This window comes from Mercenaria mercenaria, chromosome 11, assembly GCF_021730395.1.
Source record: "Mercenaria mercenaria strain notata chromosome 11, MADL_Memer_1, whole genome shotgun sequence".
Lineage (NCBI taxonomy): Eukaryota > Metazoa > Mollusca > Bivalvia > Venerida > Veneridae > Mercenaria > Mercenaria mercenaria.
Window position 1 is genome coordinate 42,904,491 of NC_069371.1, and position 72,089 is coordinate 42,976,579.

General features: G+C 33.8%; 3 protein-coding genes and 2 long non-coding RNA genes across 5 annotated transcripts; all 5 read right to left on the bottom strand.

The window, feature by feature from the left end:
* Positions 1-6,181: 6,181 nt before the first annotated feature.
* Positions 6,182-13,575, bottom strand: LOC123532391 (RNA-binding protein RO60-like). Its single transcript, XM_053517264.1, has 9 exons — positions 13,105-13,575; positions 12,627-12,868; positions 11,807-11,990; positions 11,091-11,418; positions 10,213-10,393; positions 9,923-10,088; positions 9,275-9,351; positions 8,243-8,426; positions 6,182-7,725 (listed from the first exon to the last, which is right to left on the bottom strand). Exons 1-9 carry the CDS (start codon positions 13,200-13,202, stop codon positions 7,524-7,526), a joined length of 1,662 nt encoding a protein of 553 aa, XP_053373239.1. The 5' UTR covers positions 13,203-13,575; the 3' UTR covers positions 6,182-7,523.
* Positions 13,576-19,025: 5,450 nt separating this feature from the next.
* On the bottom strand, positions 19,026-22,951 carry LOC123547207 (uncharacterized). The gene is made up of 3 exons (XR_008366020.1): positions 22,799-22,951; positions 21,921-22,043; positions 19,026-21,691 (listed from the first exon to the last, which is right to left on the bottom strand). It is a non-coding gene; the product is annotated as an uncharacterized LOC123547207 (long non-coding RNA).
* A 6,410-nt stretch (positions 22,952-29,361) lies between these two features.
* On the bottom strand, positions 29,362-32,681 carry LOC128546545 (uncharacterized). The gene is made up of 2 exons (XR_008366021.1): positions 31,903-32,681; positions 29,362-29,982 (listed from the first exon to the last, which is right to left on the bottom strand). It is a non-coding gene; the product is annotated as an uncharacterized LOC128546545 (long non-coding RNA).
* Positions 32,682-38,281: 5,600 nt separating this feature from the next.
* Positions 38,282-42,136, bottom strand: LOC128546762 (uncharacterized). The gene is made up of 5 exons (XM_053518066.1): positions 42,101-42,136; positions 41,028-41,416; positions 39,309-39,433; positions 38,896-39,028; positions 38,282-38,364 (listed from the first exon to the last, which is right to left on the bottom strand). Exons 1-5 carry the CDS (start codon positions 42,130-42,132, stop codon positions 38,282-38,284), a joined length of 762 nt encoding a protein of 253 aa, XP_053374041.1. The 5' UTR covers positions 42,133-42,136.
* A 13,241-nt stretch (positions 42,137-55,377) lies between these two features.
* LOC128546883 (uncharacterized) lies at positions 55,378-70,656 on the bottom strand. Its single transcript, XM_053518283.1, has 3 exons — positions 70,164-70,656; positions 63,222-63,412; positions 55,378-56,773 (listed from the first exon to the last, which is right to left on the bottom strand). Exons 1-3 carry the CDS (start codon positions 70,216-70,218, stop codon positions 56,495-56,497), a joined length of 525 nt encoding a protein of 174 aa, XP_053374258.1. The 5' UTR covers positions 70,219-70,656; the 3' UTR covers positions 55,378-56,494.
* Positions 70,657-72,089: the final 1,433 nt, after the last annotated feature.

The following is a 72,089-nucleotide window of genomic DNA, read 5'->3' on the forward strand; positions in this document are numbered from 1 at the left end:
TCATTCTATCTACTTTTCTATTAACCATCTATATATAATATACTTATAGAAAAAAAATCTTTAAAAACGCACCTAATGAAATTATATTGATTTGAGAAATTTGTTTATATTATCTATATCTTTTGAATAAGATTTTAAAGTCATTTTTTCTAAATTGTTATCAACTGTTAAAATTTTAATACCTTCTTGAAACATTCTGTTTAACCATTCTTCGTGTAATTTGTGTAGTTTTTTCTAAATAATCTAAACCAACTTTGTTTTCTTCCGTTCTGTTTCTTTTTTGGAGTCTTTTAAAACATATTTCTGGGTTGGTTTTAACATAAACAAATCCATCAATAGGGTTTTTTCCGTATGGTTTTATAATATGATCAGTTAAGAAAAGATTGTATACTGCCCACTCGGGGTCATTTATAACACCGTTGTCGTGATGTTGTTTTGTAAAAACGTTACTGTTAGTTAAATAACAACGTTCAAGGACAGAAACACCATCAAACTGTTTAGCAGAAGATAACATTTTTATATGACTGTTTAAAGTTGTTAGCTGAAAAGGAAATAAATATTTGGAAGGTTCTTGAGCAGCAAGTTCAAAAAGGTTATATGAATTATAATCAAAGTCCATAACATTTTGCCATTCGTGAATTGGTTCTGGAATTATATTAAAATTAGGATTATATTCTTTAATAATATCTAAAAACGTACTTTTTCCTGATGCAATATTACCTTCAACTGATATAATTTTTCTCATTTATATAAAATACTTACAGAAAAAATCTTTAATTAAAGTTAATACAACTCTTCTTCTTTTTTACTTTTATATCCGTTAAGTTTAAATTCCTTTATGTACGTATCAAAAGGCATTGAATATTTTTTTCTTTCTGCATTTCTAAAAGTATTGTAAAAATATCCTGAATAACTTGTTTATCTTCTTCTTTATTTACTTTTCCAGGATCATTAGGGTCATGAACAGCTAAAGCTGCAATCCGTGCTTTTGTTATTAGTTGTTTTATTTTGTGATGATGTGTTTTTAAAATAAATTTCTTGTCGTCAAGTTTTAGTCTGTTAGTAAATATGGTAATTACTGATGGAACAGCGCCAGCAACTGCTACAAATATAGGAATAGCTGGAACAAGTGCTAATGCAGCTGAACAACCAAAAACACCTGCTGTAATATATAATCCGGTACTTACTCTCCCACAAAATTTATAACTTTTTCTGTAAGCAGCAGCTAGTTTAGTTAAGTGAATAATTAATTGATCTATTGTTTCTATTCCATTATTATTAGAAATAAGATTTTTATTACTCATTTATATAATTAAACTTTTTATTTTCTAAATTAAATTTCTTTCAATTCACTAAACGGAACCCAACTATTAAATTCTTCACTATAACCTTTCCATTTTACTAAAGCTTGTTTTTTCTTATAGTCTCGTCTAATAACTTTTTCTATTCTAAAAACTTCTTGTGTAGTAGGTAAAAGTTCTTGTTCATAAAATGAACCTTGAATTATTTCATCATTTAAATCTTTAATAGTGTATGTTCTGGGATTTGTATTATTAATTTTATAAATTATAAATATTTCCTCTGTCCAATTTGGTGTATATCCTTTTTCAAAATGTCTTTTAAGTTTACTTAAGCGAACTCGATCACCAATTTTAAATTTTGCTTTACTCTTTGGTATCTTTAAATCACCATATAAATTAAAGTAAACAGTACCTTTATTTAAGTTTTTACTAGCTTCGGTTGGTGTCATTTTTATACTAGAATGTTTTGTTTTGTTATATTTATCAACCATATCCTGCAAATTATTTAAATAAGTATAAGTATTATTTGCTGTAAAATATTTCCACATTATTCTTTTTAAACTTCTATTAAATCTTTCTATTACTACAGCCTTTCCTTCATTAAATGTATGATACATATTAATCTTATTTTTATTCAAAAATGATTCAAACTTTTTATTATAAAATTCTTTTCCTTCATCTACCCATAAATTTTCTGGTAATCGTCCTTCTAAAATTATTTTTTCAAATGCTTCTGTAACAGATTCTCCAGTTTTATTCTTTAATGGAATAACCCAAGCATATTTACTAAATATATCAATAACGGTTAACAAGTACTTTACTCCTTTATTATATTTTGAAAAAGCTTGCATGTCAACTAAATCAGCTGACCAAGTATCATCAATATCATTAACTATCACTCTTCGTTTCCTAAATTTCCTTTTAATTGGTTTGTGTAATTCTTCTGCTAATTCATCACTCCATGTGATTCCGGGGGTATACTCTACCCCCTTTTCCCGTTTTTTGACTTTCGTTTTTGTCCCAACCCAAGTTTGTATTTCGTTTTGATAGCTGGTTTTACAACTAAATGTTTTGCAATCTTTTCTCCAAATGTTTTTGATTTAGTTTTATTTAAATTGGAAAGCATTTGTTTATCACATTCACTTTTACTTAGTCCTGAGTCGTAGCAAAATCATGGTCCATACATACTGCATCTAGTTCGTTGACAGGAGGTCCGTTATCTAAAGGATTTCCTGGTCCACAATAGTTATATCCTGGAAGTATTAAACCTTTTTTAGGTAATAAAGGTAACATTGCTTTATGAATATCTAAATTACCTGCTTTGATAGTACTTTTAACAAATTTTGCTTTCATTTTCCCACAAGACGAACAGGTAGCTTTTATCATTTTTCTCCCATTTTTTGTTATAACATAATGGGGGTTTATATTATCAGTAAATCTTCTTTCTTTCAAACAATATATTTTATTTTGTAAACTCATCTATATCATATGTATTTAAAATTTCTTAGTTGGTTTAAAACCTGTGGATTTTAAATTGTCCGGCATTGACCAGTCCTGACCAAGGGTCAAAAGGTCAAATGAGGTTATACTGTTTCAAAAACATCATATTCCTATACTACTGCTCTAAATATTGAATGAACAATAAGATCTCAAAGGACCAGAAAATATAACAAATAACAACACTGAGCCCAAGTACATGGAGGCGTTTTACGACCGTCAGAAACACTTTAAAACTGCTGTTGTGACAGTTAATCAAATATATAAGAAGACCATATGAAAGCGTAGAATGCACCAAAGCAAATATAACTGAGTGTGTTCATGACAGGTAAAGAAATGTGCAGCACATCTCGCGCCCTAGCACCGGCTTAAGCGGAAATCTGTTACCTATATAGCCATTTTTTTTTACATATAGCGCTTGTTATACACTGTCTTTCTGTAGGTTTGTGGTTCAAACTACATTTCATCAATTGTAAAGTTCAAAATTCATTTCAACCATTCCAGTAAATATACATCACTGTCTAAAATAGATCTCTGTTGCGTTTATAAATGTCGCAATTATGTTAACATAATGTCTCATTTTCCTTCGAATATCCGGAATCCGATGGTTAAAGTATGATAAAGATTAGATATTCTTACATCCTTTTGTTCGTGGATCAGGTGGCGGAGGGGGGGGGGGGGGGGGGGGGTGCGGGTCAGAACAGTCGTATATCTATTTGTTTGTTTTGGGTTTTAACGCCGTTTTTCAACAGTAATTCAGTCATGTAACGGCGGGCAGTTAACCTTACCAGTGTTCCTGGATTCTGTACCAGTACTTCCCCACTTAATCAGAGGTGGAGGACTAATGATTTCAGACAAAATGTCGTTTATCAAATAGTCAAGGAGAACATACGCCCCGCCCGAGGATCGAACTCACGACCCCGCGATCCGTAGACCAACGCTCTTACCTACTGAGCTAAGCGCCGGGTAGTCGTATATCTAATTCAAATATAACCATATTTATTCATTTATCATAAACGACATTGTGTCTGAAATCATTAGTCCTCCACCTCTGATTCATGTGGGGAAGTTGGCAGTTACTTGCGGAGAACAGGTTTGTACTGGTACAGAATCCAGGAATACTGGTTAGGTTAACTGCCCGCCGTTACATAATTGAAATACTGTTGAAAAACGGCGTTAAACCCAAAACAAACAAACAAACAAACTTTTACGAAAATGTGGTATTAGGCATCTATATATGAGTATTTCATGATTACAATAAAAAGGCACATAGTACATGTATGGTCATACCAGACCATATATTAATATGATAACATGCACATTATTTCACTGGTCGGTAATGACCAGGCAGTACGGAAATCAATAGTACTCTGTTGCCCAACCTTATATTTCTCATGACGTGTAGTGTTTACGACCTCGCCATAAATATCAATAAAATGCAAACTTCTAGGCAAGTGAGATAGTAGAGCGGTGGCAGCGGTCCAGTGGCGACACTGACTACGAAAACAGGGATCGTGAACCCCCGCTCCTCCAACTCAAATAAATCTAACACTTGGGAGTCCTATGTATGGGTTCTTTACACCTGACACGCTAAAGAATAAGGGAAGCTTCTGGAATTAGAGCGTCTTCTGTATCTTGCACTACCCTTCCACAAACATTACTAACAGTCTTCTGGAGAAGTCGCCAACATGGGTTACCGATAGCGACTATAAATAAGCTTAAAAGCAAACAAACAAAATGAGATAGTTTAACTGACATATATTCAATTCGAAACAATTAAGTGATCATGCAGACAAAGTACATATGACGTCAATAGTCATGTGTTTTCATAGTAGCCTTCTAATAGATCTTCTATCTACTTGAACTTGACATCTGATAAAGTCAAATCTGCAAAATCATCTGTTACTATAGATAAAATGACTATCAAAATGAATACCCTTAAAATAAGATGAGATAAAACAAATTGTGTGGATAGTTTTCGCTTACAAAACATGTGTTCAGTATCGTGAAAGGACGATTTAGTATCGAGAATGGATGATGCAATAACATAAAAGCCTTTTCTCAGAAAGTTTGAGGTATTGTTCCCATTATAGTAGCTGCCATTATGAAATATTATATCTATAGCCTCACCTATGCAAGTGAAGCAATTATTTCTAGAAAAAAATGATCCCCTTCTGGCTAGGGGCAATGAAATGTAAAGGGAAATTAAAGTTTCAACGGTTTCAAGAGTTTATTTTATAAACAACCAGAAGGTCTATAAAGTTATGATGAATGCCACGGTAAATGACCCGTCGATGCAGGAAACAAAATGGGCCTTTAATCGCTCATCTGATAGATACGTTTCGACCTTGCTTCTGATCAAACTGGTAAAGATCTATCAAACTGGTAACTTCCCTGATAAGAAGTCGTTTTAATGATCTTTTCACAATTTTTAGCTCTAGAGGTCCCTAAATGTGGGGTTAAACACAGCAAATGCGACAGAGGTCAAGGATGCTGCAAAGGTAGTTGGGTGAATAGCTAAACTATGTTTCATGAGAAGAAGTTTTTTTAACGTTTTTTTTTGCTTTTATTTTAGTCAAGGGGAACAATTTGAGCAAGCATAGGCCGATACATCGATGTTGTACGCCAATTTTGGTAAAGATCCGTCAATCAAATAATGAGAAGTGATGTAAAGCCATTTTGTTTTAATTTTAACTCTGGGGGTCTGCTAATGGAGTCAGTTTAAGTCGTTTGAACTTTGTGCAGAATTATCAAAAGACCAAGTCTGGTGAAGATCTAAAGGTCGGTTTATGGGAAGAAGTGGTTTTAAAGTTCTCCTAATTTATGTTGTAATTACCCCTTAATGGTGTCAAACAAAACCATCCGACCCAATTTGAATAGGTCTATACCGGGATGTTTCAGACCAAGTTTGCCGAGGATCAAAGACCCAGATGATATGATAAAAAGAAGTTGTTCTATAGTTTTGTTCTAATTTTAGTTTTAACGACCCTCAAAAGTCATGAGAACAAATTCGACAAAAGATTGAAGATGCTGAAAAACAAGTATGGTAGAGACCAATTGAGAGATTTCTGACAAGAATTTGTTAAAATAAAAGTGTTTTCTATTATGTTTCAGATCAACTGTTGAACCATTTCAACAGCTTTGTTAGATATCTATACGTGAATGCTTTAGACCAAGTTCAGTAAAGATCTTATAGACTACAAAGTTTGGTTGAAATCTCTTATAACAAGTTTGATAATGATCTATCAAATGGTTCGTTAGGGAAAGGGTTTGGTTGTAATTATTGCTATCCTTAAGTACTCAATGACATGAACTGTTTGCAAAATGGTATATGTATGGAAAGATATCTAATGTTTCGATAATGTTCATTTAATAAAGTCAACTGACAAGCAATAAGATGACCTTTTAATGGAACAAGAGCTCGTAGAACACGAAATGCCCCCCTTGATGCATTCAGTAATTGCACAAGGAACAGAAATTATTTGGTCATTGTGCACAAAAGTTCTACTGTTCTTGGTTAATATGACCTTGACCTTTGACCTATTGACCTCATATCTATAGGGGTCATCTCCAGGTTATGATAAATCTCACTTTTAAGTTACATGATCCTAAGCCCAAGCATTCTCAAGTTATCAGACACATTTTAACTGTTCCAGGTCAATGTAACCTTTGACCTACTGACCTCACAATCAATAGGGGTCATCTGCTGGTCATGACAAACCTCCCTATCAAAGTTCATGATCCTAGGCCAAATCGTTCTTGAGTTATCATCCGGAAATCATTCAACTGTTCTGGGTCACTATGACCTTGACCTTTGACCTACTGATTACAAAATCAATAGAAATCATCTGCTGGTTATGATCAACCATCCTATCAACTTTCATGATCTTTGGCCAAAGCGTTTTTGAGTTATCATCCAGAAACCGTTTACTGTTCTTGGTCAATGTGGCCTTGACCTTAGACCTACTGACCTCAAAATCAATAAGGGTCATCTGCTGGTCATAACCAAGCTCCCTATCAGCTTTCCTGGTCCTAAGCCAAAGTGCTCTTGAGTTATCATCCAGAAACCATTTAAGTGTTCTGGGTCAATGTGACCTTGACCTTTGACTTACTGATCTCAAAATCAATAGGGGTCATCTGCTTGTTATGACAAACCATCCTTTTAACCTTCATGATCCTAGGCCCAATCGTTCTTGAGTTATCATCCGGAAACCGTTAAACTGTTCCTGGTCACTGTGACCTTGACCTTAGACCTACTGACCTCAAAGCCAATAGGGGTCATCTGCTGGTCATGACCAACCTTCCTATCAACTTTCATGATCCTAGGCCCAAGTGTTCTTGAGTTCCGGAAACCATTTAACTGTTCTGGGTCACTTTGACCTTGATCTTTGACCTACTAATCTCAAAATCATTAAGGGTCACCTGCTAGTTATGACTAACTATCCTATTAACTTTCATGATCCTAGGCCCAAGCGTTCTTCAGTTATCATCCGGAAACGGATGGTCTACATACCGACATCTGCAAAACAATATACCCCTACTTCTTCGAAGGGGGACATAATATAACTCGTGCATGCTTGGTGTTCATATCTTCTTATATAATATTTGTTTTAAGATTCTTCAGGAGTACCTTCCGACTCATACATTTGTCCATCCAACTGAAACAAAATGAAGATTGTCATCGCAACATTTGGTCCTTTTAAATGAAACAACATTTAGCCCAGTTTATAACTGTCCTCTGGCGAATTCGGATATTATCCAAGGTGCATTGGAGTCAAATCCCGCAATGTCTAGCATATACTGATCCTCCTTGTCGGCGATGGTTAAGTCCGTTGCACACATTCCGCAAACAACCATCTTTACTCTCGGGTTTGCCGAGTACTTGCGATACTCACAAAGAGCTTGATATGGGTGGACGTTTCCGATGCTATATAAAAGAAATATCACGTTTAAATTGTTTTAAGTACAGACGTACGAATCTTATTCATGTGTATTTATTTTTGTTTCAGAGATACAGCGACTACTACTAGTTACATAATATTTCAGCTGCTGCCTATATGTTTTAAATCACGTCATTATTCAGACGTTGCATATTTATGTAGATATTGTGCATTTCACTAAATGCTTAGATTTTCAAAATTCTATTCCCTACAAAACCAACACTTTAGTGTCTCCTGTAAACAACAAATTGTAGGTCAGCATGACCGTGATATCAAGAAAATGATTTTGTTGAGTGTTAAATATTTATTTAATATGTATTAGCAGTCTAAAGTTGTAAATATTGTATCTATCTATGTGAAAAAATATTTTCAATGTAACCTTCCAACGTCGATATGTTTATTTCAATGTAACCTTCTCACGTCAATATCTTTAGTTAATTAATCGATAGTATTTTACAAGAATTACAAAGATAACGTATAAGTATTAGCATAGATATTTTATACCAAGTTTCACTATCTGTGTAAATGACAAATACGTCAATATCTTTTCTTTGCATATCAATTGCATCTTTTATTGGCTCAGCGCAGTCTGTCGGCTGTCCATGTTGAGCATTTCTCATCTTGTGTTCAACTTGTTCAAGTGTATCAGTTGGCGAGATATCAAGGTCTTCCGTCCGCTGACCAAATGCTATAAAAGTAAGTAAAATACTTAATTCTTCTTTTTACCTGCAAGAAGGACGAGGACATACAATAGTTACAACTGAATGCAGTGAAATACATTCAAATTTTTAATTATCCAACTTGAACTAGCCTTAACTTAAATATAAGGCATTGGTCTTGCTGAAAAATGCACATAAAACAAAAACAACAGACATCAGGTTAAGTGGTACAGAGAAAAGGCTAGTTAAAAATTAAAACAGTTTCTTGGAAAGTAAGTAAGTAAGTAGCCGAAAATGGAAACTGGTTGTTTACAGGCTACGATTCTGCTCGTTAACCCTATCCTATTAATAAAATAATTCAACGCTGAACTAAGCTATTGGTTATAGAAAATGAAAAAAGTGAAATCCAGTGAATCAGCCCCATTCTTTATTAGCATGACTGAGGACCATTCCGCCTCAATGTACCATTAAAGTACAAAAGCATAATAAAAGGATCAATCACAACCTATGCATGGAATATTCTTTCATTGAACTAATATTATTCATGAACATTTATATTCAACTGACGCATTATTTGATTTTCTGCATTTCATAAATAAAAAAGCCATAGAATTCCGAGCGAAAAAGAGCAAGTTTAAAAATGTTTTTCGGTTAGTGTTGTATTTCTTTAAATGTTCGGACGACCCATAGTATCAATTACAATTTCAAATTAACATCTCATGTGTCTGTATGGACCTTGTTTTAGCAACAAATTTTGAAATTAAGACCTTTAGTACGTTGCTCTCTGACAGGTTTGTCAGAGAATGACAAGTGCAACGTCATTTTCCTTATCACGTATTTCTGTTGAAAGTGGTGATGCAACATGACGCTTTAATACCTTTAATGATACAATTCTCCTCTGTTCTTGCTGTTAACATGAGCATTGTGGCTGCCGCCATTGAGCACGTTACAGTCCTGAAATAAAAACAATGTCTTATATAGTTTTTAATTTAAGCTTTGTGGACTAGAGTCAGTATATTGAGTGCATTTTTTGACTACTTTAATATTTTGAGAATCCTCCATGGCCGAGTGGTAAAGATTGCTGAATTAAAATCACTTGCCCCTCACCGATGTGGCTTTAAAATCTCGCATGAGGTGTAAAACTTGGTGTTCTACCTCCTCATAATTGCCATACTATCTTATTAATACCTAATACCTCGCAGATCCTATTCATATTTTGCGAGAAATATTTTGTTCCTGGTTTAAGCAGAAGTTGTTTAAAGAGAACTGAGTTGCTCCCGCTCTAACAAAACACTTCTGTTAAAATACACTGAAATTCAATATGACATTGAATCCTATTTCAAACATCTAAGATTTAACAATTCTCTCGGTACAATTAATTACAAGAATGATGCGTTTGTTGCAAATATTACAATATGTAAAGAAACTTTCATCTTTCTTTAGTCAGAAACTGTACATTTCGAGAGACATCAGATAGAAAATTGTTACGAACATTTTATTGAATCACCTGATGCACTCTGCTTACCTGCTTTTGAAAATATGCCGTGACATGGACGGACTAACACTCACAGCGAGGTAAAACGTTTGGCCTGTCGGTTCAACTGCAGTGTATCCTCGATAGAAGGCTTTTTCCAAAGCATTAGTTATCCTCGTGTTGGGTCCCCATGTGCTATTTCCTCTGTCTCCATGTCCTATGATAAACAAAAATATTCAACATTTGCTGCTGTAACATTGCGTATTTTGTTTTTAAAATTATTTCAAAAACAAGTTACTTCATATAATTTAAAAGACAATTAACATTTGATATACATGTACCTGTTTTGTAAATAATCCATGCAAAGAATATTCTCAGTGGATGAAGGAAATTTCTGTACGAATTTCTCGATAACCACGGACGTTCATCCTCTATATCTTCGTTGCCTTCCACTGACCTTTCTCGTGGTTCTTGATCAGCAGCGTCACGTGGTACATTGATTGAACGTATTTTGTCCAGTGCCTTAAAAAGAATTCAGACATCTTCCAAAGTAAATCCAAAGTCATAAACAAGTCAACAACTGTGTTAGAATGACGAATAATTTCTCTGAAAAAAAAATTACTGAGTTACATTAACCATCTAATGCGTTACATAAATACCAAGTTAAAAAAACTATACAACTGACTGCATGTTGTTAAATGTTAAAAACTCTATGTGGCTTTATTTAGCACAAATGAGCCGTGTCATGAGAAAACCAACATAGTGGGTTTGCGACCAGCATGGATCCAGACCAGCCTGCGCATCCGCGCAGTCTGGTCAGGATCCATGCTGTTCGCTTTTAAAGCCTATTGGAATTGGAGAAACTGTTAGCGAACAGCATGGATCCTGACCAGACTGCGCGGATGCGCAGGCTGGTCTGGATCCATGCTGGTCGCAAAGCCACCATGTTGGTTTTCCCATGGCACGGCTCAAATAGAAAATAAGAATTGCGTCAGATAAGACGGAATCTTACCAATGCTGTAGTCGTGCTTCCGTAATTAATCACTGCATAAAAATCCTAAATGTCAATTCAAACTGAAAGCTTGAATTTTTGCAATACTCTCGTAGTTTGTACAGAATATGGTAAGGTAACAGCTAGTTTATACCCCGCGTATTTGTGTTTGAAACGGTGTTTCCAAACCCGTTGTTATTAAGAGACTTGGAAAATTTGTAGTATTACCTCTTGTTCATCCTCACTGTTTTCAGCAAACATTCCATAGCTTGTCATTTTACCGAGGTTGCGTATCAACGCCTCTGGTGGCATATGGGGAAGAAGAGCACACCATATTTCCTTTTTGTTGCGGAGGTTTTGATTACATTGCTCCCAAGCTAACTTGTGCTCTTTTATCATAGCGCAAAGATTATTAGCGTCTCCACATCTGGCGGCATCATCAAAGACTTTGATGAGACCTGATATTTTTCTAAATTTAGAAGCTTCTTCTTGGGACATTTCCAAGACGGTCTGACGGAATTTTGCCATGGCCTTCTCATAACCATTGATGATGTAACTTAATTAAAGAAACAGTAAAATAATCAACTTGGGTGACTGAGCAGAAACCGGCAATGACAATATCAGCCATTAAATATTTCTTATCAAATATTCCTTAGTTTCCCTTTAAATAAGAGTTGTCCTACAAGGGTGACAGACACCTGCTACGAAGATTAGAGTAGGAATTACCTGGTTGGTGGCCAAACAGTTACCTATTACCTGGAATTATTACTTGTCAAAGTTATTAGTTAACATGTTACCATGATAATTACTTAAAGCCACATAGTGATTATGGTGAACCATATCATTTACAGATAGCTGATAAAGTGATTATCAAAACAGATTTCTATCAATGCTCTATGCACAACAAACAAGAATAATCTGCATATGATAGAAGCTATGAGTACCTGAATATGAACGCCATAACTTGGTCCTCGGTGCATGTATGCGATAACCTCAAAACGTCTTTGTGACACCAATTTTCTCGATTCTTGAATTTTGTAATAAGGCGTGCAAGCTTCTCTGGATTTTTTTCAAAATTGGTGTACCAATTGCCTATCGCTCTTTTATGTGCTCTCCCCCATCCCGTTCCTACAAATGAAAAATAGCCAAAATTTATTGAGCGATTGTTTTATTATATTAATTACAATACGATGTCAGACCTTTCAAAAACGTTAAGGTTTGAATATCTAATATGAAAATAATTGTGATATGTTTAGGACAAGTACTCTTCTTTCATTAAATCATCTCGAGTGCTCGACATAAAATGTCGTTAGCTCAAAACGAAAGTCTTGCGCTCGAGAAATGATGCCGTAACCTCGAGATAAGATGTACGTACGTTCAGCGCTCATGGAAATTTTGCTCTAAAAAGATATGCGTGTGTCTTAAAAATACCATCGTAGAAAATTTTGGATCGTGCAATTTTCTGAAAAATGATGAAAAACTTAATATTTAAAACAAATCGTAATTTATTTTTAGCATAGCCTATGTACGAAATACAGATTTCTATAAATTTTCGGAGAGATAAGATAAATTTGTCTATTGTAAAACGACACTAGCAGCTTTTACTTTAGTTACAAGTAACAGACTCGCAAACTACTTAAATACTCAAGTGATAAAAACCATAATTACACTATATTGTATTGATATTAAAACACACAACTTGATACATGTATATAAAATGTAGTGATGCAACGGTGATGAAACCCACACTCTTAGTTGACCTACCTGTGTCAGGACGCTCATCTTTGCTCACTTCTTCACAATATTTGATGAACATGAAAAGATGGGTTGGTATCCGGCAGATTTCAGACATTAAAGCATACGCCGCACTTTTGGTGTCGCTGTCATTTGACCTGGCGCAAATAGCGTACGCCAACAAGAGTGAGTTCTGTCTAACATTGCGCCTACTAATGCTTATATCTTTGATGGTCTGTAGTACTTCGGCACCTCTATTGGCTTTGATAAGTCTGAAAATTATAAACACAATCAATACACAACTGGTAATTTTGATATTTATTAGTACAAACATTTATTTTTTCAGGATACATTAAAAACCCGTATAATTTCTTATTTTTTCTTTAATATTGTAATGATATGGTAGAGGGAGAGTGAGGATGTAAGAATATCTTTAAACATGTAGCTGTCCAATATTTATTTGAAAGTCTATATACTCAGAATATCAAAGTAATTAAGTGAATGATACCTATCAATACAACGAGCATTTTCTCTCTCTAGTTCTTTTTCTCGAGCATAATATGTCCGTTCAGAACCAATGATGATAAATCTGAGTAATCGCTTCATATCGTCCAGCTTGTACACAAACCCTCCTGCATTGTTTGGAATCTAAAACAATATCATTAATTAAGTTTTATAATTCCTGTATACTAATATGGCATTAATCGACGATTGATTTTAAATTAAACCAATCCTTGCGTGTATCAGTGCTATACACTGGGCACGTTAAAGAACCAGGCTGTCTATTCGCAACGAGCTAGGCTAAGTTAGCCGGACAAGCCTGTATCTGATTTCTGATCTCTCTGTGGGGGCTTTGTCTCACTCTGTCCCTCTGGTCAGATCGCTCTGTGTCTGTACTAGTAGAGGATGATTTCGCGCCCTGTGCGGCTGCAGTTGCTGTAAAGCGCCTTTGAACGTGTTTATCATGAAAAGGGCGCTATATAAATCTGGTATAATAATAATAATAATAATAATAAACCAACCAGTCACATTATATTTTAGGCTAAAAGGTAGAACAGGTGATCAACATTGATTAACCGCTGTACATTTGAGTCTAATAATTAAAAATATATTATTATATTTTATTGTTTTTAATATGTTGAGATTTTTCACTTAGTACCTGAATTATTTATACTAACCGCCCAAGAAATGATATGAACATTTCTAAGGTAAATATCTATATTTTTTGTAATAGACTTTTTTTCCATTTTTCACGTTAATGGGGAAACGGATCTGGCGGGTAATTTTACGTAAGAAAATATAATTTATCCCGCAGTTGTTCTTTTATTCATTTTAATACTAATATACTATAACATTTGAAAGTCATTTAAATCAGTTGATATTTTTTTAGTTAAAAAAGTAGGCATAATGCCATAGCCTAGCAGTCTACAGGGTAGAAAGTACTTCACCATTTTCAGTTTATGCACCGATCCTTGTAGTTTCACATTTTAATGCAGAATTACACGGATGTTTTATTTCTGTTACAGAATTAATCAATTTAAGCCTATAAAATGAACACAAACTTCGTTTTTTACGAATGTAAATTTTCGTCTGCACGGATGTTTTATTTCTGTTACAGAATTAATCAATTTAAGCCTATAAAATGAACACAAACTTCGTTTTTTTACGAATGTAAATTTTCGTCAATAAATATTTCAGTTTCTGTGCAAATTAATAATTCAGTAAAGAAGCAATTGAGCCGGACCTAGTACTGTAAGCCCCGTTCCCATTTATAATTTACAGGCGTCATGCTAAGGATATTACAAACTGATACCAACAGATAATAGGTAAGGGTACATTTCTTGGAAGCACAAAGCACCACAGACACAGCCCCAGAGCCATGCATTTGCAAAGTATGTCCACAACAAGAAGAAGCTGAACATTACGGAAAAATATTACAGATGGGTTGCTTCAAAATTCCAACAATTACATTTTAATTTTATGCAAAATATAGACAGCGGGAGAGGAAAGGCTAAAAAGGGGGTGGGGAAGGGGATTGAAGGGTAAAGTAGAACAAGGATGAATATACAAAAGGGAACACTACATTCCTCAATCACAGTTACACCACAACGCAAACCACAGCAGCGCAGACGCCCGTGCAAAAAAGACAAACACACCTACACCAACCTATACAACTAGCCTACACAGACAAACAACACCGAAGGTCACCGCCAAAGCAGGAAAAAACATCAGTCGGACACTGCCCTAGGACACCGGCAGCCAAAATAAACCAAGTCATGGGGCGAGCTTCCTGAATACAAAATAAGCATGGTCCTGAAAAATTGTAAAACCGAAAATGTCTAAAATTGCACGTTCTAAGTTTTTTCAGTAAAGTGTTTAAATTTTTAAAATTCTATCCTACTTTTTGTAATTAAACATGATACATATTTTCGATGGAACAGTCTCAGAATTGGTGTAATGCAGTAGGCATCACTTGAACATGTTCGTAATGTCCGAAATGCTTCTTGTCCAGGAACGATACATGTCGCCTACTACAACTTACATAGGTAAATGTTACGCAACGGCGACAGCTCGTACTATATGTTTTGAAAACGACAAACATAATTTAATCATTTTCATACAATGTATGTCAGTGTTGTAGATAATGCCACTGGGTTCTGTTGTGTTTTTATTTGATTTTGCTAACAAGCACCAGTGTGTGTACATCGCTTATTAATCATAGCATGTAAAGTGAAAACATTATGAGATAAAAAAAAAACATCAGAAGAAGAGTCTTACTCTTTTTGGCTTATCGGGATGACTCATTTTATGATCTGATACTTTATAGTTGTAGCGACAGTCAAAATATATTACGCTGTCTTTGTTCTATTTGGATATAAGCTACGGACGAAATTGGATATAAAAAAATATTTGTTCAAACTTAGAGTATTTTATAAGTATATTTTAATTTACATCCAAGTTAATAATGTTTCCCTGCATGATTTCAACTGACTGTATGCGAGTGTGATTATGATAAGGTTAGATAATGTTCTTCGACGTCAGGTGGTAATACTTATCCCGCCGCAGCAGGTATGTTACGATATCGGCCTCAGGGAGTTAAGGAAAAAATATTGATTCATGAAAAAGAGTCTTTACCTTATCTTAAATAAAATGCATGTATAAAATAAACTAGGGACTTACATTTCATATATCTTCACTCCTCCAACTCCCGCAAGTATATGATTTCAGTGGCAAATAAACTAGTTCTAAATGCACATGGTCAATGCTGTCTTTAGAAATATCACCCATGCGTCACTCGTGACCATCTATTTCTAAATTCCGCCATTCTCCTGTACCACGCTATATCCGACAAAGAAGTCTTTGTTCTACTCAAATTGAACAATAGATGAAAAGAATCATTTGTCTATTTATTGACCATAAAGTACCAGCGCCATGTCTGAGCATATAATACCTAGCGGAACTATTTTGGACAATAGATGAAAAGAATCCTTTGCCCGATTTAAATTGAAAGGACCGAAAGTTGAACTTGTTAGGACAAAAGATGAAAAGTGTCCTTGGTCCCATTGAAATTCAACTCTCCTTTTGTATCGTGATCGAGAGCTGAATTTTTCGGACAATAGATGGAAACAATCCATTGTCCCATTGAAATTCAATGGTCCTTTTATATTATGACCGAGAACTGAACCCTTTTGGACAAAAGATGGAAAGACCTTTTTGTCCCACTGAAATTCAATGGTTCTTTCGTATCGGGACCGAGGGTATAATTTTGTTTTGGAAAGAAGATGAAAAGAAGGTTGTATTTTACGATAACGTAATGACCAAAGTAACATTAAACATTAGAAACCGTTTTATAGCTCTGTGGCAACCTTTTACGAGATCGAATTAAGAATTGGTTACCCTCAATCGATAGAATGAGTTATAACCTTCAAAATAAATGGCAGGTTCTCGATTCGATTTTCAGTCGTTTACGAGATATGGCCCTTTATTAGTTTTTTCTAAATCGAAAATTTCAATTTTGGGACCAGCACCGTTGGAAATATTATTCTGTTTAAAAATATACTAGGTTTAAATGGTATATCTTATTGTTTTTTGAAGATTTTTGTTCGTATTTGTGACGTCATTATTGGCGCTTAATTAAAAAATGACGACTTAAATTAATGATCTGGTGTCAAACAAAAGCGACTGACGAGAACTAACAACTGGTAGCGTCCAACCAGAAATAATATCTCTCATGCGCGAAATGGTGATTTCTTCTTTATGGCTTATCTGAATATATCCACATCTGGACTCCTATAAAATGTTTTTATAACGTATACTAGCTCATGGTGCTAAACCGGAAATGAAATCACTCATGCGTAAAATAAGTCTTTTCTCCCTTATTCTTGGCAGGAATATAGTCATGTTTGTTATTAAATGAAAGGTTTTGACGAGTACTCTTTACTTGTTTATATTAAAAGAATTAGTGGTCACTCATGCTTAAAATGCATCAACGTAAGCTTACCAGATCTTTACACTTTGATATCCAAAATGACAGTGAATGGCAGTACGTTCAGTTGGTAGCCAATTATGTGCCTTTTCGTACATCAAGATATTTTATGTAACGGTGGAAACAGAATGAGTAGGTCAATATACGGCCAAGCTGTAAACGTGATTGGATTTAGATGTCGAATCATGATAAATACAATCAATATCCTGATTTATTTCTACATAATTAACTCCATACAAATATTGGTATGTTAACCACAAAGAAGACATTTTGTCAAAAAGGCAAAACAATATATAAGATTATTTTTCGGTTAATTGATGAAAATTTGTACACTTATCTTATACTCTTAGTTTTAGAGACTTTATGGATGTATGGCAGTTGGGTACATTTACATGACAATTAAAACACATTGTATATATTCGCGTTTAAAAGAAATTGGAAATACATGTCGTAGAGATAGACCCTTACATTTTCATTGATAGAAATACATTAAATAAAGTCTAGAAATTGATTTCCAAGTCCTTGAAATTAGCAAAAATGATTTCACAACTGTGCAATGTCTGATAGTTTTGCTAATATCAATAACAGAAATTTTAATATTTAATTCAAAGTTGTGATCCGCAAAGAATGCCAACTCTTGCCTTGGGATAGTACTTTAAAGCAGATATATTTATTAGTTTACTTCCCTTGCAATTACACAATAGAGTAGAAAACGAAAACGGTTTAAGACACAATATTATACATTTTTGCACAACAAAATCGTTTAGGATTTATAAATATGTGTTTGATTTACCCCTGAAACAATGGTTCCTATGATTTTGTCAACATACTTATGGTAAAAATTAACTTTTAACAAGCCGATAACAAAATGAAATACCAGTAAGTATTTTATAGTGCAGATAATACAGTTTTGTTTGTATCAAAATGTCACAATAGAAACACTTTTGTAATACAGAACACCTGGTAGGATTAGTAAAGGTGCAATTATATTGATCTCTTTTTCCTAAGCCTACATGTCGAAAAGTTATTTTCAATTACTTCTGCAGGTTCCATCAGTGACGATTTTTACTGGATAAATGGTGGGGACATGTTGTCAGAAAATGAGTTCCGCTGGTTTTTCGAAAGTCACTCGGAGGTCATCCCTCATAATGGCTACACAAACTTTTCCCAAGGTCAACCTGATAATGCAGGTAAAGTAAATCCTGCCCAGTCAGACCCTTTGGGGCCGACTGGTCGTACCTGTTAAAACAGATTGTCGGTTAAACCCGGTTTACCATTAACATGCCTTTGAGTACCAGGTCCTTTATGTCAAGGCAACTTAAAAAGTGGTTTGATATCTAAGATAAATATATATCAAGTATTTACATACTCTTTATTGTTATTACATTTCATACATTTTATAGAAACATATCGTAAACAGGTTTTAAACTGATCTGACTTGTGCATATGTTACTGGTACGTTTATGTATTTACTCTTGAAAATCTTGCAACTGTTTGCTTTTAAATTTTGTAATCTTAAGCCTTAAAATTAGTGAAGTTTTACTAAAGTTTTTATACCAGTTACATTCTACATTATTTGTACGGTACATAAAATGCATGGTAATTTTGATTTGCAAATTGATTACTTCCTTATTCACACGTTTTTCTACTTAAGGTGAGCAATTTTGAACGTAGAACAGTTCTGAAATGGAAGAAGAATACCCAAGGATAAAATGGCGATCACATCGTTACTTAGTGATTATTAGTTATGTGTCGAAAATGTTAGTCAGACTGTTTCATGATCTTCGCATATCGGTTAAGACAGAGTGAAATTCGTGATAACGGGTTTACAAATAGCCAGATTCCGATAACAACAGGTTTTGCTTATATATAACAAACAGAGAATGTGCCGGTACCAATGCACAGCGTCGGATAAGGCAGGATTCAATTAAAACAAGGTGCCGTATAAGTCAGGTTTTAATTTTGTTATATTTTGCAAAATCAATAACATCTGAATAGAATGAGATAACTAGAGAACTGTATACTACTACGTTTTTCAGGAAGTGTTGAACATTGCCTAGAAATTATATTCAATGGACACAATGCACTGTGGAACGACCGAAATTGTGATGCCGTAAGAAATTTCATATGTGAAGCAAAGTAAGTTCTAATAAAAACTGCTATTAGTCAAATATTCATAAACGTATCAAAGTGTATCTAGAAATTGTCCACATGCATTCAAAATATACATGGGGCTGCATTTGCATTGTCTCTTTAATGGAATGATTTAAAACAAACAAAAAAATCATTCAAAAGTCAAATTTTAATTATTATGACATTGCGTGATAAAAATGCGCTGCAATACCGGAATAATAGGCTTAGGAATAGCGTTTCGATTCTGTACTTAGAGGCTATCGTACCGCCTACAAGTTTTATTTCCATGTTTTTAATCAAGTCCAAAAGCATGATAATTATAACGCTGAAGCTTTTAAAATCAGACCATAATAATTGAAAAAATGTGACACTTTGCAAATTTGAAAAGAAGGTTGATCATGAGGCAAGCAACTCTGAGGTTTATGACATACGTTAATGCCACGCTTTTGTATAATTCATTTATTAAATAGGAATAGCCATAATTGATCAGATTTTAAACAAAATGCATAAGAGCTTCTTTCTATCTGTTTCGAAAATAAAAAGCTGTTTTGTGGAGAAAGGTCATGTAAAAGGTATATCTCAAATAACGTAATGAACTGAATGATTACACTTTCTAATTACAGGCTCGCGGGACAAACAGTAACCGTTGGATAGATTTTATTGTTAACTGTTTCATTACGATATTAATGTCATTAACAATAAAAAAGCGACAGCATTCAAATACACTTTTACTTTTATCGCCTTGTTTAATCAAGATTTATGAAGATTGAATACTGCTTATTAAAAAGCCGTTGCTAGAGGTGGGATGGGGGCTGGGGGTGGCGGGGCGTGGACATTGTTGCATTTTCCATTACTGCACAGGAACAGGCTCAGTCAAACCGAGTCTGTAATTCTCACTGTTTGCCTTGTTCTCTGTGCTTCCGAACGATCTACTTCTCAGATTTTATTTTGTAATACTATAATTTGTTTAGTATTATGCTAATGCATTTTTTAGCAATTACATGTTTACAAATCTTATTCACTGTGTTAAAAGTTCTCGAAACGAGAGTGTTTGTGTTTTAGTATATGATGGAGAATAAAATAAATCGCAAGCAACATTTTTGGTGAATATTAGCGAAAATAAAACCTCCGCGAACATTACTCAATACACAGTATTGCAAAAATGTGAATTATTTAATGTTACATTATTATTATAATTCCTGATAAAGCACAATTTACGATACATTAAAATTCATACAAGCATAATATACATTATCTTTTTACACGCACAAAATGTATTTAAAATCACAAGCGCTGACGATAAATAATAAAATATGTAAAAAGACCCTTTGGAAGCATAGAACGCAACCAAGCAACATGATAACAGACTCGGTGTTTACGGAGTCTGTTCATGAGAGGTAATGAAATGTGAAACACTACTCACACCCGCTAGTTAATGTTTAACAAGAATCATAGCATTTATATGCTGAAAACATTCGCTCATATTGCCAAATGATTTAGTAAACAAGTAGACGGATATTTTCTTCTACAGATTAGCATGCTCTTCCTGAATTTATCGGCATCTTATAAGAGGTTGCCTTACAGGCCAAAGAACATATTCCTAGCTTTACAATTATGAAAAATACAGATGTCAGAAGTATTGTCTGAATATAACTCTTCTTGTTTTAAGAAGCATCGACTTTAAAATATGTTTTCAAAATCCTTAACAAATTATGATTGTAGACATTTTTGATACTTTTTACATTATTCTATATAATCTATAAGTTCGATCATGCAGTATTATGTATTCTCATATGCGCGCATTTCTATCATTCTAGATAAATATAGAACTTCATGCATAGGGAAACCTTTATATTAATATACAACAGTGCAAGTCTATAATGAAATTTTAAGCAAACGCAAGAAAGACCAATGTAAGGTTTGTAACACATCTAGGGCTTACATATCAGAGCTTTACATATTGGCTTTATTGCAGCAACTAATGATTGCAGTATCGACAGTATTCACCTTGTGGCAAAAAAAACAACAACAACAACACATGCATCAGCTAGAGCTGCTGAAGCACTACTTAAATATTATTACTGCTCTAACAAGAATATCATTGTTTTTGCTGCCAACTGTATTACTGCTGACTACATTCTGCTTTTACAACAGTTTTACTGCTAAGCACACCAGTTTTACTGCAGTTACATCTGCCACTGTTATGCTATAGTATATTTACTCCTAAGATAGCGAGTACACTTACAAAACACTGACACATTTAGATTATCAAAACCGCAGAAGGTAAATAAAGTTGCCTAAAACAAAATGAATATTAGTTTGAAAGAAAAACAGTTTATTGATTTAATTCTTTTTCTTCGATAGAAGTGTAAGGTTGTTTTTCATGTGACGACATCCTGACGCTTTTGTGGTTGTACGGACTGGCTCTTTTCCATTGCTGTACCTGGTTGTGCTTCTTACGTGCAAAGAATCCACACTGAAGGTAAATGTAGAACAACATATTTGAAACTTGCATTAATCAGCAGTTACAATTCGTTGAAAAAAGCAGGTCTAAAATTATATTAACATTGATAAATGTGAAATTCTTAGTGATATGACTGAACATTTTCTTTTTTTCCCTTCATAAATCATATGTTATAACATTCATTTAATTTATTATTCTTGCTCTGTTTAAATGTGTCTTACCTATGGCTTAAAATACTTACCTTCCATAGGATTACTATGACGAGAATCAGTAGTGCAAGTGCACCTAGGACGCTTCCAATGATGATCCATATATTCACTTCGGACACAACAGACGTGGGCTCAACAACAAATGTTGTCCATTTCTGAAACATAATTATTAAAATCATACCTAAAACTAAAAACGTAATCTAAATTTAACGTATGTATTGATTTTTAGAATCTAAATATGTTAATTGTTCATCCGGATGTATTTTGAAGGGAATCACGCCGTCTGCTGCTTCGATTGCAACATTATACGCTATATAAAAAACTGATTTAATGATATGAAAAGAATAGTTTTTGATGAAGTGTCACACAAGCACAATTAAGGATGTTCCAGCATTTGAAGATGAAGGAAGATACCATGCGCTCCTCCTGGCATTTTGTCTAACATGGGCTTGCACTGGGGTAGACCTTCCGTAAGTCAGCTTGATGGCTTCCTCACATGAAAGAATTCTGTAGCCAAAACGTTATTCCAGACCATTATTATATTCTGGTGAGATACACATGACTTTGTTAGCGAGATTTATCGACTACATCATGTCATTTCAATTGCAAGCTCACAGGAAAAGTTGGTTGCGTTAGGTACTTTATGGAAGTATTGCTAAAGGCACAAGATACAACAGTGTAACTCTATGATCTCAACTTACCTCTACACAAACCACGCACATCTATGTATCTGACCTAACTCTATGACAACGAATGGCCTTTTTGCCGATGACTTACCTCTATGCCAATGACTTATATCTTTACCAACGACTTACATCTATACCAATGACTTACTTCTATGCCAATGACTTACCTCTATGCCAACGACTTACCTCCTAACCAACGACTTACCCTTGTTCTAACGACTAACCTCAGCATATACGGTTTTATCCCATGGAACAACCTTTCCTCCATACCAGATATAAGGATCAGTAACTGTAGCAATCGTTTCGTAGCGTATTTCGCGTACTTCCTGTCAAAATAAACGAAAAAAGAAACGCTAGAGAGTTTATTCTAAATTCGAATAGGCTAATACTGAGATGCTGTGAGCGTTATTCTCCTGTGATGTGGGTATACATTTTAACACGTGCTTCGAAATGACATAAATGTTGAGTGCTGCACAGCACTTGGCTGCATGGCGTGGATGGTAGTTTAAATGTTAACTACCGTTTATGAACATCTTCAATAAATTGGATTCTACAACAATATTTTCGAGTTTTACCTATTCCTACACTCCATGCAATACTTGGCCACCTACCTACACTGGTTATCCACCAAAGATACCTATTTCTACAGTCCACGCAATACTTGGCCACGTACCTACACTGGTTATCCACCAAACATACCTATTTCTACAGTCCACGCAATACTTGGCCACCTACCTACACTGGTTATCAATTTTAGATACCTATTTTTTCACACTATGCAATATTTGACCTCCTACCTACACTGGTTATCCATAAAAGATACCTATTTCTTCACTCCATGCAATACTTGGCCACCTACCTACACTGGTCATACCTATTTCTACACCCCATGCAATACTTGGCCACCTACCTACACTGGTTTTCCATCAAATATACTTATTACTAGTACTACACTCCATACACTACTTGGCCATCTACCTACACTGATTATCAATGAAACATACCTATTTCCACACTCCATGCAATACTTTGCCACCTTCTTACACTGTTCATAGTAGATAACTCCTGAGGCTATTCAAATTTTGTACAATTATGTCCTTTTCTTCTCAAAACATACGGAGCCAAGACTGATGAAGTCAGAATAAATAAATAAATTATTTTTTCTTAAAAAAGGATTGTCTAGTCGGCAGCCAAACTAATAATTGGCCTACTTACATAAGTTATCTGTTATTAAAACTTATTTCATTGCTCCATTCCAATACTTGCCTGTTGCTGTTCAACGTGAATTTACCTCTGAAAAAGAAGGGGAGAGTTAGGTATCTTAAAAAAAATACTGAATAACATGCAGTAGAAGTTCACTATTTCGCCTACACTCCATATATTACATATTTTGGAAAAAAATGAAAAATGTAGACATTTTGCTTCTGTCCCAAATTAATTTTTAATTAAGTAAGCACACAATTGAAAGTTTTCTCGCAGGAATCAACATTAATATTTCAATGTTGAAGTTAGAATTCTGTCTGAATAAATCCGTTTATTTGAGGCACCCTAGAAAAAAAATGATATTGACAGTTTTATATTTTGTTTTGTAATTGTTTAAGTACCAATACTTTGATGTTTCTTAAATGTTAAAATGAATTATCTGCAAAAGTTTTAGATAGCAGCCACCACTTTGAAAAATTTCTCTACTTCAGCTCGAGGAAATACCATAAATAAAACAAAATTTACAAAAAAAGAAGTTGTTTAAAAATTGCAACACATTGCGAAACACGGTCAACATTAAAAATAAACGAAGCAAAAGCCATGTTTTAAACATAGAGTACTATTACGGGGTCCAATGTCTTCAGAAGATTTTTTTTACCTTTTAAATCTGAATATTCTAAAAGTTATTATCTTCACTATTCTAAGAGTTACAACAGTTTCAGGTAAGTCATTGAATGCAATTTGAGACAAGTCGTTAAAGGAACAGTATGGCGTCGCAATGAATGGCGTGTGTTTTCAAGTCATTAATGAAACAAACTTTGCTACATGTACAGCTCTTTGAAACTTCTCGTCAATATTTTAGAAAAATTAGAGCGTAATGTTCAACGTGATATGTATTAATCACATAGGTGTTATTAATGTGTAAAGTTCTTGCAACTTACTGCACCTACATTTGATAATTTTGTACCTGTTACCCTTCTTTCTCTTTACTCCACTCAACACAATTGTCTACATGTTTGTTTTCTTATTTTACCATGTATCTATATCATAATTGAGATAAACAAGAGTGTACACTAGATGTTAAAAACTACGGTATAATACCGAGTATTTGTATTTAGACATGGTAAACCGCTGTAGGAGGAGTTACGGCCGTGGGCGGAACCTCACTTCGTTGGTGTACACGCTGCACCGGATGCCATCTAGCGACGACCGTAATGCACATACGGGATCTTTGTACAGATAACGGCGTAGATACACACACTGCTATTTTAAGACATCGAGTACACCCATTACACGGTGTACGAGCATACCAAATAAGATAGAAGTTTACGAGCAACGCAATTTTAGGATCAAAACATGGATCAAGAGAAGGTAGAGGATACAAAATCTGAAGGAGAAAACACTAGAAGAACATAAGATCGATTAAACGTATTATTCGCGGAGACCGAGAATGGTAAAACGTTACGCCTACAGTACAGTGCACTGGTCAAACATTGTCATATTTGCTTACACTGTAGATTTAATTGTAGGGATTTGTATTTTTTATTATCATTATTGACGAGCATTTAGTACTTTTTATACTACTTTATGCACAGTTGCTTTAGCATAATATACTACAGATACATTGATAGCATTTTTTTCTCATAATTTTGATAAGGTAGATATTAAATGTACGATTGTATTGTATTGTCTCTTCTGTTATTTCATATACTTCTGTGTTTCGCTTAATATTGACAAGCACGTAAAGTAATTTGTTGAAAACTTGGTATCCCATTCGTTTTCCAGAAAACACACTCGTCCCATAAGGCTCATATTTGCGTAAGTTTAAGATTATGATAGAATACTCCTTTATATTTTCTGGTCAATGGTTTTTGGTAATAGAATTCCGCTTAAGCCGGTGCTGCACATTTCATTACCTCTCAATCAGACCGAGCCTGCCATTATTTTTGCTTGCTTGCGTTCTATGCTATCCAACGGATGTTCTTATAGATTGTAAATTAGAAAGATGTCGTTCTTTTTTTTTTTAAAGTTTAAGGTTACAAAATATCTATTTTCTATTTTTGTCGGAGTATTTATTGCCGTATAGAGTGATTAAACTGATTCGTTATATCCGATTAGACTGTAGCTAGATTTTCAAAATTAGAAAATAGTTCCCCGTTGTCACTTTACAATATGATCAAATGTTACTGGAATTTAAAATAAAATCACATCAGATTTCTTACTAACAAGACGTTGTATCGTTTGGGCAAGATAGTTTGAAGAAATTTGAAAATATCATTGAGTTTTACAAGATATCAGCATATCTAAAATTGCTGGAAGACGACTGTCTGCCTTTCTCTGCATAAATACATGTACATACACTGATATTGTTATCCTGTAACCATAATTAACCTTCCAAAACTGTTATGATATTGTATTAAATCTTATTTGAGAGTTTCGCAAAAGCTTTGAAGTTACTCATATTGCAAAAGCAAATGATATAAGTTTGCGAGCTAAATAAAGAAATGAAAAGTTCCTTGAAATAGCTTTGGCAGACAAAACTTGCTTTAATGCATTTTATATTCAACAATAAACATCGAAATACAAATCTCCTCTCAGCAACCAACACACTTGTTTACATGTAGATGTTTTCTCCGTTACATTACGTAAACATCCGGCTATTGTGTGAATGACCGTACATTTTGTATCCAGCCGACATGGATATTGAAAATAACTGTGCAGTGGAGCAGTACAGAGAATCTTAATCATTACACAAAACTGTAGGTAGCATCCTGGCCTTGATCTGTTTCTAGTTTAATGTTATGTTTTTATGTTTCTTTTTATGTTGACCTCTTTTAGGTGCCGACAGAGCTAAAATAGTAAAACGCCCTCTTCTCATGAATCATGTAATGGATTATCTGTAGCATCAAGACTTAGTATCTAAAAGTTCCTGTCTCGGTTTGGATTTCAACAGAACTAGGAAAATAATGACTTTTTCCCATAACCCAAATGATGGCTGTTCACCAAATTTGGTCTTTATAACGTCGTTATTTCGTTTTCTCTGAAGTTCATTCAAATGTTTGTTTTTTGGTGTCTTTTAAAGGCCATCATAGATAAAAGTATATAAATAATTTAAATGTCTTCTTCTCATGAACTGCGTTATAGGTCTTCACAAAACTTGGTTTTTGCATCACTGAATAGTTCTCCTTTACTTTGGCTAATGGTTTTGCTTAGTCCCTCTTAAGGACCATAAGAGGTTTCAAAAAGAAAAACAATTTTTAAATGACTTCTCCTTGGCCAATTGTTGGATATTCGCCAAACTGGGTCTGTAGCATGTATAAACCTCTCACAAGTTTGTTCAAATAGTTTTACTTGGCCCATTTTAGGGGCCGCCAAAGATAAAAATAGCTTCTTCTCATGTACCAGTCGATAGATCTTCACAAAACTTGGCCTATAGCATTCTTGTACAATTTTCTCTCAAGTCTGTTCAAATGGTTTTGCTTGGTTATAGCCAAAAACAAAAAGTATAAACGACTTCTTCTCATAAACTGCTCGATGGATCATTAAAAAACATGTCCTGTAGCGAATATATATGGCCTTCCCTCAATCGTATCTAAATAGTTTGATTTTTTATTTACGGTGCACCAATACGGTACAGGTTATGTGTCACCAAACAGGAATGTAAATTTTTCTTTCACCCTTCTTTCTATAAAAATAAAAAATCAAAACTTGTATACCTGCTGGAATCATAGTGATACAGCAAAACCAAGTATTCAGATCCTATTAGTCGCATCCTGTGATAAAGCAAGTATAAGACAGTGACTCCAATTTCTTTCATTATATGTTGTTCCAGAACCACATGGGGCGTATTCAAATGGTTCTGCTAAATGGTTCGGCATCATAGCTAAATTAGAAGAATATTTACATAATTTAGATGGAACTTTACCAAACTTGTTTTGTAGCAGCCTTGTATAGACCTATCTCAAGTTTCATCAAATGGTTCTGATTGGCCCCATAAATCCAGAGCTTAGAATTGAAATATGTCTTTTAAGGTGGTTAATCAGATTTTGATCAACTAATGAATTTGTTCGACACTTAAACAACAGATTACATTATTGATGTTCAACGAGTTCTTTATACATATTAGATTTTCACAGGAAGTATTTTTAAAATTTGATTTTCCTGTACTGGTTGCCCAACCAAGACAGCGTTATTTTAGCATAGGTTTAAATTAAATAAACATATTTCGCCTAAGGAATAATATAAAAATCAACATTACTGCATTAAAATTTTCAAAGATTTGCATTGACAAGTACATATTTTACCTTGGACCTGAGGACAGGCTATTGAGACACACCTTCGCCAATCAGAGCCATGTTTTCAACATTTTGAAAGTGAAAGTAGAAGTTTAGAAAAATCTAAATTTAACCTGAAATTCCAGTTTTCGGTATGTGATTATCACGTACGGCTTTATAATTCTAACAAGTAAGCGCACGAGAATTAGTTGTTTTTCTTCGTTTTCCATTTAAAACTGAAAAGCGTTAGAAAGGGATACCGGAGGTAAACTGCCTTAAAGTTGCACCACAAAATAACTTTTGTATTTATACATGGTTTGCATGATAAAAAAGAGAAATGACAAGTATCTAGTTACAAACTGACAGTGTCATATATAAGACCAAGGCAATGTGTTTATTGTCTCAATATATTGTTAAACTAATGTAATAATATGCACAGTACTTCATGTATTAAGGTGAGTTTAAATCACAATTAGTATCTACAATGTTAGATATTTATTTTTCTGCATTTCTAAAGGGAATGACTGAATAAGTTTACAGACTAAAGTTGTGAAAACACATTAATTCAGGGAGGGCCTAAATTTTGTCTCTGTCATCTTGTCGAATAGCTGTATTATACCAGTATTATCAGAATGATTTGCATGAAGTTCATGTGGGAGGAAAAAGTAGGTCACTAGGTGGTGGTGGGTCTTTAAAGACCACCACAAAACAACTGCATTCTTTTGTATTTCCATGATGGTAATTATACATGCTTTGCATTGTGAAGAAAATGGGAAATAACAAGTATCTAGTTACAAACTGACAGTGACATATATAAGGTCAAGACAATGTGTTTATTGTCTAAATATATTATTAATTAATGTACATGTAGTAGTATGCACAGTACTTGGTGTATTAAGGTGAGTTTACACCACACTAGTTCCTACACTGTAAGATAGTTATTATTCTATGTTTATAAAACTATACTGAGAAGAGAATGACTGAGTAAGTTTGCAGATGAAGTTGTGACGACACATTAATTCAAAGAGGGCTTAAATTGTCCACCTGTCATCTTGTAGAATAGCTGCATTATACCAGTATTATCAAAATGATTTGCACCAAGTTCATGTGGGAGGAAAAAGTAGGTCACTAGGTCGTGGTGGGTCTTTAACTATAAAGCTTTATATTCAACCATGTTCTTCTGTGGTGTAGTGGTCAAGTAGTCAGGAAAATATTTATTGCCGCAGCGGCCCGGGTTCGATTCCCAATTCGGGCGTGATTTTTTTCTTCGTTTCACATTTTTTAAAGATAGATTAGAAATAAAATTTAACTCATAATATGACGAAACTTTTATTCTAAAGCAAAATTAGTTTAGACAAAATCTGAGTCCAGTCCGTTTTAGCCAAACGCTAGTTGAAACGATTCGACTGATTGGTTCAAATAAAAATAGATTGGTGGAAATAAAAATAGCAATATTGGAAATCTGCTTAATATACAGAAAATGAATTTGAATTGGGTGTCTTCAAATTCAACCTTTAGGAAGATCGAAAACTCCAGTCTGATTGTGATAGTGGAACAGCTATATTTTTTTGAAATATATATATGGATAGATCTAAATCTAAAAATGGATATATACAGGATAAATCTATATACTGTTGTACATATGAAGTATTTTAAAACATGGCAAGTTAATTCCAGAAAATAATGTAAACAAGTGTTTCAGTCTATAACAACAATGACAACATGCAGGCTTCGTTGTCCTAATCACTTTCTTTGGGAAGATCATTCCTTATTTCTTCTTCAATATTTGTGAAAAGTCGCTGTTTGCGCGCTAGGCGCTCTTCGAAAGACATTTTATTGATTGGATACTTCAGAAAGTCATGCAATTGTTTCATCTGTAAATCGCTTTCATTTCTATAATTCGTGCATAAGCTTTCAAACCAATACCATTCCTGAAAATATGAAAGAATGCTTTTAAAGGAAATATATCTAGTTTTCCGACCATCATAAACTCTATAAGTTCAATCAGTACTGCTCTTATTCCATTTGAACAATGAACTTGTGCACGCTTCTGATGATGATATAAGCTTCGCTCCGTTACTAATTTTAGACCAATATTAACTCTAGAAGTTTAATCAGTGCTGCTCCTATTCCATTTGAACATGTACAATGAGCTTGTGCATGCTTTAGTTGATGATGCAAGCTTCTCCCCATTACTAAATTCAGACCATCATAAACTCAAGACGTTTAATCAGTGCTGCTCTTATTCCATTGGAACATGTACAATGAGCTTGTGCATGCTTTAGTTGATGATGCAAGCTTCTCCCCATTACTAAATTCAGACCATCATAAACTCAAGAAGTTTAATCAGTGCTGCTCTTATTCCATTGGAACATGTACAATGAGCTTGTGCATGCTTTAGTTGATGATGCAAGCTTCTCCCCGTTACTAAATTTAGACCATCATAAACTCAAGAAGTTTAATCAGTGCTGCTCTTATTCCATTGGAACATGTACAATGAGCTTGTGCATGCTTTAGTTGATGATGCAAGCTTCTCCCCGTTACTAAATTCAGACCATCATAAACTCAAGAAGCTTAATCAGTGCTGCTCTTATTCCATTGGAACATGTACAATGAGCTTGTTGAATGCTTTAGTTGATGATGCAAGCTTCTCCCCGTTACTAAATTTAGACCATCATAAACTCAAGAAGTTTAATCAGTGCTGCTCTTATTCCATTTGAATAATGAACTTGCGCATGCTTCACTTGATGATGTAAGCCTCGCCCCTTTACTAAAATTGATTATGAATAAGTACTGTTTTACTTTCTGTTCCCTTGGACTCATGCAGTCCATCAGATCTTAATGCGTCATAGAGATCCATTTATCAATAAGTCGATGCTTACATTGTGTGAGTGTTATCCATTACCTTTCACGAACATAATCAAAATGAGTCTGCTATTATGTTTTGAAGCATTTGCAGCAATAATTTATAACAATAAGAAAACAAACCTTATACTAATAGAGTATTATCAAATAAAATTCAGTAAGACCAATGCTTTTAGAAAAAATATAGTAATAATGAAAACATGTAGGACATGGGACTATTACAGTTAGGTGAATTAGGACAAAATTTGATATTGAAAGAAAAGGTTTTCATGAAATTAAATGAATATGATATTCATGTAAATTTCTGGAGATTCGCCAAATTCTGCTTTATTTTATCAAATAGTAAACGTTTAACATCGTTTATAATTTATTCAAACTATTTTACAAATTATAAAACTATGCTGCAAAGGATGGTATCTATAAGGCGATTCGGCTGGTTTTTTTTTAACATATAAGAAGAAAATACACTTTTATTTATTCAAGATTATTTGATATGACTTGAAGTAATCCGCGCGATCATCCTTTTAGATTTCTGCTATTATCTCAGGTGCAAGGTTCAATTAAACGCGTATGCAACTAATATTCTGGTATGGAACTTTTTCATTTATACACGAAAATATTAACGTCACCTTGACATATTTTTGACACTATACAAGCGCCCAGAAAGAATATTACCAAATTTGATTTTCTACATTATATGAAAGGCACTTCCGAATCGATATGATACAACGGTGGTAACCCTACTTTACTTATCATTAGATAATGAAGCGTGCAGAAAAATGTATCTTAACTCCAAAGTTATTTAGTGGGACGTGTTGCTTTTCGTATTTTAACACTGTTAAATCATAGTTACGACCTAAAATAACATGGCAATTACTGAGTGGCATGGTGTGTCCACCACCTTAAAAGTGGTTTTATCAAAATAGCAAAACGATACCGCTTTCAATTATTTCCTCAGTCTTGACAGATAGGGCATACGGTCTTACCAAGCCTAAACTGTAGTTTTTATTCTATGAAGCTGAAAAGGGAAACATTCAGCATTGAATGATCTGTAGATAGTGTTTCCAAGATGACTTCCATTGCCGTTTTCATATCGGACAAACAAGCGATGACCCTCTCTAGTTGTGTATCAATGTATCGCAGTTGTGCATGTACTTCTCGCAGACTTTCTACATTTTCGAGACCGTCTGAACATAAAAGATGGACGTGTATCAGTATTAATTATCATTCATTTTTTACTATCATAAATAATAATAAATTATAAACACAAAAACAATCTGCTATTATTTTGCTTGGTTGCGGTGTTTGCTTTTAAAAGATCTGATAACAATTTTAATTAACTATTACAACAGCAGATTTTAGTGCGTGCCATGTGTCGGCTGTAAAAGCTCTCCCTGTGTTTGAATTTGCTTTACTATAACAGTATTCTGCACATTATAACAGCCTATGGGAGGAGGGGAGGGCGTGAGGGGTGTTGCAAATTTCATTGCCTCTCACGAACAGACTCAATCAAAACGAGTTTTCTTTTATTATAAATCATAATTAAATCACCCGGTGGGTAAATGTATTCAAAACAAAATTGACCATTGCGTTCCAATTACTTCGTCAAAATCCTTTAAAAAAAATAATGCTTTGAAAGTTGACCGCTGCTAAATAAATTAATAACATTTCAAAAAACGGACAAACTTAAGTTGATGCAAGTTATTCTAAATGTGTTGGATAGTATAGTGACATACATTTGCATTTAATATCTTCTTAAACCTATTATAAGCATTCCCTTATATATGAGCCATGCCATGAGAAAACCAACATAGTATAAACGACTTCTTCTCATAAACTGCTCGATGGATCATTAAAAAACATGTCCTGTAGCGAATATATATGGCCTTCCCTCAATCGTATCTAAATAGTTTGATTTTTTATTTACGGTGCACCAATACGGTACAGGTTATGTGTCACCAAACAGGAATGTAAATTTTTCTTTCACCCTTCTTTCTATCAAAATAAAAAATCAAAACTTGTATACCTGCTGGAATCATAGTGATACAGCAAAACCAAGTATTCAGATCCTATTAGTCGCATCCTGTGATAAAGCAAGTATAAGACAGTGACTCCAATTTCTTTCATTATATGTTGTTCCAGAACCACATGGGGCGTATTCAAATGGTTCTGCATGACCAGTGTAAGGGGACATCATAGCTAAATTAGAAGAATATTTACATAATTTAGATGGAACTTTACCAAACTTGTTTTGTAGCAGCCTTGTATAGACCTATCTCAAGTTTCATCAAATGGTTCTGATTGGCCCCATAAATCCAGAGCTTAGAATTGAAATATGTCTTTTAAGGTGGTTAATCAGATTTTGATCAACTAATGAATTTGTTCGACACTTAAACAACAGATTACATTATTGATGTTCAACGAGTTCTTTATACATATTAGATTTTCACAGGAAGTATTTTTAAAATTTGATTTTCCTGTACTGGTTGCCCAACCAAGACAGCATTATTTTAGCATAGGTTTAAATTAAATAAACATATTTCGCCTAAGGAATAATATAAAAATCAACATTACTGTATTAAAATTTTCAAAGATAAGACCAAGGCAATGTGTTTATTGTCTCAATATATTGTTAAACTAATGTAATAATATGCACAGTACTTCATGTATTAAGGTGAGTTTAAATCACAATTAGTATCTACAATGTTAGATATTTATTTTTCTGCATTTCTAAAGGGAATGACTGAATAAGTTTACAGACTAAAGTTGTGAAAACACATTAATTCAGGGAGGGCCTAAATTTTGTCTCTGTCATCTTGTCGAATAGCTGTATTATACCAGTATTATCAGAATGATTTGCATGAAGTTCATGTGGGAGGAAAAAGTAGGTCACTAGGTGGTGGTGGGTCTTTAAAGACCACCACAAAACAACTGCATTCTTTTGTATTTCCATGATGGTAATTATACATGCTTTGCATTGTGAAGAAAATGGGAAATAACAAGTATCTAGTTACAAACTGACAGTGACATATATAAGGTCAAGACAATGTGTTTATTGTCTAAATATATTATTAATTAATGTACATGTAGTAGTATGCACAGTACTTGGTGTATTAAGGTGAGTTTACACCACACTAGTTCCTACACTGTAAGATAGTTATTATTCTATGTTTATAAAACTATACTGAGAAGAGAATGACTGAGTAAGTTTGCAGATGAAGTTGTGACGACACATTAATTCAAAGAGGGCTTAAATTGTCCACCTGTCATCTTGTAGAATAGCTGCATTATACCAGTATTATCAAAATGATTTGCACCAAGTTCATGTGGGAGGAAAAAGTAGGTCACTAGGTCGTGGTGGGTCTTTAACTATAAAGCTTTATATTCAACCATGTTCTTCTGTGGTGTAGTGGTCAAGTAGTCAGGAAAATATTTATTGCCGCAGCGGCCCGGGTTCGATTCCCAATTCGGGCGTGATTTTTTTCTTCGTTTCACATTTTTTAAAGATAGATTAGAAATAAAATTTAACTCATAATATGACGAAACTTTTATTCTAAAGCAAAATTAGTTTAGACAAAATCTGAGTCCAGTCCGTTTTAGCCAAACGCTAGTTGAAACGATTCGACTGATTGGTTCAAATAAAAGTAGATTGGTGGAAATAAAAATAGCAATATTGGAAATCTGCTTAATATACAGAAAATGAATTTGAATTGGGTGTCTTCAAATTCAACCTTTAGGAAGATCGAAAACTCCAGTCTGATTGTGATAGTGGAACAGCTATAATTTTTTGAAATATATATATGAATAGATCTAAATCTAAAAATGGATATATACAGGATAAATCTATATACTGTTGTACATATGAAGTATTTTAAAACATGGCAAGTTAATTCCAGAAAATAATGTAAACACGTGTTTCAGTCTATAACAACAATGACAACATGCAGGCTTCGTTGTCCTAATCACTTTCTTTGGGAAGATCGTTCCTTATTTCTTCTTCAATATTTGTGAAAAGTCGCTGTTTGCGCGCTAGGCGCTCTTCGAAAGACATTTTATTGATTGGATACTTCAGAAAGTCATACAATTGTTTCATCTGTAAATCGCTTTCATTTCTATAATTCGTGCATAAGCTTTCAAACCAATACCATTCCTGAAAATATGAAAGAATGCTTTTAAAGGAAATATATCTAGTTTTCCGACCATCATAAACTCTATAAGTTCAATCAGTACTGCTCTTATTCCATTTGAACAATGAACTTGTGCACGCTTCTGATGATGATATAAGCTTCGCTCCGTTACTAATTTTAGACCAATATTAACTCTAGAAGTTTAATCAGTGCTGCTCCTATTCCATTTGAACATGTACAATGAGCTTGTGCATGCTTTAGTTGATGATGCAAGCTTCTCCCCATTACTAAATTCAGACCATCATAAACTCAAGAAGTTTAATCAGTGCTGCTCTTATTCCATTGGAACATGTACAATGAGCTTGTGCATGCTTTAGTTGATGATGCAAGCTTCTCCCCGTTACTAAATTCAGACCATCATAAACTCAAGAAGTTTAATCAGTGCTGCTCTTATTCCATTGGAACATGTACAATGAGCTTGTGCATGCTTTAGTTGATGATGCAAGCTTCTCCCCATTACTAAATTCAGACCATCATAAACTCAAGAAGTTTAATCAGTGCTGCTCTTATTCCATTGGAACATGTACAATGAGCTTGTGCATGCTTTAGTTGATGATGCAAGCTTCTCCCCGTTACTAAATTCAGACCATCATAAACTCAAGAAGTTTAATCAGTGCTGCTCTTATTCCATTGGAACATGTACAATGAGCTTGTGCATGCTTTAGTTGATGATGCAAGCTTCTCCCCGTTACTAAATTTAGACCATCATAAACTCAAGAAGTTTAATCAGTGCTGCTCTTATTCCATTGGAACATGTACAATGAGCTTGTGCATGCTTTAGTTGATGATGCAAGCTTCTCCCCGTTACTAAATTCAGACCATCATAAACTCAAGAAGTTTAATCAGTGCTGCTCTTATTCCATTTGAACATGTACAATGAGCTTGTTGAATGCTTTAGTCGATGATGCAAGCTTCTCCCCGTTACTAAATTCAGACCATCATAAACTCAAGAAGTTTAATCAGTGCTGCTCTTATTCCATTTGAATAATGAACTTGCGCATGCTTCACTTGATGATGTAAGCCTCGCCCCTTTACTAAAATTGATTATGAATAAGTACTGTTTTATTTTCTGTTCCCTTGGACTCAAGCAGTCCATCAGATCTTAATGCGTCATAGAGATCCATTTATCAATATGTCGATGCTTACATTGTGTGAGTGTTATCCATTACCTTTCACGAACATAATCAAAATGAGTCTGCTATTATGTTTTGAAGCATTTGCAGCAATAATTTATAACAATAAGAAAACAAACCTTATACTAATAGAGTATTATCAAATAAAATTCAGTAAGACCAATGCTTTTAGAAAAAATATAGTAATAATGAAAACATGTAGGACATGGGACTATTACAGTTAGGTGAATTAGGACAAAATTTGATATTGAAAGAAAAGGTTTTCATGAAATTAAATGAATATGATATTCATGTAAATTTCTGGAGATTCGCCAAATTCTGCTTTATTTTATCAAATAGTAAACGTTTAACATCGTTTATAATTTATTCAAACTATTTTTCAAATTATAAAACTATGCTGCAAAGGATGGTATCTATAAGGCGATTCGGCTGGTTTTTTTTTAACATATAAGAAGAAAATACACTTTTATTTATTCAAGATTATTTGATATGACTTGAAGTAATCCGCGCGATCATCCTTTTAGATTTCTGCTATTATCTCAGGTGCAAGGTTCAATTAAACGCGTATGCAACTAATATTCTGGTATGGAACTTTTTCATTTATACACGAAAATATTAACGTCACCTTGACATATTTTTGACACTATACAAGCGCCCAGAAAGAATATTACCAAATTTGATTTTCTACATTATATGAAAGGCACTTCCGAATCGATATGATACAACGGTGGTAACCCTACTTTACTTATCATTAGATAATGAAGCGTGCAGAAAAATGTATCTTAACTCCAAAGTTATTTAGTGGGACGTGTTGCTTTTCGTATTTTAACACTGTTAAATCATAGTTACGACCTAAAATAACATGGCAATTACTGAGTGGCATGGTGTGTCCACCACCTTAAAAGTGGTTTTATCAAAATAGCAAAACGATACCGCTCTCAATTATTTCCTCAGTCTTGACAGATAGGGCATACGGTCTTACCAAGCCTAAACTGTAGTTTTATTCTATGAAGCTGAAAAGGGAAACATTCAGCATTGAATGATCTGTAGATAGTGTTTCCAAGATGACTTCCATTGCCGTTTTCATATCGGACAAACAAACGATGACCCTCTCTAGTTGTGTATCAATGTATCGCAGTTGTGCATGTACTTCTCGCAGACTTTCTACATTTTCGAGACCGTCTGAACATAAAAGATGGACGTGTATCAGTATTAATTATCATTCATTTTTTACTATCATAAATAATAATAAATTATAAACACAAAAACAATCTGCTATTATTTTGCTTGGTTGCGGTGTTTGCTTTTAAAAGATCTGATAACAATTTTAATTAACTATTACAACAGCAGATTTTAGTGCGTGCCATGTGTCGGCTGTAAAAGCTCTCCCTGTGTTTGAATTTGCTTTACTATAACAGTATTCTGCACATTATAACAGCCTATGGGAGGAGGGGAGGGCGTGAGGGGTGTTGCAAATTTCATTGCCTCTCACGAACAGACTCAATCAAAACGAGTTTTCTTTTATTATAAATCATAATTAAATCACCCGGTGGGTAAATGTATTCAAAACAAAATTGACCATTGCGTTCCAATTACTTCGTCAAAATCCTTTAAAAAAAATAATGCTTTGAAAGTTGACCGCTGCTAAATAAATTAATAACATTTCAAAAAACGGACAAACTTAAGTTGATGCAAGTTATTCTAAATGTGTTGGATAGTATAGTGACATACATTTGCATTTAATATCATCTTAAACCTATTATAAGCATTCCCTTATATATGAGCCATGCCATGAGAAAACCAACATAGTGGGTTTGCGACCAGCATGGATCCAGACCAGCCTGCGCATTCGCAAACCCACTATGTTGGTTTTCTCATGGTGCGGCTCATATTATTCAATGCAATGATAAGAACAGTTGAGGATATGCGTGACATTTATTTAAGATATCCGTTTTTGAAAACTATTTATATCAATATTTTTTCAAGCACACTTTATCCCGATAATAAATACTTATTCTTCAAAGCAGTGGCTGGAATTTTCCTTATTAATAATCTGATGGAAGGTAAACAATAGCGTAGGGTAGGTATTTCAAATATCTGTTGTAGTACATATGGTCTGCTTTGTTAACTGTTACATATACATTGTATAATAAAGTAAGTTACAATCAAAAATAGATTTTTCAACATTTATTTCACGTAGAAAGTATCAAAAAAGAAGAACAAATATGTCAGAATTCACCATTTTATAGCTTATTTTCTAAATTCATATCTTACTGTAGATGCACGATGAAACCAACTGTTTCTTTACCATATTGTAACATATTTGTGTGTCTTAACAGTAAAATATTTTTTAACTCTTAACTGTATAATTGTTTGTAGATTAAATACGTTTTCTCTTTCATAAAATTATTGAACTGAAAGAGATTTGTAAGTGACATTTATGTTTCTGTAATACGTATATAACCAAGTATTATACTGACAGAAGACTTGAGAATCCAATAAAAGTAAAATGTTTTGTTGTTTTTTTCTTTCTGTTTTTGTCCCATATGTCTCAGACGTTTATGTTCTTTAAACATGGACAGTATGAACTATTTTTAGTATTAGAAATATTCTGATCATATACCCTTAAAATCTTTTTAGTAAGACTTCGAAACAGTACCTGTTAGCACCACCGTCTTTAGCCTAACAAGGGCCCCTGTGTTACGTCTGTACATTCGGTCTTTAACACGGGTTGCACGAAATGACACATTGGGATTATCAGAATCATAAAACAACTTCTTTAAACACTCCATCTGTAACATTAACAGTAAAGACTCAACAGATCCATACCTCTAGCAATAAATATAATAATAATGATAATAATAATAATAAGAAGAAGAAGAAGAATAATAATCATAAGAATAATAATAAGAATAATTCTTCGAGGCACAGCAATAGGTATAACCCTTTTGAGAAAGTATTGAACTGACTCACAGACTTTATACCTAAATCATTTTCTTAAACTGATATATATTGAACCATTTCTTTATTTATTTGTTACTTTATGATATATCAAATAAATATGATGCTCACTGATTCGTATCGGAACGTATGAAATACGTTAGGATGACTTCGCTTTCCGATTGCCGTTTCTCGTATTCCACCTGTCATCGCAGTCCTTGGTTGTAGTGTCGACACCAGTATGCTTTCATTGATAACTTTTTTCCAATTTGTTTAGAAATAGAAAATGCAAATTATTTTATTACTTTTTATATCTATAGAAATATAATTAGATTGACTTATAAAAGTCAGATACAACCTGTTTTTTACCGTTTTCAATATACAAGGACATACGTACATTATTGCCGAAAATGTACTTTTGAATCCGGTTTTACACATTCTTGAACGATGAAGTGCTTCATATAAAAAGGCAGTCTGAAAGACAGCTACATCCCCCGCCGCTATTATGGATAGTGGCTCAAAACTTTGGCCCTGATTGTGACCTTGACCTTGAGCCACCATGGCTGACTCATGGATTTTGCAAATTGTCTTGATGAGGTGATCATTTGATCCAAGTTTCATAATTATCCTTCAAGGGGTTTGGGAGATACAGATCGGACACGAAACGGAAGGTTCAAACCTTTGACTTTAAGATGTGACCTTGACTTTGAGATGACATGACTGACCTATAGATTCTGCTCATAGTCTTAATAAGGTGATCATTTGACCCAAGTTTCATGATTATCTTTTAAGAGGTTTAGGAGATACAGAGCGGACACAAAATGGAAGGCTCAAACATTTTACCTCGTGTTGTGACCTTGACCTTGAGCCAACATGGCTGACTTCTGGGTTCTGCACATTGTCTTGATGAGGTGATCATTTATTCTAAGTTTCATGATTATCCTTCAATGGGTTTAGGAGAATCAGAGCGGACACGAATAGGAATGCTCAAACTTTTACCTTGAGTTGTGACCTTGACCTTGAGTTGACATAACTGACTCATAAGTTGTGCACATTAGCCTGATGAGGTGATCATTTGGCCCTAGTTTCATGATTATTCTGCAATGGGTTTGAGAGATAAAGAGCGGACACGAAATGGAAGGCTCAAATCTTTGACCTTGAGTTGTGATCTTGACCTTGAGCCGACCTGGCTGGCTTATAAGTTCTGCACACCGTCTTGATGAGATGATCATTTAACCCAAGTTTCATTAAAATCCTTCAAAGGGTTTAGGAGATAAAGAGCGTACAGTGTACTTGTTATACCCCGTCCCTAGGTACACTTTTTAAACCATGATCATGAACAACAAAATATATTAACCCATTTCAATCGCGCACTTTGCACCTAAACGACACAATTCGGTAAATGGGTACTATGCATATAAAACAAGTGGCAATTTATCTTCAATCATGAACAAGTCACATTGTTTCAATATTTAAAATCGGAGTGACACACCGCATATCTTTATGCCTAAGACGTAACAGCAGTGTGCACATGATAGGCGAAATGTAAACAAACAATAATCTCAAAAGTGGACATGCGAAAAAACGAGACAATGTGATTGGTTTATGATAGATGATAATTTACCAGTTATTCGATATGCATAGTACTCATTTATTGAAGTGCAGGCTTTAGATGAATAATAAGAGATTTAAAATGTCAGTATATTTTCCCGTTGATGACCATGTTTCTTATAGTATATATAGGGGTAGGTATATATAGGAGTAGAATATACCATGTACAGTGATTTTCTTTCTTTCTGGTTTAGTGCCAGTGGATCTACTAAGTTCGTAATGTTTATTTTAACAGGATACCTTCATGTTGTATGATTCTCCTAGAGTCCTCTCCAAACGAGCCTTCACCGACCGCAGAATGTTTGACCGATATAACATTATATTTTGTATCTTGTTTGACCCTTTCTTCTTCATCCCGGCCTGCCAGGTTGTCAATATCAGTTGTTAAGTCATCCACATCAGCTGACAGCTCTCCCTCCTCTGTATCCAATATTATTGACGTGTTTCTCTTGAGTTTCCTCAAATTTCCGTGCATTATTTGGTTCTCTTCAAGCAGCTCCTCTTGTGCACTCTCAGTTAAGTCTTGTAGCTGCTGCTCACGTAAGCGTTCTTCTTTCGGCATGTAGTTTTTCCTGATACGTTTACAGAGTTCAATATTTCTGTGTATGGACGTGTGCATTTGTATGTAGCTGAAACAACATTTCAAACTCAATCCTGAATGCCTTTTCGATATATGTACATGTTGTACATAAATTGTGATTAATAAAATATTGTCTAAATCAACATTTTAAACGTAAATTGAACCATTTTATACAATCTTAATTAATCATTAGACACATTGAGAGTTCAATACTTAAATATGTACTCTTCCTACCTCCTAAACATTTTAACAAATTGCTCACTACACGTAAATCTACATGTTTAAAACTTCCAATCCGGTTGTTTCAAGAAACTTTTAACGTATATCGAAAAAATAATATCTTCTAAGATTGCATTGTCAGAATTTTGATATATCTGATGCACATTGGATTCTGCCTGCGCACGTTCACTTAATATTTGTTAAACTTTGACGTTTAATGTTACCACAGGAATGATAGCTCAATTGTAGCCCACTGTTTATGGTATCAGCCTCTCTTAAACACTAAAGAGCCAAGGGAGTAGCAACCAAGACTTTTTGTGCAATCTACTTACTGTTATACTGGATAGGTAAAAGGAGTTTAAAATGTGCATTGTATTATATCGCTAATACTTTTCGTTAAATGGTGATAATGTTTCTCTTAACAGACAAAGCTTTAATCATATTCTACATAGCCTATAATTTAAGGTGAATTAACATGTTCATACACGATGAACTACTTTTCAGATTATATTACCTATGCTGCAACTCTTTTGTCCCTTTTTCCATCTCAGATACCTTTCAATGCCAGTTCAAGCAACTTCGCATTCTGTTATAGAATATCATTAAATAATTAAACACGAACTACAGTCAAAGCTGTGTTAAGCAGTCAGGCAAAGCAGTGATAGAATCTACCTGAATAAGACAGGTGACTGCTAAATTCAGGTGAGTGCTAAAGGAGGATGAAGTTTATTCTAGACAAGGTAGATACAATCAATAATTCCTAAATGAACATTCAACAAATAAGGTTGTTGGTAAAATTCAGTATTATCTGTAATGGGGTTTTTGTATAACTCATGCATAAATAACGCATTGCAAGAATCTGTCTGTAGATAAATTGAGCATTCTAACTTTCAAAAACAGATTACGATTTATCCATATCAGGTCACAACTACTAGTTGTATACACAAATTACTAGATCATATCCGAATCTTTATCTAAAGACGAAAACATTTTTTAAATGATTCAATTAAAGTAGCATCTGTTTTGATAATTACCTGCACAGAAATAGCATCAGACAGAAGCCACAGTTTTCCTTTAACGGTGTTGGCAAAATTCTGCATATTTCCTATTAAGGTTTTAGTTGATACATGCAGTTTGTTAGCAACACTGGCTGTCCTTTCCACCTAATAATATTCTATAGCAATCAAAAAAATGTACGAACTGTTATATAGCGTGAATTAGTCTTATTGTAACAATGAAAGACGAAAGCAGATCATCTACAAAAACTACTTTTCACGTGCTGGCGTATTTGTCTGTGTACAATCTCTAAAAACAAAGAACTCGTTTCTAAATATTGATACGTCGACATCAGATTCCTTATCTAATTATTACAAGGTAAAAGTCTATGTTTTTATACCTGTATAATATGATATCGAAATGGTCTTCCTAATTTTGAAGAAATGTCGTCAATGTCTGAAGTGTTAAGATTATATGTCAGAATGTCAGAATAATATTAATATTCCTTCTAGTGCTACGAATGATTACCTTATTCTTTAATTTTTATGTACATGTTCTTACTTCCTTTTATAAAGAAATGACAGACTTCTACAGAATATATAGACATTTGCTTGATCCAAAAACAGTTGCTTTGAAACAATAGATAAAGTATCTTTCTCATGACAGAAGATTTAGAAAGTGCATCGAATGATTACTTTTTCCTATGAACATAAACTTAATTCTAAAAATGAAAACAAGAATCACTGACTAGGATAGAATCTATGTACCTTTGTCTTAACTACCAAATGTTTTTAAATCATGGATATAGTAATTTTATCATGGCAGAAAACATAGGAATTGCATCGAATGATTTCTTTTTTTTTCTTCTTTTTTTTCTACATACGTATTCTTAAATCCTTTGGAAAAAAAAAGAATAAGTGTGTCTGCAATATGACAAAAATATTACGGATAGAACATTTTGTTATAGAATAGGATTAATTACAAACATATTTCTAAACACTCTTGCAATTCAGTAAAATATAAAGGAATATATCTAAATTCAAAAGATCGAATTTTGACCAAGGTTTATTATTTTACCTTACTGTTTATTTCATCATTTGAGGTTGAAAGTGTTTTGACTACTTCTTAAAGATTTATTGCTTCAGCGGGTGGTAACATCAAAAAATAAAATCGAAGATAAGAAAGTAATACTTGAATTTCTTTTCATCGTCATGTTATTTCATACTCACGTGGTATTTGTAATGACAGCTATGGGAGATAATCACTTAGTGGTTAATTGACTAGATATTTTGTTTTCAAATTAAATAATTTAAAAAAGAAGCAACATATGAAGGCCTTAAATTAGTATGCTCATCATTAACATTTTGTTGATAAACATCACTTTATATGTACTCAGTCTACTACAAAATGTGTGTTTTATTAATGACATGTAAAAATTGTCAATGTTTATAAATTAAGACAAACAATATAAAAGCCAAGTAATGATATAATTCTTTCTAAACTGAGATCTGGCTTGTCTAGGAGATCTTAGAAAACCTTATTTTTACTTACAATTCTAAACAAATGAAATAAAATCTATGAAGTTCTGCTAAATTTCGAAACATTTGAAAAAAACCTCTAATAACACTGTTTTTCTTATTGCTTTGGTAACCGACCAGGCAAACAAGGATGTGAACATGGACAATAATGTGTTTGAGTGGATGATCCCAGTGAAGCTGAAATTCCAAGTGATTATACAGGCAGATTAGGTTTTCTTATCATAGACTGGATGATTTCCGCGCAATCTATTTTTAGCGATTTCATGATTAGCAATTAAGAATTCTCGAACGCGATTGTTTTTGCCTTATTACATTGTTGAAAAATATGTAGCTGGAAGTTTCTGTTGTAGCGTTTAATTACAGCATGAACTACTCGGTATAGAAAGAAAATATTAGGACCAAAGTTGACTCAATAGTGGTGTTGTCATAATGTATGAAGCATGTTCTGTTGAAAGATAAAATACAATGTGCAATATATTTTCAAAAGTATTTTGCTATGAATATATTTCTAAACACTAAACAGAATGTAGTTTGGTTAAAGGAATTTAGATTTATGTATCCATACTTGTAAGGTACGAACTCATTCATGTTTAATTTCGTTCTGTGTCTGGTCTTTAAATTCATTAAGAAATGTATTTAAATACAATGTTGTCTCTTTACTTTATTGCAGGTTAATATAACTCTTCCACTGACCTTTATATTACGTCTTTACATGTAGAACCAAAGAGAATGTCAATAGGGCAGTTCATTACAGCCACAATTATTTCATACGATTGTCAATTTTTTGTATGTAACAGTTAGTTAGAAATAAAAACCCATACATTTGTATTTATTTAATGTATTAAAAGGTCTAGATAAGAATGAAAAATAGTAATTATTATAACGTTAATTATGATAACGTTAATTATGTTAATAATAATAATATTATTAATGATAATAATTAACATGATGATTATGATGATGATGATACTGATGAAAATAATTATAATAATATTATTATGTTATCAAGAATCTGCTTAACCAGAACGTCAATCTAAACAACTGGTTAAGTAAGAACTATAATTATGAGAATATTTACAGTAAAGAGACATCTGATCAAATCAGATACAAGCCCGACGAGAAGAGTACACGAAAAATAAACCTTGTTCATCGCTACTGCCTTATAAATGAGGGGTCAAGCTTTCTGCCAAAGACGTTTGTTAATATCTCTATACCGTTACCCAAGGATGAAGTAGACTTCGCAATTATAAAGGTTATATCATATAAATGCTTTATTTTTCTGTAAAATGTTTCATTTTATTGCGTAGAACTCTTTTCGGCGAAAACGTATTGTTGAGAGTTAGAGCAATGTGGTCATTAGAAAATTGTTTAACGTTACAATTATAGTATTTTGAAATATCAGGCTTAGATATTACTTCTTAACACATGTTTTTTTTTTTTTTTGCTTTTACTGCTTTATATTTGTAAAGACGTACTATCAAAATATCACAGAATAACTGTAACATCACAGAAATCGGAGCAGAAAAGGTAAACTTCAGATTATTTAGAGGCCTTATTGTTTTTTTATCATATTAAGGGCATACACTTAGATACTTAAGTATCTTTAACTGAAATTGAAGTTGAATATCTTGTGATTTTAGGAAATATAGTCACTGTACAAATCCTGTTTCTGCACTGTTTTATTTTCTATTGCTAGTGACTCAATCTTATTTATTTTATTTTCTAGCGTTTATAACCGAGTAAGAGATCATTTTACAGTTATTCATTTTATATTACAAAATACCAGGACATGTCGTCTAAATGTAGTGTCTGTGGTAAAGCCCCGATAGTTCATACAACAACGCCGACATCAATTCTTCCAACTGGATATTGTACCACAAGAAATAAGGATATTCCTAATAATTCGTCGTCGATATTGAAACGAACGTCGACACGATTTTAACGGCCGATTTCGATTGGTTCGTGAAGATTTGTCGCGAAACGTCACTGATTGGCTGAAACTTCGGAACCATGATAAATGGTTTGTGAAAATGGAATACTACGACATGATACTTTTTATCTATATTAGCCTGTGAACCATTCATCGTGTGCAACATGGTTTGCTTAGATGTGTGGGCTTTAACCATAACATAATGACTTTACCTATACGAAATTGACAAACCTGCGGTACAAGCTTAGTCCCCTAAATACAATTTATCTAGACTGTTTTAAAGAGTACTGTCAGTGCTTAAAAAGGTTGTAATAAAAGGTAGGGATCATGTTTGAAGCGAAAACAATATTTTCAATCAAATTAACACATCTTGAAATATCTCCTAAATAAAAGGATCATTTTCCTTCAGTGATTACCGCCACACTGAAACATTTTTAAACCTCGATTAATAAATGATTTCTCATTTCAGAAAGAAAACGAATGGAAGCCAAACAATAACCGAAAACAGCTAAAAGTTCTGGAGACAAACCACAGGACACAGCTAAAACAAAAATTTAGAAGATATTTCATATTTTATATTACAATTATAAAGGTTAGAATTAAACAGAATGAAAAGTTACTGTAATAAAAGAATCATTCAAAAGTTACATTTTTAAAGATACACATATATTTAGTAAGTATTATTCGTAAACACCAATGCTTAAAAGGCAAAAAAGAAAATCATATCTAAAACATGCACGTGTTTAGAAAACTACAGTAATTATATAGAGTTCGGGACGTGATAGTGACTGGTCGTTGGAATTAGTCCTAGGTGCACTTGCACTACTGATCATTGTCATAGTAATCCTATGGAAAATTAGTATTGCAATCATATCGAAAACTTGCAATGTTAAATAAATCGCATAAAATTGCTGACATATTTATTTTGCTTTGAAATATTTGTTTTCATCATTCTGATTTTAAGCAACAGGTAAGACACATTTAAACAGAGCAAGAATAATAAATCAAACGAATGCTATGATCAATGATTGATTGAAAGGAAAAAACAAAATGTTCAGTCAGATCACTAAGTATGTAACATGCTATTTTAGTCTTGCTTGTTTTCAACGTTTTGTAACTACTGACTAATGTAAGTGACTTGCAGATGTATGTCTTTTTATGTCACAAGTAGAATACTGTCGATAGTGTCGATCATTAGATGCTGCAATAGCGGTCCGACGAGCCTGTAATCAATAAGTTGTAAACATTTAGTTCATTCGTTATTTAAGAATATCTTTTGTACATGACATCTCTCTCTACAAAACAGCAAAATTTATATAGTAACAGTTTCAAACAGAGAGTAAGAAGCGCTTATACATTTTGTTTGAAATTTGATCAATTATTCTTATTCCTATTTAATAAATGAATGATACAAAAGCATGACATTTACGCATACCATAAACAATACAACTCAGAGTTGATTGCCCCATTATCCACCTTGATTTAATCTTACAAACTGTCATATATCTTTTTCAATTATTATGGTCTGAATTTAACACTTTCAGCGTTAGAGTTGTCACGCTTTGGACTTGATTCAAAACATGGGAAGAAAACTTGTAAGCTGCGCGATAACCCGCTAGGTACATCATCGGAACGCTATTCCTAGACCTCTGGTCGAATCCGGTCTTGCAGCGCATTTGTATCACGCTATGGCACAATAATAAAAATTTGACTTTTGAACAAAATGACATTGTTATAAATCATTCCATTGAAAAGAGAGAAAATGCATATTCAGTAGCATGTTTGCAAATGCAGCTACTAATTGAATGTTTAATTTTAACGCATGTTCATGAACAATTTACAAATACATTTTGATACCTATTTATGTTGCAAAAATGTATTTGAATAATAAGTAATTTATATTACAGTTTACTTTGCTTCACATAATGAAATTTCGTACAGCATCACAATTTCGATCGTTCCAAAGTGCATTGTGCCCGTTGTATCTTATTTCTATGCAATGCTCAAAAGCTCCCGAAAAAAAGTTTGAAATTCATTTAACTTACAACAAAAAAGATATAAAAGTATTAAAGGAAAGCCGGACTTTAAATGGAAGCCTGCCTTATCCGGAACTGTTCATCGGTCCTGGCACATTCGCTATATGTTATATAGAAAAAGCTCAGACGTCCAAATACGAATGAATGCACGAAGACCATGAAACAACCCGATTGTTATCACTTTGATCGGTGTTCATAAGAAATAAATCATAATCAATTCTAGATGTGGTCGCCGTTTTACCCCTGATCATTTTATTCAGTTTTTAAACTGTTCTACATTGAAAAATGCTTGCCTAGCCTCACGTGGGAAAACTTCTGAATAAGACATGTTATAATAATAGACACAATTACAAAAACAAACTGACAATGTGTTGAAGGTATCGTTTCTTTATTAATCTGCCTTTAAAACAACAACGCTTACAGTTTAAGACTACAAATCAGTTGTAAACTTGTTCACGAAATATTTCTATTAAATACATAAAAAGTAATAATAATAAAGTGTGTGAACATACCAGATATATATTCATTTCAGGTATCAAACAACTTTTTAAATTGCCTTGACATAAAGCACTTTATACATAAAGTCATTTAAATGATAAACCTGGCTTAACAGACAAACTGTTTAAACTGGTACTATCAGTCGGCCCCAATGTGTGTCTGGTAACTTAAGACGGAATTTACTTTACCTGCATTATCAGGTTGACCTGTTTCAAAATTTGTGTAGCCGTTATGAGGGATGACCTCCAAGTGACCATTTTCGAATAAACAGCGGAACTCATTTTCTGACCGCACCATTTATCCAGTAGTTTTTGTCACCGATGGAACCTGCAGAAATAATTATAAACAACTTTGCGACATGTTTTACCACTTTATTTCAAATGCGAGTATATGCTTTGTGTTCATTTTTCATGTAAATGTATACAAGGGCATATATTCATAAAGTCCCTAAAAGTAACGAGTGTAAGATAAGTGTACTAGTGTATATCAATTAAATAAAAACTAATCTGATATAGTATTTTACTTTTTTAGAAAAAAGTCCTGTTTGTTGGTAACATGAAGTCAACTATGTTAAACATGTTAAAACATACCAGAATATTGATTGCATATGTTATTACTCTAATTATAAATTCATCATATTTTCAGCTTTTATGTTTTAAAATGGCGGTAAATGGACCTACTCATTCTATCTGCACTGTTACATGAACTAACTTTATGATACGAAAATGCATATGTATGGCTAACAACGTAACGTACAAATGATTTCAGACGTATTGTTTTCAATGCAATCGTCGCAGAGAATACTCGAATCGTCTAGAAATTAATGTCATCATAACTAGCACAGAATATTAATTTAAGCTTGTACATGAGCCGTAAATAATGTTTGTCATGTGCACGGGTTACGTGAAAAAATGACGCAAATACCGTCAATATATTCTGCAATGTATACCATGTACGCGTAGAAATATTCAGCAATATTTACCATAAAATTCCGTCAATAATATTGTGCAATATTTACAATGTGCACTGAGTGAATTAAGCCGATGATGACATTCTACATGTTAAACATGTACACGAGATAGCATGTAGTCTATACATGTAATACTATGCAGCGTTTACCGTGTATATGGTGTACGCGTGCTACGCGCTAATATTTTGTCAATTATTTTCTGCAATGTTCACTTTGCACACTGGTTAATATGTCAGCAAAAATTTCTGCACAGGTTACCCTGTACACGAAATAACTTGTCAGTAGTGTTCTGCACAGGTTACCATATACACAAGCTTATATGCCGTCAATAATATTCTGTAAGGTTTACCATGTACACGTGTTACATGTGTAAACGCCGTCAATGATATTCTGCAATGTTATCGTGTACACTGGTTAAATACCACCAATAATACTCTGGAATAGTACCATTTACACGAGTTAATATGCCATCGATGATTATCTGCTCGTCAGCCGCCTCTAGCCTTAATAACTTGCCACCAAATACATGTAACTTGAATATTCCTAATAGTACATAAGAAAAAACTTTTAATACTGCGCGATGGAATACCTTCTCAATGCTCTTTTCAGTACTTATTTTAGTTTGATGTAATACTGGCTTTAGAGCTAAGTAACGATTTTCATGCTCAAAAGCGTCATTTCTGATTTTTGATTCATAATATGTTGAAACTTAGTATAAAGACATTAAGGAATGGAAGCTTACTATACAAAATCATTACTTTTTAATCTTTAGCCTGATTCCGGCAATTGCTTCTGCCTTTGCGACCAGTGTAGACCAATATCGGCCTGTTCAAATAATAAGGAGTACTGCCCAAATTGAATGATGGGCTAGTTTATTTTTGAAATTTAGCAGGCAGGATAAAGGTTAAATAAATACATATCAAGCAACAACTAAGGCCTACATGATCTCATTTGATTCAGTTCAATTACTATACGCTAAATGCTTTTAAAGTGGTGATGTTTTAAATAAGCCCCATATGCCAAAACAAGTCCTTACTCGACGTTACTAAGGAGAAGATCTAAGATTCCAATTTGTAAAATTATTTCCAGAACAGGTCGGCACCGAGATAACGCATAGTTTGTATTCTGTTATACTCTGGGTGTTCTAACCAGTTTTCAGTTAAAGGTTTGCCAACTTGAAGTATGAATAATGAATATTGACAGATTATGCAGTGCATTTTATCAGTATGCATGGTATGACGCGCACTGTATGTTTTTTAACACCGTTGTTCATTACCATACACTTTCCTTTCAAATTGCTGACATAATCAAAATGGTTCACTTAGTTATTTGACAGTACGGCAAAGACAATATGAAAACGCAAAAATATGAGTAAAGTACTAATCATGATGCAAACTGTTGATTATGCGACTTTGATTTGCAACAGTTTGCAAAAGTCCATGTGTTGTTACGATTATGAATATATAAATTTTGTATCAAATAGTTGATACATCATAAAAGGAAATTTGTTGAGTAAAGGCAATGATATTGTTTACATTCCTAAATATGATTTATTATTTCGTTAAGTTTCATGACTTTGTTATGCCATTTCTGTGTCCTGTCTCAGAAAATGGATTCCTTTTTAAATGGAGTTAACTACTAACTTCCTCGTGCCACTGAAAAGCAGCTGTCCAAGAAAGTGTAGGTCTATGAAACAAATCAATATAGACATTACAAACATTTTACTTTCTCATACGAAATATACAAAAATCTTACCCTGCCGTCTATCCAGTTTGCTTTATGGCCACAACCTTATAGCAGATATCACCATGGCGTTCAAAGGTATCTGGACATTGAGCTAGGCATGTGCAGATTGCTGTAAACATTTATTTATTAAGTGAAACATATCATAACGAGTTCTAATCAAATATCTATCCTCTCTTCGATGCAACTGAATACAATAACTTGTTCCATTGATTCTCTAGGCTGTATCAAACAGTAGGCAACAAGGTGGTTTCAAAAACTACAGTCCCTAAACAAATATGTTGGAGCATGAACCATTGTCACATTTTTAAACTCGTTTCCCCCTAAAGATGCACGATTTACTCTTCAGATTACTGTACTAATGTATACTTTAAGTGGTATATTATAAACTATAGACAGTATATCTAACAGGCGTATATTTCATAAGTCACAACGTAAACTAACAACATTGTTTACATATTCAACGTCATTGTATTTTATACGTGCATGTAACTGGACGTAGCTCGGATAGCATATGTTGTGACATGACCATAGAAGATTTGCCTTTCAAACAACTGTCTTTTGCCGACTATTTGATCGTTTCAGCGATTTTGAACAATGGATCTATTAATTCAATGTAAATGGATGCAAACAAAATTTGTAGGTCATACATGTAGTTAGGGCAATATTCATTCAAGCGGACGCCTCAACTGGACGCTTAATAAACTTTACATACATATTTCATATCAAACAGAAATTTCTAAAATATGATATGAAATAGATAAAGCGAAGAACTAACTCCAGAAATATACTTTTTACTTCAAAACTAACATGTTTCGTCCATTGGACTTCATCAGAGTATAATCTTGTAATCCCAAATTACAGTAAAATATGATATATATTTCGTAACATTCCGAACGATATTTCTGAATGAAATTGTATATTGACCAGAGGCCATTACGCTCGATTGCATACCTCATTCCATCAAAAAAGATACGCATACTGTGTGTTATGACGCAGGGTTTTTCAACAACAACAAATAGTTAACGATTCTGCATTTCAAGAAATTTATGCACTAATTTATGAAGAAGAAAAGCGACTTAAAATAATGAATAAATCACATTTAAAGTAATTTCCCTTCAGCTTCACTAGATTGTTAAATGTACATGTGGTTATTTTCGGTTCTTGTTCAAACACCCACGTATTTTCCATTTAAAATGAAAACTACTCATGTGCGATTCAGTTATCAAATGCCGCTAGGTCAGAAAAATATCAGGTCTACAGTAAAAACCAGGGTGTGTATGTTTTACCTATGAACGATTATAAATTTTATGAACATGTCTGCTTAGTCGCCACCTTATGTAGAGTGACATCCGTTGGTCTGATTCTATAACCAACATTTTGAGGACATACATTTATTTACTGAATTTTAACTGATGTTATTTCATTGTTTACTCGAAAGGGTCATAGAGTTTAAAATTAAATATCTGTCATATTATTTGAGTATTTTTCAAATAATGGAAGTCAGTCAACGCTAGTTGGCGCACGCTCAATTTTCCTACTACAAAAAGAAGCGGTGTCCTTTTGATTTCATAAAACTTACTCGTGTTAAAGTATTATGTTGCCCTCTCTTTGAACACTCGCCTAATCTTCCTTAAAACGTTTATGCCACGTATAGACAAGTACCCTTACAGTTACCTGACTTCCAGAATTTTACATTTCTCGTTGTGTTTTGGAAGGTGTCATACTGCAATCTACGCAATATTTTATTCCAAAAAGTGATGAAAAAGGTGAGTTTCTGTTAACTGTCAAGGCTGAATATTTTGAGGGGCAGACGTGAGCAATATTGATAAATTATTCCTATGGACAGTCTTAAAATTTACTGAATTTCCTTACTTTCGTTCTGCTTTTCTTTCAGTTTCAACGGTTTTAGTGTATAAATTAAAAGAACTTTCAGCAGTCGTGTGTGATGATTAAAACATTAAGTACTTTTCTTTATAATGAGTAATTTTAGAAACTGTAACTGTTCAAATATAGACCAGTTTTCCGTAAGCCAGCCTAGTGAAGTCAAGTAAGACTGAACAGACAGTCACATCGCCAAGTCATTGGGGACAGATACAGCTAGTGCTAATTAAAACAGCCATCTGTTGTCACGTCCGTCAGCCAAGCAGAGGGTCGTCATATCAGCTTGTTCAAAGAAGAGAATCACAAAAGTTGGACTTGTCGGCAGAACAGTCTTCCGACGCTCATTCACGTTGAGCAGTCTACAGATGTCCAGTCACGCTGAGCAGTCTACAGAGGTCCAGACACGCTAGGCAGACTATAGAGCTCCAGGCATGCATGTTGAATAGTTTACATAAGTACAGTCTACAGTGGTCAAATTACCTTGAGCAGGCAAGTTGTCACGTAGGGCAGTTATAAAGAATAAAAAAACAAAATCTAGTCCTAGAATTAAAATTGAGGACCCTTGCGTAATACCTCACAGTCCAGTCCAGTAAAAGATCATATCCAAGACTGGTAATATAAATTAGATACACCAATGGCATTTGAAATGCCCAGTCTTGTCGCATATGATATTAGATTATTTATTCATTTTCCGTACAATACGGCAATATCTTTAAACACGTACACATTCGAAACAAATGTTTCTGATGGAGATATGTTCAAATGATTCCCGTATCGTAGAGAACGACGATAACTTAAAAATAATATTCTATTCCACACTCATTATACTCAAAATGTGAACACACCTTAATTTTTAGAGTGGATTTAGAAATATAACGTCAAGTGTTTACTGATAACAGGTTTACTCGGTAAGATAACATCGACATTCGAATCAAACTAATATATTGGACGGTCACGTTGTACAAATACTAATACTAATCGTTGACTGAATGGTATATAAAATTACCTTTTCGTATTTGATATTTTATTCAAACTTTTTCTAGGATGTAGTCGTTATTACATTCTCCTTAGAAATAGAGTTGTCATCCTTGCCATGCAAATGTCTATGCGTCTATGCTGCGTACGGTGTTCTGTTCGTGTGAAATCTCTGATAGTTGAGCTGATGTCAGAGTATGTCGCTTATGTGCTTATATTTGTTGCAAATGTTTCAAACGGTCAAAACTGCCCAAATTTCTCTGACGTGATTTTAAGAGTATGAACATAATAACTAGTAGTAACAGTGAAATATCACTTACACTGAATCTTTTATATTTGCTCTTTTTTGTAAGCTGGCGAACGGCAAAGACAGTGAGCTTTATTCAAATATACGCAATCATTTTATCAGTTTTCATAGGGTTACAATTGATAGTCTAAGGAAATTACAGTTACAAACTAAATACCTTTCTGCAACACATGAAGTCATTAGCATTCACTGTCAATCAGTATTATGACTAAGATCGACTGTCTTTGATTCATTCCAATGATTCATAGACAAAGTCCGTTGTTTACATTTGTAATCGTAACCGGTGGACTTGTAAAAACCACTATATATTGAAAAAAAATCAAAGTATGCGAAGAGCTCAGGTACGGTCTCTACATATTGCAATTTTTTAAGCCTTGATGGTGGAGAAAGATCTCAGAATCCGCTATGGAATTTGTTCAGGCATGAGAGGGTACCCGTTAAAGCCCCTAATCTAACGCAATCAAACTTCCTCATTTCAGACTTGTACAACTCTACCTATAAAGGTAAAAGATAAGGGTAGATTTCCCAAAAGCGCAGAACACCCCAGACTCATAAATAGAGCTGAAAACTTGTGTGAGGTCCTCTTTTCATAAACTTGTGTGATGTCACTTTTTATCAGTCTAGCAAAAAAATGAGTTTAGGACGCTATTTTATTTATTTGCCGAAGTTTTTAAGTATATTATAAAGCTTTGAAAAATCAAGGTTAAATCAACTTTACATTGTAGAATATCTTTATCCGAACGTGCAGAACCACCTTAAGGATACGACAAAACAGGCATGTAGACAAGTATCAAAGCAGCTCACTCCCAGTGTGATCAAAACTGAACATCATGATTAATGCAGTAATAAGGCCGTTCAACAAACTTCACTGCTGCCTAGGAACTGCCAATCGTGAAATAAAAAATGTCAAAAAATATAGCATCTTTATTTTAATAAAAAAAAAATGTAATACAGTTCTAAACTATACATGCAAATAGATAAGCAAACGAAAACGAAGAAAGAAAGAATATGTGTATCAATAAAAGTAGATATCCAAAGCAATTGAACTGGACTAAAACTTGTACCAACATTACCGCACGGCGTTTTTCTATAGTCTGACAAAAGGAACAATACTAATTTTGTCGTAATAGTCTACTATTTTACGTTTTGATTAAAGAAAATGTAAAATAAAAGTATAGAAATAAAAAGACAAAATAATGGAATGAATTTTAAGACAATGGATGCATGACGCGCAGTATATAAGCATTCATTCAGGTTGAAGAAAAATTAGAATCAATCTCCGCATACAACACGTTATTTTAGGAAAGAAACAAAGAGCAGTACCATTTTTAAATAGCAAGTATGCGCTGTGATATTGATCAGAAATACAACGTTGTACTTTATTTCATCAGGAAATTACTTGTCAGAAATACTTAGTAAAGGCTATATCATAATAATGAAACCGGAATTTAACATCAGAAAAGGTAAGATGAATGAAAAAGGATTTTTCACATAAATCGCAACAACTAAATATATACATGTATTTTGAAAATATTCTGGCATGTGAAATGACTTCAAAAGTGAAGGATGGACCAGAAGATGGTAACAAGCGGAGTTCCGCAAATCGACCCATTTTATTTCAACATTAATCGAACAATTGCGCAGGTACTAAAAGCATGCGAACATAAGAAGGACAACTAGATCTCAGTACGGAAATGTGGGACCACGTAAAATATCCCCATAAAAAAAGCTAAAAATCCATGTTTCAAATGACTAGTATACAGTAGAATTTCTCTTTTACATCTTTGTTTCTTCTTGACTAACGTGTTTTACACTTGATAAAACAACCGTACTTCATATAAAGATCAATGTGGTCGAGGTCGTCAATGATTGATGTACCATGTTAAATACGTAATCCCATTTTAAATGACAGTATTTTGTTACAATTCATCTGCATTTCAATGTGTAAATGTAAAACTATGTGGCTATAGGCCATGTAGAAAGCAAGTGTACACCGATAATAAACAAGATATGGGGACCTTTCTAATTGCTCTATAATATTGTACATTTGCTTTTTTCAGGTTGTCCATCTCCAGAAAACAATTTTCCTTTGCCTTTGACGCCAATGTCCCTATGTTGATCTGATGATTTGCCTAAATCTCGAGAAACATATGTTCCAGATATTTCTTTTCCGATTACGAGAAACAAGTCCCACCGACGTTGGACTGGATCAGCTGTTCTTGATTGTTGAAGGAATCTGAATAAATCGTGTATGTCGTCTTCGCTTTTCTTGCTATAACACAAAAATAAGTCTTTGACAAAGTCCCACTCCTGGAAATAATAAGAAGACAAAAGAAAATATAGGTTTCCTAGGCACCTAACATGATTATCAACTTACAAAGAAATTTTTTATACACCGTACTAATCTTTGCAGGTGGTTAACAAAACTTTGGTCAACAAATAGATTTGGTCAAAACTTATGCAATAGATCAATTACATGTATTTGTGTTCAAAACGTTTTTGGCACACATCGTATTATCACTGGAAGTGCTTTAACACTTTGATTTTCCTATCCTGGTTGCCCAACCAAGATATCGTTATTTAAGCATAAGTATATCGATCAAATAAAGACATTTTGCATAAGGAATCATATAAGCACAAGTTGTCAAAGATTTGCATTGGCAATAACATATTTTTCCCAAAATTCATTAGAAATGCAAGTTATAAAGTTGTTATGACCTCCCAATGTCTATCTCGGTTGCGTCACCAAGATAGATTGAAAATGAATTAGTTCCAAAGCTACACACTGTTTTAAAATTGTCTTTTGTTTCAGATAGTTAAGATATCTCAATATTTATTAGAAGCAAATGTAACATTAGAATTTATATTGATATCAAAATAAATAATCCACTTTTTAAACGTTTTCGTAACAAAGTCCTTTTTCCCTTAAATAATTCTCTTAACAGAAAACTTGAATAATGAAAAATGTCATAATATTGTTCAATTGTGATAAGCCACTTTTAAGAGGAAGGTCCATGTTTCAGAGAAAAAAGGTTGAATACCATCAAATCATAGAAAGAAAACATTGTTTAACATGAAACCTTAACAACATATAAAACATTTATATTGTTCTACAAAACTATTGTCAATTTACTTCTATATATTTTGAATTCCAAAAAGGGACTTCATGAAAGGGCACACTTTTAGACAGTTCGGAGCCTTTTAAAACTCACCAATTTTTTAAAAAGCTGTGTCATGTCTTCGTTTTGATGCATTTGCAACAACGTACCAGTGTTTAAACTTATCATTACTACGTAAAACATCGTTTTTGACAATTGTTTACATTTATTTCTTTACAATTGGCATTCTTTTTAAAAGGGGACAACTCCTTTAGAAGTATTAAATATTCAACTCTATGGGACAGAACAATAAAATATGTATTCGACAGATAAGTTGTTTGTCAAGATGCTATTCGTTTACTAAAAATTTCTGTTGTTATGCAAAATACTGCTAAACCTTAAAGGATATCGACATAATCTTTTTATTTGATAAAAGAAAATTTAACTTTACCCCTGAAAAAAGAATCGAATTTTTTTTTTAATTATTTCTAGCAAAATGTAATCACAAAAGTAAAAGACTGAATTATGAATATGAAAATTACAATTATTTGAGAATTATTATTATTAACGACACTTAAGGAATCTGTTCAGAACTACATACCACATGAAGGTGGTAGACAAGGTACATAATGTCATTACAAAATGAATCGATATATAGTGTTTATTATAACTTTCTCTACTTTTCTTAATAAATGAATATGCATAAAGACGAGTACACATTTTAACTTCTATTGGCCATGAGATAAAAATTTGGGTTTGGTGCACCATTAACCTGCTTAGCTTCATAATGATGTTAACACACCACTAACCGATCCAAGGCAGTGTCCCACTGTCACCTTGTTTTGTTAATTTTGACCGCATTAGCTATATGTTTTACATTTTAATGTACTTTGCATACATTTTAATAAAGTACACCTTCATACACACACGTTTATATGACTCCATAATTTGTATTCTTTGAACGAGGCTGTTCCTATCAGATCTTTCTCGGATTTCGACGCACACAGAATAAACAAAACCCATGGAGAATAGACAAACAAATGGACTACTTGAGAATCTGTTTTGGGTAAATCTTATGCAAACAGACTTTCAAATTTTCCATGATTTGAGTAAATTTGTATTTAAAAAAAAATTACTTATAAATGTGAAATCTTAGACATTGTTTATATGGAAGGGGATATCCGCCATTTCACACATTTTATTAGTTGATATTTCATTATGACAATTCATTTCCCATGCTGGTTTTTATAAGCGCATTATCCCTATTTGTATGTACATAAACATTATGTCATTTTAATAATGACACTATAGTCAGTATTTTAAAGAAATGTTGTTTTTTTTCAGTTATAAATTTATATAATTTAATCAAAAAAGGGAAAGGCAATTTTGTTTTGATGTTAATTGAATCTGCTAGAATTTCTTTAATTATTTAAAGAAGTAAAAGAATTTTCAAAATCAACTTAAAAATGAGAAAGTTATGAGCCTTTTAATATTTGATTATAAAAGGCGGTCGTTTTGTTTCCATGGCAACAAAAATCAATATGGCGGATTAATTAAATTTCCTGACACATATTTAAACTGTGTTTACCTATTTCAGTAAAAAAAAAATATCTATTTTTTTCTAGCTATAATGAAAGAAATTACCATGTTTTACATCTTACACACAAGAAACATATAAGATTAATCTATTTAAAGGGTTATTTGCTAAATAAAGAATTCAGTAGTGTGTAAATGACGTCATAAACACACAAAATGGCCGCCCCCCATAACCAACAATTTTCTTAAATTTCAAACTGACATACCTTTTTCAATAGTGGTCCGATTTTGAAAATTCTTTCAGCGTTATGAAAGGCTTGAGGATGGCTTTCATTTGAAATTGACGTATTTTCAGGCTTTCCTTGTCCTTTCAAATGCAAACATTTTAATTTAAATCGAGTTGATTTTTTTCCAATTGCAAAGTTCATTTTTTTGTTACATTTTTGTTGTTTTCAAAACATAATTTATATGTAGATACATAAGCAGCTGTACTTTAAAAAACAGAGGCATAAATAAGATCTTATCTATGTGTTTGATAAAAACGAACATCATTCGCACAATGAAATGTTGATTATCAAACATACTAATCATTCTCATAATAATGACAGCAACAAAATACCATTGTTCTCATAATAATTTTGACGTTATAAAACGAAGCCGAGAACCAGTCCTTATTGTTACGAAAGAGGTCGCCGTATAATAATAACTGCTCCCTCTCCGGTGCAACGATTATTTTAACCTCGTAAAACATACAGCGATAAAGTGTTCAAACTTGCAAACTATGAAATTTTTGACCATGTCTGAAAGGGTTTAAACCCGGTTCGAATCCCTATGACCATGATATATACATGTATTATACATGGTCTTGTAGGCACAGGTCCTAGCGAAAGATTGAGATCCTGTTCGGGTACATAGTATAGCCCGAGGGGTCAGGGCAAGTCGTACAAGGTTACACGGTAGTGTTGGATCTTAGAAAATCTGCCTATTTTGACTACGTCAAAAATAATTTCATTAAAGTTCGACCTTGTATCACTTAAACATATATCCGTATAAAACATTGATGTGTATTTATGGATCCTGGCTAAGGACTGACACAATGTTCGAGTGCATTGAATATCCCTAGGGGTCAGGGCGGGTCGTATAAGAACATAATTTCGTCTTCTAACTTCGTATTTGACCAGGCTTAAAAGATTATCGATCAGGTTCGAGCACCTATGCCAAAGAAATATAAATATATTATAAATTGTCATATAGATATCAGTCCTGGCTATCGAATGAGACGAAGATAGCTTGAGTATCTTACGTACCCATAAGGGTCAAGGCATGCCATTTAAGGTCACCTGGTAGTGTTTAAATTTAGAAAATATGTCTATTTTGACTATGTCTGAAAGGCTTTAAACCCGGTTCGAGCCCCTATGACCATGAGATATACATATATCATACCTTGTCGTGCAGGTATGTAGGGTCGAATAAGAATACCGTTTTGTCTTCTAACTTCGTATTTTGAACATGACTAATAGACCGAATTCGAGCCTTTAAGCCAAAGAAATATACATATACAATGTATCATACATGGTTGTATAAAATGTAAGTCCTGGCTATTGATTGAGACCATGGTTTAGTATCTTAGAGGTTTTAACCCTAGAGGCCAGGACATGTCATATATGGCTACAAGGTATGCCTACAACATAGAAAATACGGCTTTGTACCATGTCTGGAAGGCTTTGGACCCAGTTGAATCCCGTTTGGCCATAACGTGTACCAGTATTATGCATCGTCGACTAGATGTGGGTCCTGGCTACAAAGTAACACGATGTTCGAGTACCGGAGTTGGCTATGGTTGTCAGGGTGTTATGATGATATGGCTCTTCCGACAAGGTCCATCCCTCAATTTAATATATGAAGTATGCATATTTTCACGAACAATTGTACATTTTGAGACAGTTCCCCGACAAAACCGTCGATGTTAAATATATACAAATTACATATCTTTCTAGACAATGTTTAGATTTAAATTATTAATTTATAAAGTTATTTCATTAAAATATCTTGTGTTTGAAACATTCTGCAATAATTTGGAGTTAATGAAAAACACTGAATTTTTCCATACGGAAATGTACGGAAACACAGCTTTTATTCTTAATTACGTACAGACGGACGAACTTATTTTTTACAACCTTTCAGATATTATGTTTTTATAAAAATAAGTGTTAAGCTTTTATTTGCAGGTATTGACGCAAATAAATAGTTAATGTGAGCACGTTTTCCTTATTTTGCGGCTAGTATTTTACAAGTCAAAAATGCCAAAGCTCAGCCAATGTTCCCGACGGCGAGTCCGTCGGGGAAAATTTGATTTTCATATTCGGTTAAATGATAGTTTCAACTACTTATTAAAAGAAATTTCAATTTGATATCTTGTTCCTAACACTTTTTATGATAAAATGAAATTGATGAAATTTTCGCAAAAATGCTACAAAAAAATACCGTTATACGGTCCCTATAGCAAGTCTTCAAATCGTACAGACGGACAAAACTGACCTGAACCTATTTATTTCTATAGAAAAAATAGATATATACCAAAAGTGTGTTACCTTAGTTGTCGTATTTTTTTAGATAAATAAGGTAAATTTACGTGTTTCTTTTTACGTTTGGACTGGTCGACCATTAGGATCGGGTTTAAAACTTGAGCTATCACTTAATGAAATAGTTATTGGAAAGTTCTACAAATTCATGTAACTTTTATTAAGATATCCGTAGTACTTTTGTCGTAATAATTAATTTAAAATTACCATTTTTAAGAACTGATTTCAGGCCTGGGGCCCGACCCCTCTAGTGACCGGTCTGATCCAACTAGGTGGTTCTGAATGTCTTTTTATTGTGTAGTATTAAACAATACGCAATATCTAGATAAAAATGTCAAACTCTACGAGAAAAATACAGTTTTCGACACTTTAATTTCGATTTCAAAAATTCGATATCAGAGACATATCCGACATCAGGACCCTAGGGGTGAGAGGGAAATGTTCGAATCTGACCTGAATCTTTTGCATATCGACTGCGTAACCCCTGCAGGGCTTTGCCTCTGTGTGCCCATTTTTAAGCCCTTTAGAAAAAATCCATGATTTTACCTGGTAGTCTAAGAGCTGAAAAAATGAGATGGTGAAAGTGAAAATTAAAAAGCGTGAATTATTCTGGGAACTTGGAATTTTCGATTTCCTCATTTTTTGCGGTTGAAATTTTTTAAGGTCGGAGTTAGGGGTCGGGTCAAGGCCAACCGTTTTGTAGATCTACTTGAGTACCAACCAAAGGCCATCGGAAAATCCCGACCGGGTTCACTTTCGTAGTCGAAAAAAAAAAGACTTCAACTCTGACCCCTTTGAGCTTTGACCGTTTCTTTGGTTACTACAATGCATTATGATACCGTGGTCATTATTTAAATGTTCAGAATTACTTAAGCTTTATTTTTTTAATGGAACGGCTGCGAGTGGACTTATTTTCTTAGTATAAAATATTGTCGACACCGGTACAAGGAATGTTTATTATTTTTTATAGTTTTACCAGTTATTCCCCGTTACTTAAAAGGGCCCATTTTAGCGCAAAGAATCGAATTTAGCTTTGCAATATACAATTGAAATGACTAAAATGACATTCATATGACCAAATCAAAATAAAATTGAATATAGGAATAAGAAGTTTATCAATGCCATTTTAAGCATACTTCAAAAGAAAAAGTTAGCAAAATAAATTCTTAATAATATTTAAAATAATAAAAAGTTCTTTAAGTAAATTTTAACTCAACGGTTTTCATATTGTTGGCATAGTTAGCAAATTGAATACTTAATTATCATTAAGATATCTGCATATGAATTCTTATGACTGACTTTAATTTTCATTGGTTACAACATTAAAAGTAGTGTTATAATTAACATATTACAAGTTTACATATAAATAGGGTTAATGCACTTCTAAAAAGCATATCGAAATTTTAACTACTATAATGTGTGAAGTGGCGGGTATCCCCTTCCATATGTTTACATATATTTTCTTGGGAAGTGGGATTGGCAAAAAGTGCAAATCTTTAAAGATAAGTAAATCAACCACTAGGCCTTAAAATAATACTCAACCTCTTGTGGAATGTTGCGCCTTATCCATATGACTGTCGGCTTGAAGATGTCTAAATGCTTATTGGTGTTCAATAATCTTAGGGCAGATATCACCTCTGACCAACAATCATTTATCCTTCCGGATTGAATTCCAATGTATTTCAGATGTTCGTCTACCTCTCTCAGACACTCGATACCGATATCGTAGTCATCTGTATAATAATGAAACATTGCGTTATAACTGCAGTTGTATGTAAATGAACCTGTGTCAGATAAAACTATGTGTTATGATTAAAAAGCAGGCGTAATAAATAAGTACTTAAATATAGTAAAAAGCAAACCTGTTAAAAATCACTTGTTAGTACTTAAAAAATGTAGGAAAAAAGCTTAAATAAAGTTTTAAATTATGACTTTTGAATTTTACTTTTAACACACACGTCCGGAACAAAGAATATTGTATTTTCATTTATTAATAAGGTGATTTTCACACTACCACCACTAGAACCTTGCATAAATCTTCACAGATGTATGACTGGTATGTACAGGGTATACGTATTCAAAGATATATCATCGAGGCTTGTTGCGTTTAGTCTACTTACTGAATTTATTCAGTTATTGAGTTATAATTTAAGATAATGTACCTTGTCTAAACAAGCGTGTATAGATCTTATATAAAGGTGTCCCTAGGTCAAAGAGTTGTGGATTAAAACCCAACCGAGTGTAGAGTTACATGTACCTCCAGAATACAAAAATAATGAAATCATGCTAAATCATAGATTAAAAATGTATATTTTCCGAAAATATTCAGTGGAAATGCTAAATGTTTTTCGCCTTATCAATCAGTACTTGTAGTAATGTATTTTTTTTGTACTAATATACTTTATTCATCTTTCTGTAGTATCTTGTATTAAATCACATGACATGCAGGGTTGCTGGATAAACCAGTGAATATGTCATAGGAACGGCTTAATTTAGAAAGGTGTTTAAAACAGATCAAACGTCAAATAGCAAAGGGTCTAAATCAAACTAATTAAGGCAGACTTTCAGATAATTCATTGTTCCGAAACCGTTATAATTGTGCAATATAATGAAAAAAGGGATATAATATTCCTGTAACAAACTGGAATCTGCTGTGGTTATTTGCAGCAATTAATTCATTCGTCATTTATTTGACTGTTTGGGTCAAATTGATTGAATATTTAACGATGTATAGAATCTAGACATAATGCCTTGGGCTAGTAAAAAGCTACAAAATGTCTATCCTAGTGGTAAATATTTTCTTTTTATGCTCAAAGGATTATTGGTAAATTAGCTTGATCACTGCAACCGTATTAATTTATATTATCACGATTATCTTTAAGTTATCATTTCATTTGTACAGATACATATTCTACAGCTCCCTTTCATTCTGTGTATATATCAACAACCTCTCAGCAAATGGAAGAATAATATATTAAATATTCTGAAAATAACCAACATTTGTTTTTCATGTAGAAAATCATGAACTTGAAAGCATTTGTTACATAGGCAAATTGACAAGATATATACTCTTGAAATTTGTGTTTTTCATGATACATATAAAATGAAAAGATCTCTGTCCAAGTGTTACACAGATGATAGATAACCAGTACAGAAAATTCTTTGCTATGAATTCATAATATCGCACTATTGAAAACTGAAAATCTCTATCTCTCTCTCTCTCTGTGTAAAATAACTATTTACCGGTAACCCACAGAATTAGAGAGTATATGTATGGGAACACATACTATTTTGACAGGGTTTTTTGCATCATATAAAATTACCTTTGGTGAAATGAGGCATTTCCAAAGCAAGAAATGTATGTTTTCTCCGCAGCTTTATACTTAAAAAGTTCCAAATTATTGTTACTCTTTATCTTTTTTGGATTTAACGTCGCACCGACACATGATAGGTCATATGGCGACTTTCCAGCTTTAATGGTGGAGGAAGATCCCAGGTGCCTCTCCGTGCATTATTTCATCAAGAGCCGGCACCTGGGTAGAACCACCGACCTTCCGTAAGCCAGCTGGATGGCTTCCTCGTATGAAGAATTCAACGCCCCGATGAGGCTCGAATCCACATCGAAGAGGGGCAAGTGATTTGAAGTCAGCGACCTTAACCACGCGGCCACGGAGGCCCCTTTGTTACTTTTTAGGTCTTTTGCTGTTTATTAACATTCTGGTAGTTTTTTTGATGAGTTTTTAGGGAAGTACAAAACAATTACCACTGAACAACTCCCACATTTTTGTACGTTTTTGTTAATATTCAATTCTTCCCAATTCAAACATTGCATGGTAAGACTTTCCCAAGTTGATAGGTGTGGTGGCATTCTCAGAATAATGAAAAAACGCATGTTTGATATTCATTTCAAATTGCAAAATATACACATTTACGAACTTAATACATACTATGATATATCGCAAGTGTTTTATTCATACTCCTATTATCATATGTCGAAAAGATTTTAAATAAAATTATTACTATTTATTGTTATATACTGCAAAACCCGATGCAAGAAATATGTATGCTCTATCACAAACATCTACAGACCATTATGTAAATTTGTTTAGTAACAAGTTGGTTTCTCACCGCCACAAAATGATGTATACATTTGGCTATTAATGATGAATAGGTTTACATGGTTCAAAAAGAGAGACGTTACGGTCATAGACGAATCAGTGTATAAAATCACCTAAACTATGATCTTAAATTGACATTGTATGGGCCGCGGTTACCGCCAAAATTAGTAAATATACAATCCATTCCTAAACATGTCAGTCAGTGCAGTGCATTTCAACGCCGTCTAGTCTAAAATTCCATCCCGTCCAATATATTTGCATTCAACGCATTGCATTTTGAGACCATTTAATACAAGACTTCATTCCATCCATTTAAACATGGAACTATAAATTGAAAAACTTGTTACGATGCACCGTCATAATGAAATCATGCAACAAAACATGATACCATGTAGCTCAATGTGAAGCCGTTTAACACAACATGAGTACGTGCAGTGTAAAGTGAAATAATTTATTACAACTTGACGCTGCCTAATGCATATTTAAACCGCTCTGTGTAATTAAGAGCGGTGTATAAAATCTTGATGCCATTGTCATAGGACGCCATTTTAACAGTACACCCACTTAACTGATATTTTGTTATTATCAGCGTTCTATATCAACGTGTAATCACCAATGATAAACCAATAGTCTAAAATCATGAATAACAGTTTAAATCCTATACTTGCCCTATATGTCGGTCCATTATTTTCTCAAAAACTTGCTCTTTGGTCTCCTATTCATCATTAACAATTACTAACCTGTCACCCGTAACTAAATCTCCAATGCTCGGATACTATGTGTAACGCTTCATTACACATGATACCTGGTCATTGTAGTGATTTAGTTACATGTTACTGAGGTAACATTATATATTTTGCATCTTTAATAAATATTTAGGATATTTACTCTTTTCAGGTTAGTACATTTTTCCTATTTGATAAAGTAAAGTACATCAATTATAATAATTCATAGAAACGTAATTTAGCTTTATATAAAGTATACAGCATTGAAATCTCGAGTAATAGATTTTTAGTCTGAATAGATACATGTATATATGAACTTTGACCTCGTTGGATACATAATTTATGTTTACATTTTACTATCATTGTGTATTTATTAAGATCATAATTCTTCATTAACCATGATACCTGGTCATTGTAGTGATTTAGTTACATGTTACTGAGGTAACATTATATACTTTGCATCTATAATAAATATTTAGGATATTTACTCTTTTCAGTTGTCTATCTGGCATTGACATATTGAACCCACTCTACCAAATAAATGTATGCCGACTGGGCTACGTCGACACCATGCAGTCCAATGTGAAGACGTTTAACACAACATGAGTTCGTGCAGTGTAAAATGAAACGATTCATTAAGGCTTGGCGCCGTCTAATGCATACTGAAACCGTGTTGTGTGATTTGGAGCGGCTTATCAAAATTTGATGCCATGCAGCCAGATGTGAGCCGTTTAACGACAGTAACAGTTCATAACTTGTTATAAATATAGACTCTGGATATGTTTTCATAAGAATATCTTAAATTTTGTACTAAAACCGACTTCGTGGTAAAATTCTAACATTTAATTTCAAACAGTTCCTGCGATTTATCTCAGTATTAAAAGGGACCATATTCTCGGGAAACATCTTTCTTCTTAGTTTACGCGTTGTGAGAAGTATGATTCGTGAAACAGACTCAGTAATAGAAATAATAGTGACAAAATTACCACTAAAATTCCAGAGTTAATTACTAATAATATAAAATCAATGTTAACATGGATTTCATACGACCTGTAAGAGGATTTGTCAGGGCCGGATCCAGAAATTTTTGACAGGAATGGAGAGGGGAAGTGGGCACCAGTTTTGAACAAAGACATCACCGCCGAGGCGCATAGCAAGGTATTGGAGTGGAGTGCCTTTGCCAATGTTAGGAAATTCAGGGGTTCTTCCCTAGGGATTTATTTGAAATACAGGTATGAAATGGTATCCTCAGGTGCATTAAATTTTATTGGTGTGTGTACTCCCCTCCTATTGGGGGATCAGGGGGCTCTCCCCAGGAAATTTTTTAAATACAGGCATGAACTGGTGGCCTCTGGTGCATTTTTAGGTTTAAATTTTGAGGTATTGTAGGAGTACGTTACCTTTCTTGATTCGATGGTCAGGGGCTCTCCCCCTATAAAATTTTGAAGTACAGGTATGACATGGTGGTCTCTGGTGCGTTTCTGGGTCTAAATTTCGAGATAAAATATTCCTTTGCCAAAATAGTAGGGTGAATCTTTGATGAGTATAGCCAACTTGGGGAGGAGGAACGGGCCCGCTATGAACCGAGCGGGCGTAGCATGTACTTGTGGAGATAAAGTTAATACTTGTATGAAATCCAGGAAACTGACTGACCAACTTAAATGGAATACTGTTCAAAAACTGCGACATAGTTAGATCTACCCCACCACCCATCCCCGAAAAAGCAAACAAACAAACAAACAAACATTGACAAAACATTGTACAGTGAAGTACATGTAATTTAGACATTCTGTCTAGAAGCATTAACATGTAAACATTGATTTTATATTATTAATGAGTAACTCTAAGAAGAAAGATGTTTCGTTTCACAAACATAAGATCCCTTTTAATACTGAGATAAATCGCAGGAACTGTTTAAAACTAAATGTTAGAATTTTACTTCAAGGTCGGTTTTAGGACACATTTTAAGATATTTTTATGTAAAACTGATACAGAATCTACATCTATAACAGGTCAAACTGATAGTCTTATAAACCTTTTACAATGCACGTACTCGTGTTTCTTAAATGGTTGCATGGCATCAAATTTTGATAAGCCGCTCCAAATCACACAACGCGGTTTCAGTATGCATTAGACGGCGCCAAGCTTTAATGAATCGTTTCATTTTACACTGCACGAATTCATGTTCCGTTAAACGTCTTCACGTTGGACTGCATGGCATCAAGTTTGTATACACTACCCTTGATTACACAGAGCGGTTTCAATATGCATTAGACGGCGTCAAGTTGTAATAAATCATTTCACTTTACACTGCACGTACTCATGTTGTGTTTAAAGGCTTCACATTAAGCTGCATGGTATCATGTTTTATTGGATGATTTCATATTACGGTGCATCGCAACAAGTTTTTCAATGTATCGTTCCATGTTTAAATGAATGGAATGAAGTTTTGTATTGCAAATATATTGGACGGGGTTGAGTTTTAGATTAGACGGCGTTGAAATGCACTGCACTGACTGACTTGTTTAGGAATGGATTGTATATTTACTAATTTTGGCGGTTACCGCCGCCCATAACACTGACCTTTAAACTATGATTATTAATCTTGGTCACCTAAAATTTTAGTTAGGAATCTAGATCGTGCGTGAAACAACCTATTTGTATATCGTGAATATTTGTGCATGCATAGAAATAGACATGACATGAAAAGAAAAGATATTAAACATTTGACATCATAGTATGACCTAGGCATTAGAACTAGATGTCAAGTGTTATTTTCTTTGCTATGGTGCATTTCTGTGCCAAATAATTTGAATATCTGTTTAAGCAGACCGGACAAAATAAAATCAAATTTATTTAGCGCTAGTCTTATAACTTCTATGCTCCGTGAAAATGAATAACCCACTCCTGACATTTAAGTTGTAAATCTTTGACTCATTAGCGAGAGTTTGTTTTGGGTTTAACGCCGTTTTTCAACAGAATTTCAGTTATGTAACGACGGGCAGTTAACCTAACCAGTATTCCTGGATTCTGTACCAGTACAAACCTGTTCTCGGCAAGTAACTGCCAACTTCTCCACATGAATCAGCGGTGGAGGACGAGTGATTTGAGACACAATGTCTTTTATCAATTTTTTTCACAATAGGCTGGTGCAATCTCCGTTTCTAAATTATATGATGGCTTCTTCTACTTTTATGGGAATAGGAATCTAACTTTTAATCCTCAAAAATGGTTTTATAATCATATTTTTCCTTAAATATGCATCATGTAGAAAATAAAATCGATTTATTTTTTGTCAAATTAAGCCTGTCGCTAACAAAATATTTACTCAAACAAAAATTAAATCATTCTTTCACAGACACTTTGTTGTGTTGGAATAATGTAGCATCTGAGTGTTCGTTCATTTCGTTACAGTAAGAGGAAAATGCTGTGATTTTATCAGGTTTTTAGTGCTCGTTATGCTAGGGTATTCCGATGAATTTTCAACTAACCAATTTATATAGTGTCATGCTGTATAAAAATTTGTTTTATAGAGAATTCCAAAGGTTAAACGTAAAGATTACTGTTCTTAGACATGATACTGTATATACAGGTGACTGCTAAATAAATGTAGATTAGACTGTGTAAGTAAACCTTTTTACCTCCTTTTTTGATTGTCTCCAACCTTTCCAACGCGTCTTTACGTTGTACGTGCATTCTTTGAACAAAATGCTTTCGCTCAATAGCCGCCTCCGTGTCTTCTTGAGGCTGCCGATAAGCCCTTTCCAATATCTCTAACTTTAAAAGAATGCAAATATAATAAATATGTATACTGTGATTTTATCAAGTATGAAAAACCAAATAATGAAAAACATTAGTCTATTTCCCTGTTATAGTGGCGTAGAAAATTCTCTTTGTGACGTGTCTGATTTTATAATCTATAATAAAACATTCGGAGTTATCAAGCTAAGCTAACAGACGATAAAAATAAGTACTTGGTTTTGTATTTTGTAGAAAGAAACACTCGTCCACTAGTCCATACGCAAACTAAACGTTAACCCCCACTTTGTAATTTAAAGACGCAGAATGTATTTCGATAACCCAATAGGTAAGATAAAGTGTTGGGTTGGACAAATATTATTGTTACAGCTTCAGGTAAAATAGGAAAATAGACAAAGTTAAATAGCCATCCGAGACCTTGACGTTTTCACTGGCGACACGGTTCTTGCCCGTGACAAAACGTACTGTTATAATAATGGTCATTTGTGCCAAGGTCTTTGGACGTCCTGCCAGTACCATTTTCAGCTTAACACGATTTAGCAAACAAGTAACATAATAAAATATTTGTGTAGCATTAGAAGTAATAAGCCTCGTGTACAGTATACGTTATTTTTCAAATCTTAAGTGAGATCTTTAGCTTTGAGTTTGAAATGTATGTTCTTTGCGGAATATACTATACTATGGCGATGTCAAAAATATCAATTTATTTGTATAAAACAAACACAATTTGTCGCCATTTTGTGTATGCTATTTTTGTTCGCGTGACGTCACAATGGCGTCTCTCTATCCGGTTCGCGCGTTTTGTATTTATACTTGAAATGGATTAGAAATAAAAAAAAAAGGAGAAAAAAAAATAAGGTTTAGAAAGAAACCTCCAGTATTGTCACTAACGAAACTTAAGAGTTTCAGTTAGAGGAGTACGTCTCCAAAGCGCAGCAAGTCCAGGTTGCGCAGCAAGTCCAATTCGGAAGAGTAAGTCTTCCAAGTGCAGCAAGTCCAGGTTGCGCAGCAAGTCCAGTAAGAGGAGCAAGTCCAATTCGGAAGAGTAAGTCTTCCAAGTGCAGCAAGTCCAGGTTGCGCAGCAAGTCCAGTAAAAGGAGCAAGTCCAATTTGGAAAGAGTAAGTCTTCCAAGTGCAGCTAGTCCAGGTTGCGCAGCAAGTCCTGTAAAAGGAGCAAGTCCAATTTGGAAGAGTAAGTCTTCCAAGTGCAGCAAGTCCAGGTTGCGCAGCAAGTCCAGTAAAAGGAGCAAGTCCAATTTGGAAGAGTAAGTCTTCCAAGTGCAGCAAGTCCAGGTTGCGCAGCTAGTCCAGTAACAGGAGCAAGTCCAATTCGGAAGAGTAAGTCTTCCAAGTGCAGCAAGTCCAGGTTGCGCAGCAAGTTCAGTAACAGAAGCAAGTCCAATTCGGAGGAGTAAGTCTTCCAAGTGCAGCAAGTCCAGGTTGCGCAGCAAGTCCAGTAAAAGGAGCAAGTCCAATTCGGAGGAGTAAGTCTTCCAAGTGCAGCAAGTCCAGGTTGCGCAGCAAGTCTAGTGAGAGGAGCAATTTAAATTAGAGGAGCAAGTCTAAGAAGCGAAGCAAGTCTAAGAAGCGAAGCAAATCTAAGACGTGAAGCAAGTCCAGGAAGTGAAGCACGTCTAAGAAGCGAAGCAAGTCTAAGACGTGAAGCAAGTCTAGGGGTACAGCAAGTCAAGTATATCTAGGAAACCTTCATCGTGTATACTGCTTGGAAGATACCTCAGATATTGTCACCATTATAGTTAACCCAAAACTTGATAAATTGGGGGCTCGTCCGGGATCTACTATAATAA

What these genes read in the sequence shown, in the direction of transcription:
- LOC128546883 (XM_053518283.1), bottom strand. Translation starts at nt 70,218, where the DNA reads ATGCACGTACAACGTAAAGACGCGTTGGAAAGGTTGGAGACAATCAAA. An exon ending in GGAGACAATCAAAAAAGGAG is followed by an intron (nt 63,413 to 70,163) that starts GTAAAAAGGTTT and finishes ATTATTATACAG; the next exon opens with ATGACTACGATATCGGTATC. An exon ending in GGCGCAACATTCCACAAGAG is followed by an intron (nt 56,774 to 63,221) that starts GTTGAGTATTAT and finishes TATTATTTCCAG; the next exon opens with GAGTGGGACTTTGTCAAAGA.
- LOC123532391 (XM_053517264.1), bottom strand. Translation starts at nt 13,202, where the DNA reads ATGAAGCGATTACTCAGATTTATCATCATTGGTTCTGAACGGACATAT. An exon ending in AATGCTCGTTGTATTGATAG is followed by an intron (nt 12,869 to 13,104) that starts GTATCATTCACT and finishes TATAATTTTCAG; the next exon opens with ACTTATCAAAGCCAATAGAG. An exon ending in GTTATGGCGTTCATATTCAG is followed by an intron (nt 11,419 to 11,806) that starts GTACTCATAGCT and finishes TCTTTAATTAAG; the next exon opens with TTACATCATCAATGGTTATG.
- LOC128546762 (XM_053518066.1), bottom strand. Translation starts at nt 42,132, where the DNA reads ATGGAAAAAGGGACAAAAGAGTTGCAGCATAG. An exon ending in ACAAAAGAGTTGCAGCATAG is followed by an intron (nt 41,417 to 42,100) that starts GTAATATAATCT and finishes ATGTTGTTTCAG; the next exon opens with CTACATACAAATGCACACGT. An exon ending in GAGAATCATACAACATGAAG is followed by an intron (nt 39,434 to 41,027) that starts GTATCCTGTTAA and finishes ATTGGAAAAAAG; the next exon opens with TTATCAATGAAAGCATACTG.